Source organism: Phoenix dactylifera, chromosome 9 (assembly GCF_051530095.1).
Source record: "Phoenix dactylifera cultivar Ajwa chromosome 9, Ajwa_hap1_PhDact_Kaust_v1.1, whole genome shotgun sequence".
Taxonomy (NCBI): Eukaryota; Viridiplantae; Streptophyta; class Magnoliopsida; order Arecales; family Arecaceae; genus Phoenix; species Phoenix dactylifera.
In genome coordinates, this window is record NC_143198.1 from 33,746,819 (window position 1) to 33,805,000 (window position 58,182).

Sequence of the window (58,182 nt, forward strand, 5' to 3'; positions counted from 1 at the left end):
ATATGTAGCGAATAGCGAACCACTCAGGAGGCACCCTGTGGGCTGGGAAGGAGAGTTGTCCGGACACTTTGGGATCTGTTATTTGCCGATTCTATTAGGTGTATTCATACTCGTGATGTATGAAAGACCCGTTTCAGCAAATAAAAAAAAAAAAAAAGGAGAGAAAGTATACATGCTTCTTCCTTTATAAAATAGATTGACTTCTTATGGTAATAACCCCAACAAAAGGCATTTTTGTACATATACCCTTAAATTAGCTGCATTAATAAGTAATCATTTAAAATAGTTATTTATTAACATCATAAACCAAAAATTAAATAAGAGGACACCATTGCGAAAATAGAATAGTTTGATAGGTATATATGTAAATAGTGATTTTTAGGAAGGGGTAACTAAAATGGCAACATGCCCTTGAAAAGGCCAACAAATCTTTTGACTAATTTGTGGATGGAGATGCATATAGCCGTTGGTCCTCAAAAGGATAGAGGCTTTACAACAAATCTATTGTAACTCGGTAGAGAAGATGAATCCCCCTCTGCTTCTCCAAGGATCAAACAAGAGAACACGACTTACTAATGGGGAAAATAGAATAAAAGAGATCCGCCATTAGGAAGGAGAATCAAAACAGAAATGATTAAATTAAATCCTATACGTACAGCTGTTTTAAGCAAAGAGACTAGAAAGGCCTAAGAGTGCATGAATGAGGATAACTGAGATTTGTTCCGACAAGGTTTCCATCATAGACTATAAAGGAAATGTTTGAAACTCAAATAAATCTGAAGGCAAGTGCTGTGACAACATGGTATAAGGCTCAATACATCAGTGTACGGACGCTGACAAGAGTCAATGGTGGCGCAAGCTTCATAAAGTAAGCCAAAGAGATGGGATGATCTCTGCCAATAAACATTACAGTCACAGTCACAATTGTAGCCAAAAAAAAAAAAAAACATTACAGTCACAAGAGATGAAGCGCATATTCAAAAATAAAAAACTAATAGATCTTACGTAAATAAAAAATGCAAAGTAATAAGCATGGAACAATTTTAAAGGATTGACGAGAATTGTTCTATGATTTATATAGAACACTCATAGATATTTCTGTTTTAAGTAAAATCTTCTTTGCCTTTATTGCTCATGAGGCCTGGACAAGGCAATAACATCACCTAAGGCAAGAATTTACTCGGAGTCATATGTCACTATGGTAATAATTCACACCCAGTATCTTTCAGGCTGCCTCTAGTTCCTCACAAAGCCAAACATTACTACATAAATATGAATGTCAAATCATCTTTCAATGTAAAATGCTGATTTTTATCTGGTGCTGCACGCACGCACGCACAAACATTGCCATATAAATGTGAATGGCCAATCATCTTCTCAACGTGAAATGCTGATTTCTATCTGGTGCATATGCATGCGCACACAAGCAAGCGGTCAACCAGAGAATTGCCCTAATGTTTTAATGCATCAAATTTACAAACAGTACTAGTATCTAAGACAATCTTCAGATGCCACAAATGTCAATACCAAAAGCAAGCAGCTCTCTGCGAGCCGCTATTCGTCCTGCATTTCCGCACATCAATACTCTACTAATTGTAAAATAAGAAAGTAAAGGGTTCTGAAGGATGTTTCTTGATACTTCTTTATTGGGAGATGTGCTGCTACCTGAGAGGTCCATAAGCAATTTCAGCGCTTGTTACTCCTATGAGTTTGGTGCCTCCATTTTGCCGGATTGCTGGACAGTCGAAATCTTTTGCCTCCAGTTGGAGTACCCACCATGGAATGGACCACTCGTAGTTGCTTTGCACTTGTCAAAAGCCTCGACACACAATGCGCCTTCGCCCTCTGAACTCCACTTACTTGAACACGACTCCACTGGCTCGTCCATAGATTCTACTGCGAGGAAATCAAAGCCCTTATCTTTTGGAGGCGAAAATGAACTCTCTAAGTTCCAGGCTCTGGTTCTTTTAGGAGAAGGATCGTAGAACTTGCTCTCATCACAGGAACTGCTTGACCCCACATCCTCAACCTCATTATTCCATGCGTCCTCTGCACCTAAGGATGGAGAAGAAGGCAGCCCCAGGCGCAGTGACAAATCACAACAAATGTGTGGTGGATTCTCAGATGCTTTTATGAAGTTCGAAACTTGCTTCAAAGAATCCATGGTGCTTCTGCTACCAGGAACGTTCTGCATAGAGCCTGCCTCAGCCTTGGCGAGGGACAGAACATCAGGCATCATGGGTGTGACCGTGCTACAAAAGAGGTCCTGAGGCCTCTGATGAGATAACTGCGCAACTGTTTTGGGTTGGTTGTGGCTGTAGTACAGGGGATACACATGACCCAAACTCGGGCAAGTATAGGTATTCATTGGGTTCGGCATTCTATCTTGGCAAGAGAGTAGAGAATGCTTGGAGGTATAATGGAGACTGGAATTAGCTATGGTGAAGGAATCTTCATGCTCATGAGAGGCATCAGGGTTGACAGACTTGGCCTCGGGAATGCCAGGATGTACAACGGTGGGCTTTATGAAGGCGGAGCCCCAGGATGCAAACTGAGAAGCGGAAACGTGGTCAAGAGGAGGTGATGGTGGCAACCGATGGCCAGAAGATCCTATGCGAGACTTCTTGTTGTTGTTGTTGTTGTCGTCGTCCGGGAGCTTAAGAGGGGCAGCGATGACATCTTTGATGGTGGAGCTCAAATAGCCGCCATGGTTGCTGTGTCGCTGGCTCCTTGAAGTTCTTATGGGAATGCAGCCCAGATTAAGCGCCGCTGAGGCGTGGGGATGTAGCAGAGAAAGAGAACAAGGAGACAGAAGAAGGGAGGAAGGAACAAAAAAAAAAAACAAAAAAAAAAACAAAGAAAGAAACATTATTCCACGATCATCTTCGATTAAATCGACAATTGCCGTGCGCGCAGGCGCGCGTGAGTGGGCGTGGGGGCGGTGAGCACGAGAATGAGTGCTCTCGTGCTTCGATATGTTGTGTTTGGAAGGGTAAATTGAATCAAAGGAGGAACCTGACCTCCTCAACCGTCCCATTTTCCCCAACATAGATTTCTCCATGAAGCAGGATTCAAGTAGGAAGAAGGCACAGGATTTCAGAGGAAAACCAAATCACATAATTGAGAAGGAAGGAGGCCCAGGATTGAACATTTGCCTTATGTTGTGTTCTTCTTTAAGCAACGGAAAGGAATGGCAATTCGCACATCACATCACTGAGACGAGATGTTGGTGGTGAGGAGGTGATACCTTCTATGCAGGGCTGCAAGAGGTCTCCGCTCTCCGTAGTTTCATCCTTGCGAATGATGGTGTCGATGGCGTCGTTAGCTCGGTCGCGCAGCGTCTTCAGGTCCATGTATTCTGCCTGCAAACAAACGCACCATCACCAGCAGCACCACTATGAGCAAACCCTTCTCCTCCTCCCAGTCAGTCAATGGGGGTTGGCGATGTCGGTAAACGAAGGGGCGGGGCAGCGGGGGAGAGGCGAAGAGATGGAGGGGGGGGGGGGGGGGGAAACGGAGGAAGAGGAGGAAGAAGAAGGGGCCAGGAACAAACCTCGGAGTTGGCTTTGGAGTACATAATCTCCTCGGCCTTGAGAACGACGAAGGGGAGCTTCTCCTGCCATTCCTTGTTCTTGCGGGTGGCGGGACTGTGTACTTCGTTCGCCACCCTGATGAGTGATGGGCATCAGTGAAACAAAATAAAAATTAAAACAGAAATAGAAAGTAAATCATCACCGCCGCCAACACAACCACGCGCTCTGATGTCGGTGGTGGAGGCAATCGCGAACGAATTCGATGAAAAGAATAACCGGTAGTGGGGAGAGAGAGCGGAACCTGAAGATTTCTTGGATGAGAGATCCTCTAATGGGCTGGTGCCTGTCGCTGTGCCAGGCGCGCCTCACACACTCATATGGCCTAGGTCCTGGTCTCGGCATTTCCCGCTCCCTACCTTAATCCTGCAACACGCCCACCCCCTACTCAATCTCGTGAGCAATCGATCAAATGATTGGAGCAAGAAAGCCGCAGCGAGCGAGCGAGCGAGAGAGAAAATGATGCTTTTAGAAAGGGGAAAGGGCAAGAGAGAGCTACCATCCACCTCACCTTTCCTTTTTCGCCCTCAGTCCCGACAAATCCAAGCCCGCCGATCTCATATAATAAATCTCGTCTCTAAAAATGAAAATATTGTTTAGAATGGTGATGACTAGTAGTTGGGGAAGGAAAGTCCTAATATTAAGAAGATTTGGTATACATCTCTGAATCCAACTCAGCCTAAAAGCTTAAGCCTAATTTTGGATCCAATCATCTCTATCAACCTTTCTCTTTCCTACTAAATATTCCATATGAGACTAAATCTTACCCTTGATCCTCAACAACCTTCCCCTTCATATGCTAGTGGATTCAACTTTCCAACAAATCCAATCCACCACTCTTCAATCAAGCTCAATGTCTAATTACTTTTTCAGTACATCATCCAAGATTACGTTTTAACTAAACTCTTACAAGAGTTCGCTCTTATAAGAATCATTCTCCAGCCGATAAACTTAATATGCTTTGCTCATGTGAGTCCATCCATTGCGTCTATACCACATCATGATCTATGTATCAATGTTCCCATTCTTCATAAGAGGCACCACTCAATTTTGGACACCTTTATTATTTTGAAAAGTTTGTCTAGTATCATTAGTCATTGGTCTGGTACCACTTGTGGGGGGCAAAGAATCCTAACATACATTGTTGGAACCTAACCTTACGTCGTTAAGTTCTCGACCTAATTATCTATGTCAAGCTTTCTTCCTCCAACCAGTTATTAATGTGTAACTAAACCTCATGCATGATCCTCAATAACTAGTAGTATAATAACCAAAGTTATCAAGCTTGTAGTATTCTTAAAAATATTTAGAATAAAAATCAACTAAATATAAAAATTGTATGTTATATATGAAAATTTTCGTTTTGAAAATTTTCGTTACTGATCTTTGATAGTAGAATTTGGAATGCCTGACAGACTTCATAGACTTCATCGGCACACTTCATATATAATTTTAATACTAGAATAAAGTTTTGCATATTCACCAACAAAAAAAAGGCTTCTGAGTACGTAGGATCGTGAATTAATTTTATCAAATATGATATAATATTAATTATGTTTCTCCTTATACTTTTCTTTACTTATGCCTTTGGATCTTGTAGCTAGAGAACCGATTCTACTTTTCAATACTATCTTTGTCGGATTTAAGCTCTTGGCTAGGACTATCAAAAGAATTAAGATCTTGCTTCCGTCTCTGATTTGAAGATGACAGCACAGAGGAACAGTGCAACTCATTAGCAAGAAGTTTCAAATAGACATATGAGAAGAGGAACGGAAAGCAAGTTGCAGAGATCTTATTAGTTAACTTGGGATGTTACTAGGCAAACTTTACAAGAACTCAAAAGAGGCTCTACTGCAACTAATTTATAATTGAAGGGGTTAAATATAAAAAATTCTAAAACCTGAATTGGGCTCAAATGTATGAAGAAAGTTTTGGGTCCTCTTTTTCGTGCGAGCAAGAAGGAAAAATTAAGGTGAAGGGGCTACATTCTAGTATCCCATGTACAATAAATTCAGGTTCAACTTACAAGCACCCATCATCCACTACAGGAAAAATAGCCTTTCCCAACGCATTTTTCCCGACGCTAGGCATAAGTGTCGGAAAAAAATTGAATGAGGCCAAGATTTGCCGACGCTTTAAATAAGCGTCGGTAATTCTCCAGAACAGACGACGCTCCTGAGCGTTGGCGTAATGTTACAGGAACAGCCGACGCGTTTTAAGAAAAGACGACGCTTATTAGCGTCGTCCTATTTGCATCCTAAGACGACGCGTATACGTGTCGTCAAAAGTCAAATTAATAACAAAACCAAGCGGCCGGCCTCCTCTTCCTCATTTGGCATCCCGATCGATCAAGCCCCAGGTCCTCTCCTCCTCCCTTCTCTCCGACGACGAGCGGCCGGCCCTTGTCCTCTCCGGCGCCGAGCGACGTCCGATGGCAAGCTTCTCTCCTTCTCCCTCCTCTCCGGTGCCGAGCGACCGTCCGCATCCTCCTCTCCTCCTCCCTCCTTTGCGGCGCCGACCAGTCGACACCATCTCCCTCCGCCTGAGACCGAGGTAATTCAAAAAATTTTTACCGGGTATTACTGCATTTCTTGAATTTGAGTAATGCTAATGGAAGTATGCTAGCAAAGACAATCAAATCTCACAAAAGGTTGGGATTAGAAACAAAGCAAGGTTAGATGCATACTTTTCTCTGTGTTCTTGGTAAGAACATCCATCTCTGTAATGGTAGTTTTCATGCATCATTCATAACTATTTGAGGGAAAGATGCTTCATAACTTAGCATCTCTGTAATGGTTATATTGCTGCATAATTCTCATTATGGACAGACCAACTCGGTCAAGTAAACATTCATAACTTTTCTTGTTCAAACCTCTAGATTGTACGAATTGTCTACCATTGCAAACAAATCTCGTTGAGATGGCAAACAGATTGCTGATAAATCTAATCTCTTGTGTTAGTTTTTATCTAATCTCTTGTCTCTGGTTTGCGGCTGGATGCTGTACTCATCCGTCATCAGATGTCGTATTGCTGGTCCACCAATTGTTATTTAAATCCTCTGCAAATTTTGCAATTCTTTGAGGTTCTTTATGACTGCAAGGGAAGGGACATTGTTACTGATTTTGAAAAATAACAGCCAACTGCCTCAGTCCCATCCTGAGAGATGTTCTTTGATCCCATCCTGAGAGATTTTACTGTTTGGTGCCATGGTATAGAATGGAGCAATCATTGCTTCTTTTTGGAATCACCCAACTGAGAGAAAATAAATATATTTTGGTTGGTTAGATAAAATTCTACATTTTTAATTCTATTCTTTACCCAGTTATGAATGCTTTGCTAAAAAAAAATGGACAGACACCATGCCAGAAGATTTAATCGATTGTATTGCTTAATTTTTACAACTGCTATATTCAATGAACAAAAGTTATTATTTGCAGCCACTCGTCTTCTTATTTCTTTTTTCTTCTTGACAGAGTTCAATTGACAATACAAACCATAGCCATTCATTCTCTTCTCCTACATATTCATTTGCACAGAGAGACCAATTCAGCATACTGCTGATAAATATGCTACTCTAATAATTAACTCAGACTGCAATCCACTGTGTGAATAGCACTCACCTTTAGTAATTGGATTTTTCACGATAAAGACCGAGTTGGTCTGTCCAAAATTGTAACCATCCCAAAGACATTAACTATTTGAGGGAAAGATGCTAAGCTAAATTTTATCATTTAAATTTACGGAAGGGGGATGTCGCTGCTTCGCTAAGTGAAGTAGAATATTCCTGTTAATGTTGCCCATTAATACAGCTGCAGCAAAATCTAAATCTTGACAGAGACAACCGGGACTGTTGATCATTTGGATGAGCTTAGGAATGTTGATAACCTTGAATCCATAAAAACAATTGGTGAAAACTAAACAGCATATGCATTACAAGCAAAATTCGAGTAAAGAGTGTTTGAACAACTGGTTTAAGTTGGAAGACTTCAGAATTTAAAGCAGCCAAAACCATGAGGGAATAGTTGAATGAGGCTAATCAATGGGAAATCAGAAAATGAGTACATGAGGATGAGCTCCACATAACTGATCCCCTAGCCCCTGACTGTGACTGACTTAGAAATGTAGTCCTGCCATTTTTGTTTAGAAGTTTGAATGTTTGGTCATGCAGTCCTGCCATGGAATTTCCTATGCTAAAGATGTAGTTTTTCGTGCACCTCAAACTCAAGAGTCAAGACGACCTTGTTACTTGTCCACTGATGCCATACTGAATTTTTAGCTAGTCTATTTACTCTTGGTGAACATAGAAAAACCTTAAAAGACTAGGATAATCTCCATTTGATGAATGATGCCATGCCCACATACAAAAAGTTCTTAAGGGCTTTTATTTACTTGTGCACCGGCATACAGACACTGATCAGAAGCATAATCTCCATCTAATGAATGAAGTCACGTCTTGCCACGCCAGCATCTTTATTTAGATTTTATTTATAATTTAACTAATATTGCTTATTTTTGTGCATACTAGGTAACAACATGCTGCGAGGAAAACGAATAAGAGATGTTGAGTTTCAGCACACATCCGTGGGATCTTCTTCCGATCAGTCCCTGCGGTCCCAGCAACCCGACGAGCCCCAGCAGCACGAGTCCCATGCTCAGCATGAGTCTCATACTCAGCACGAGTCGCAGTCTGAGCACGTGTCATCTGCTGATTGTCCAGACATGGATGACGTGCACATCCAGAGTAATTTGATTTAATTTTATATATTAATTTTTTTTACAATCTAATTATATTAAATCATTTGCCTTTAATGTTTTAATTAATGGATATTTTATTTTATTTTTATAGATGGACTGGGGAGAGTGAGGAGGACACGAGGACCCACTCGAGCACGGGACGTGTGGAGCCTACGCGAGGATGAGAAGATCGTGGTACATTGCAATGAACTGGGGCAACCCATCAAGAGGGCTGCAAGCATTTTATCGACTTTTTTAGGATCGGTTGCGCGGAAGGGTCAGTTGTGTCCGCTCAACTATACGAAATGGAATGAAATGCTTCCTTCGTATAAGGTTGAGCTTCTTAAAGTTATTGAGGTAAAGAATTGAATTTGCTTACTATCACAATTTTATTTTTTGATTTAACATTGTTATAACATTCTTTAATTACTTTGATGTAGAAAAAGTTTTTGCTCCCTAAAGCGAGTCATGATTGGGTGCTGAAGTCCGTCAATCGCAAGTGGAAAGAATATAGGGCCAAGTTAAAGGCGGATTGGAAGCACGATGGTATGACAGAAGAGGAGGTTGCCCGTGTTTGTCCTCCTGATGTAATCCCTCATCAGTGGAGGGAGCTTGTCCACTATTGGTTTTCCGAGAAAGCTCAGGTTGTGTATATTTTTTTCAATACCTTATATTGTATTTATTAATAATTTAGATTACAAATTTATATTGTTTATTCCTTTTTTGGAAAGACATATTCCAACATTAGTAGAGTTGCACGAGCCTCTCAGACTGTTCCTCATACTTCAGGCTCGATGAGTTATGCTCGACGTAGAGCTGAATTCGTAAGTTTTTTTGAAACTTTTTGAAATTATTTTAAACTATTCTATCATATAGCATGTATCATGATAACTAGCTTGCCAATATATCTTTTGTTGTAGATGGATGATAATGGAAGGGAGCCTGGTAAGGTGGAGTTTTATAAGATGACTCACACCCACCGAGATGGCAGTTTTGTTCGGGAGGAATCAAGAGATATAGTTGTATGTATTCATCTTTGAATCTTTCAACGATATTTTTATTAGTTATATTATTGGCATACATTAATATGACCTTTTCTTTTGAGAGATATAGGACAGGGCAACAACTCTTATTTCAGAGCGCGTCGGGGAGTCATCATCATCCGACGCGACCAGTCATGTCGAAGCTCAGGTGCTTGCTGAATTATTGGGCCCAGAGCGTTATGGTAGAGTGAGGGGTTATGGCGTTGGAGTTACCCCCACTCAGTTGTTTGCAGTGGGCATGTATACAAGAAATGCTGGAGAAGGTAGTAGCAATGCAGAAGTTAGTAGACTTCGGGCAACAATTGAAGATATGAAGGATCGCCATCAGGCAGAGTTGGCGGAGTTGAAGCAGAACCAACAAACTTTGCAGTCTCAGCTTGACAATATTTCATCTATGTTACAGCGATTTCTCCCTCCTCAGGTAAATAACTATATGTATTTGATGACTTTACATATGTATCATTTATTTTGCATGAGTTAATGATTTTCATATTCTTAACTTCTAAAGTCTTTTTTTTTTGTAGATTCCTGATACTTCAACAGCTCGTAGAGATAATGATGGCGCTACATCCGGTCTGTGATACTTTTTAGACTGTTATTTAAGGAGTTTTCTATGTATCTTTCTTATATTTTTCAAAGTACATTGTAATTCTAAACTTATTAATTATATGACAATATGAATGTTTTGAATGATCTGAATATTTGTGTTGATGTAAATGTAATGCAGGTTCATATTGATGTAAATGGTGATTTATGACAAGCATGTGTTTTTCTATTTTTTTTTTTTAAAAAATTCCACGGCCGACGCTTTAAAGCGTCGTTAAAAACCACATCTGGGACGGGCTGAAACGGTTTAGCCGACGCTCAGATGAAACGGTTTAGCCGACGCTTATAAGTGTCGGCAAAAACCACCCCAACAACACCAGCTCGCCCGAGTAGTGGTCTATGACGACGCTAAATTGCGTCGGCAAAAGAAGATACACCGATGCTTTATTAAGCGTCGGTAAATCGTGGACTTTGCCGACGCTTTCCGCTTGCGTCGGCCAAAATCTTTTCTACTCAGGTATAGGCAACGCATCTACGACGCTTGCTGTTGCGTCGGCTGGGTTTTGGCCGACGCTAATAAGCGTCGGGAAAAATCAAGAAAAATGCCGGCAAATGTTACTATTCCTGTAGTGATCCCACCCTGGATTGGAAAGGTCTAAAGTATTACTACTACTCATGTTACACCACGAAGGGAAGAGCAGGAGCAGGGAGTAGAAGAAGAAAGTCGAAAAAGGCCCCCCTAGCCTTCTCGCCGAAAATGTCCATCTTCGAGAAGTTGACAACACGCTTCCAGTAACCCTTCGAGACATCAAATGCATGATTCTTGAAGAGATAGCTGATAAATAAGTGATGAAAGTATCTCTAGGCGAAATAATGATGATATGGATTTGTGAGGAAGATGGGGTGGAGAAGGAAGAGACCTTCGCCAACCGGTCAAGTGGGTTACCTAGAAGAAGCATAATAATAGCTATTTGACGTGCAGACGTACACATTGATTAAACCTCTTCGGTCTACTCACGCAGCAGTGAGCGCAAAAAAGGAAAGGCCTAGTGTTCTAGGAGTTGGACTCCACGTGGGCCGACTCTAGATTTTCATTTCGTTGCGCACAAATTTAGAAATATTGTTGTAAAGTGAAGAGTACGAGATTATTCTTACAATCTTACCAAAAAGAAAAAAAACTTTTCACGTCTACTTGATGTTTGCTTTACAGACCCTTGCGGAGAAACTAGACCAGCTTGGGTCTTTTGAGGCTGTACTATGATCAAATATTTCTGACTTTATCTTGTTATACGAATTTCCTATGACTGCCCTCTAAGTCGTTGCAGCCAACATGGTGAGGACAGGCCAATCGCTTTCAGGGACTCATCTTCTTTATGCTGTTGGTATACCAGTCCAAATACATCGAGTTGCACAGACAGACCCTATGAGCAAGAAATCAAAGTGGTCGGTGAGCGTATAAACCATACGTAAGTTTTACCTATATAATCCACCTACTAATTCAAAAATATATGCCGAACAAAACACAGACATCACATTATATATGAAGATACGATATGTATAAGACGAGATGGGTCGTGCAATTTCATATAAAAAAATAACCATATAGTTAAGTAGATTTGTAGTTGAGGAACAAAAGGGTGGCACAGCAACAATGTAATGTGAGTAAAATTTTTTTGGGATATTATCTCTTATCAATTGTTTGATAATTCTAGATGGATATATAATTTATAACATAGCGATGCGAACTTGATATGTGGACTGCCATCATTTAAGGACTAACCTATATAGAGTACAATTAGATATAACTAACCTGATTATATAAATGATTTAGGCTTTTGATGTCGCTCTGAGCTCGAAGCCTCGAATCATCTTCTTAATGCTATCCCAGTAGAGAGTGGGCCTGCTATACAGTCTCTTTTCTCTTCTTTCTTCCGCTCAAGAATCTTGTTAAAACCTTCAGAAGTCTCTTACATCAATTTGATTGGACTTTTTTCTAGAATTTCAATGAAACTGAGCTCCCCATGCTGCAGCTACAAGATGCCGGATTCCGCATATATAGATGCTGCAACTTTGGCTGCAATTCATTTGTATGGATCTGATTATGCAAGGTGTCCTAAATTCTAATATCTTATCTGGAGTAATAATCTAGTTTCTGTACTATATTCCTGCATCTTTTTCTTCTCACAAACAATTTTTTGCAGTTCAATATCCGCTATATGCAGTTGGATTAATTATATGATATTTCAGGAGTTTATAATTGAGTTAAAAAAAAGTGTTGGTGCAGGCAAGGTTGAAGCAATTGCGAGATTTAAAATTTGGAATTGAGTGTTGCACTTGCTCGCTTTGAGTCTGCATGATATATACTTCTTGTGTTAACGCTGCGTATATGGCGAAAGACAACCATGCAATGGATATTCTAAAGAACAAAATTACATATAGGATTTTTTTTTCTTCAGATTTAGATTATTTTACTGTTTATAGATAGGTGGATGTATTTGATAAATTTAGAGAGGTGTAGTTCTTGTAAACACATTTAGACCAAGTCCTCAAGGTTATGTGAGACCATTCTTCCAGCTTGTCATGTCATGTGTTTTTTCAGTCAAGTTAATCAGTTCCACGCAAGGGCAGGAGTGATTACCATGAGAAAAAAAGCAGGTGTGGGGATCACAGCATGAACCTTTTTGGCCTCCATGGCTCCACCAACAGTATCACTTCTCCTTCAAGAATTCCAGTTATTAGATCCTTCCTATCCCAAAATTGCCTCAACACTGATTTAATAGTGGTGCTACTGCAGCTTAGCCCATCGCTTGTCTTTCTTACCCAAACATTTATTTCGGAATATTGTTTGTCATGCTTGTATTATATATATGCTTCAAAAGTAATATTTCATGCTATTTTTTGTCAATATCTGGCATGCGACTATTCCAAGAATGGACATTTGATGAACATTGAAGCATGTTTTAATTAAAAGATCTTACACCTTATTGTCATTTTAGTGATGCATGTTGGTGTTGATACACATACTATTGTTACCAATGCTTACAATATTGCCGAGAAGATATTGGGTACTCATGGAACTTAGACATGGGAGATCCCTGTCTATTAGTAGATTTATAGATAGCGGACTTGCTTTTAACACAAACAAGGCCACGCCTGCAAGCTGTCATATATGAAGGCTTAAAGAATATTAGTGTTGTTATTTCTAGTTCTTTTACCCAATCTAGAACAAAATTTCACGGCAACTTGTTTCTTAAATGGATCACAATGTGCTCTCACCTCTCAGTCTTTTAAAACATTCTCAAGTTCATGGCACCTGTCAGTTGCTTGTCGTCATCAATCTTCACTCAAGGCCATGTTGATTGCAGAAAGGGACAAAGAGCACTGGCCTCTTGATGACCTAGCTCTTAAACATACCATCATGTGGTGGTAATACGAGCTTGTAACCTTGGCTTGATTTAAGTAGCTCGTGCATGCCCCTCCAAGTGATTGTGTTATATAATCTCCAAAAAGATAAAAAATTAAAATATCAAATTAGTGCACTATATAACATCCTACTGTTCAATCAATACTTTTTCATTTATTAGCTTACTTAATAGGCTTTGAATAGCATCTTCTTCTTTCACGATACTGTTTATCTTTACCAAAAACTGAATAGGTATATGAATCATACAACTAATTTATAGTCAGCTCAATCTAAAAATTGAAATCTCGTTTACTACTAGATTCAAAGAACATTGTTTTATTCATAAGAAAATTCTAAATGAAAAAAATGTTATACTACATCTTCTAATCGCAATAAAGTTAGTTTATGGAATTGGCAGATCATCTTTGAGAAGTTTAATTCCATGCAGTTTTATTTTTAATATATATTTAATATATATGCCTCTTGGTAAGAGTCTAAATCAATATCTCCAGTAATCAAAGTTTTTACTAATGTCACATCAAATAGTGGGAGCATGCCACCGTGCCTAAATGCTGGCCTGCCCGACAATCTTAAAAATATTACAACATAAATCATATACAAAGTGTTTGTTTAAGCTTGCTGATAGATCATGGAAAAGCTACATCAATTGTGAGAGTTACATATATTGTTTTTGTTAGATTATTTTTCTGAATATTACTTCCACCAATGTAGATTTAAAACAAAATTAAAAAAAGGAAGTCTTATCTTGCTTATCTGAACTTTAAATATTACTGTAACTTTAGTGGCTAACCCAGCAAAACTGACATGTTCCATATCTCGATTGTCCCCTAACATTGTAGTTATCAAATAATTCTGTTCACATATTTACTGTGAGCTGGATTTCACGTTTAGGTTTTTTATGGCATTAGCTTTCCTTCGTTCGGGAAAGCACGTGCCATTGTTGTCTAAACAATGCGACAAAGATGTTTGAATGGATTCTTTGAGAGGTATCTTCAATGAAACAATGCAAGTGATTGACTAGCTGCCGAGTACAAGAGAGAATATCGCAAAGTGCCTTTTACACCTGCTCTCCAAAGGGGGTGACTAGTGATGAAATCAGTATCCAAAAGGAGAACAGTTTTTGACATGATGATGATGCATTTGGTTTTATTCGTCTATATGATGCCAAAGAAGTAGGTTATTACACAGAAACGTGTTTTCATAGATGGTTGAAACAATATGCATTTACACGAGATCGAATTATAGCATTGATTTCTATGAATATAATATAAAATTATTTAAAAATATTGGGGAGCAGCGGTAAATTCTATTTGTTTTGGTGATGCATATATGGCTCCGGTTAGACCAGCTGGTCTTGTTTTGCTTGAAATAACGTAGCATGTATTTTAATTAATGAATTTCTTCCCAGATGCATATGATTATCTGCCTGTTTGTTTCAACCATCTTTGACGTCTCTACATGGAGCTTGCACTATGATTTCACATTTGCACCGCGTTTGGCAAAAATTTAGCAGTCAAATTACAAGCTTCAAGAGCCAACGCAAAAAAATGCATGAATCTGTTCTCGTTGTCATTAATTGAATTAGTGTCCCACATGTTCTAACGGAGTTTTTATGGGGCAAACTGTCGCCTCAAGCATCCCGTCGCATAAAGAACTACAAATAGCAACTTAAAAGCTAAAAGCTTCAATGCCCCATGGAAAATAAATGTACCTGAAAACTAGAAGTTTCTAATTTAAATAAAATTAAATAGAATAAACTAAATAAAATAAAAAACTAGAACATCCATCCAACTACGAACCTTGAAGCATGAAAAAAATAGATTTAATCACTCTGGAATTTTGAGGCACTTTTTTCCATATCCCACATACTATATTGTAATCCCCTAAATCATAACCTAGCATCCAGATACCCCTGTCAAGGATCATGTCAAACAAAGAAAATTCGTTGGAGTTTATAACGCACTGCATCCATGGTAGTGGAGGCTTATATATGGCACTTCAAACTGGCGTTTGGAACAGCTTAATAAGTGCATTAGAGCTGTCAGCAATTCAGACAACTGTCGTACCAAAGTAGTGTAAAAAGCAAATTAGGATCAGACCACAACCTTGTTCAAGGACTCTGCTACCTATCCTGTCATACAAGTAAAGATTAGCGTTGCATCTGTTCCAGATAAAGATGACATAATATGTACTTCTAGCTCACCTTCAATTTAATGATTTTTGTACTTGTCACCGAATAAAATTCCAACTATGAGCTCTTCCACATGCATGTCATCGAAGACACTACTGGCATCATAAACTTCCTAATCAGATGTTCAGTGAAAAAAACGGCGTCGACAGCGGGTAGTTCCAATCTCTTCATACTCGGACTTTGTAGTGCACATTGATTCAAAATCAGGGCTAGATGCCAAAAGCGACCCACCCCTCCATACACCTAAAATAGGACTGATCGCTGGAATATAAGTATCAAAGAGAAAACAGAAATGGATCTGAGGGGAAGCTCAACATGAAATTAGCCATACTCTTCTTGGGTAGTAACTTTCACTTGATAATTATCAGGTACAAGAGGCCGTAGCTCCCTTTCTCTGTCATCAGAAAAACAAGATGTCAAAGAATGGCATGACTCTGCCTCATGTCAAGTAGTGATAAAGAAGCTTACAATCGTTCTGCAAATCGAGGAAACGACGTGCTTCCACCAGTCAATATGATGCTGCAAAAGGAGAAGGCCACACACAGGCAACCCATAGATAAGATAGATCTCCTTAACCATACAACTGAACAAACAATAAGTTTTTGCACAAAATGATACAAAATATGATTACTTCTCAAAAAGCACAGGATGAAGATGAGAATGGCATGAACTAACAGCACGAACAATGCATTCAGCTAATCCAGCTTGACTCATACCTGTAAAGATCCAGAAAAGGATTCTGCATGAAGCGCATTAAAAACTCACACCAACATCAGAGCCATGGCATGCCCAAAAAAGTAATTGAGTACACAAACACTATAATTAATAAAACATGTGCACAAAGCTCTTATTATATATCTCTGCATGGTGTGTTTGTGCGTTTATGTACACATATTGAAGCGCTTTAAAAACTCACATCAGCAGCAGAGCCATGGCATGCCTAGAAAAATAACTCAGTGTGCAAACACTATAATTAATAAAACATGTGCACAAAGCTCTTGGTATATATTTCTATACGGTGTGTTTGTGTGTTTGTGTACTAACAGCTTGGTCATCCCTACCTGTGAATGACAGAATTACCTTATGAATTGCACTAGATAGATAAGCACGCATGGTGATATTTTTGGTATGCATCATTGTTTCACTTTTTAGTGCATTTGATTGCACTTGCCAAATGACGTGTCTATATGTATATGTGTGTGCGCGCACTATCCGTGCCACGATATAGTACTGTGGTCAGATTATCTTAACATGCAATTACTGCATAGTTCTCATGCTTACATAACTATCATGAAACTCCAAAATCAAATGGAATTCTAATCTTCAATGAGTTTAGCTATATCTTTCTTGATCCCATGTCCCTGAATAGCAAAAGACCGTTTTCAATTTGATTCAAGCTTTTGTGAATTATGGTATCTGATTTAGCTATGAACATGCAACCACAAAAGCAGTTCTGGCTGTCAGCATTTGGACAAGGTTCAGCCCTAGAGTTCTTGTGGCAGCAGAGTATTTAGGGGAACAGTCTGCAATTTTAGTTAAATGAAACAACCAACACATGCAAAATTGTTTAGATAAACAACACGTTATATATTAACTGCTATATTTTCTTTATAGTAAGCTTCTGGTAGCATAGTCCAGTACTTGAAAGGCGGAAGTCAGCAACAGATGATGGGCTCTGCCACATCATCAGTGCAATCCAATTATTTTGCAGCACGTTTGTACTGGTGGAAGCCCACATGTGGTTAGTTATATCCGCCAGAGACGGAAGTTTTCAGCAGAGGGCAAACTAGAATGGTATGTACTCTCCATAGTTTGAAGTAATACAAACCCAAATCAGCAGGACGGAAGAGCATCTCAGGTACGAGGAAACGCTCATTAGTCAAGTAGAACTCCTGCACAGGAGAAGAGTTCCTTAGATGGCAAAACTAGACAATTTCTTTTGCCAAAGCAGTTTTAGATGCTACATTTTTTGTCAAGTCTATTCTCCTCCGATCCTCAGGTTTCTCTGTATCATCCTGGAATTCTATTACTTCCTTCGGCCCACATTGTGCAGTTGAGCTTCCATCTGGCAGAGAAAGATACCTTCGTGCTTCCTCCAAGTCTTTGACATAGCCTTTTGTATGTGTAATACCATCAGGGAGAACATATGTGCACCTGAAGGGGTTGTCTTTTCCAGATCTCCTAGAGAAACAGTAAACATCGAATGCAGTCACAGATTTGCTGAAGGCACAAAGTATCTCACACTGAAACCTTCAATCAAAAACCAGGCATGATGATAAATATGCACGTCCGTGCATTTGTTTGTATGGATGTATCTATATAATGTAGGACCAATTGAACCAGTTCCTTCTTTGCACCAACAAAATCAAGAAAAGGTGATGTTGCACATAAAAATTTTTGCTAGAAGAATGAAATTTTGAGATGACATAGGAAAAAGGTTTTTTTCCCCAATAACCTAAATATGTCATGGTTTTAATATACGAGGCTTCAAAAGTTACCATGTTAAGATAATGAGAGTTCAGGCATCTTGTATCAATAATTTCTAAAAACCAATATCCACATAACACTAACCAATTGAATAATATTACACAGGACAACAGAAGAGAACAGTACCATTTGAAGCTGGCATCAAAAAGCTAGTTATCACAAGAAAGATAATTTCATCCTTGGACAATGGGAGAGACAATCTGATCTTTCCCTTTGCTCCATGGCATGGTAGGGGCTATCAGGATTAGTGATTTACGTGGATATACACCATTCATTATCCAGCTATGTCAATTAGAAACATGTTAATATTCCCATTTCCGAGCTTGTTTGACTCCTAGAAATAATCAATCTCATATTTCCCACCGCAGGTACACAAAAAAGAAGTAACAAGAAGACTAATCATGAATATGAGAAAAAAATTGATGTGATAGATAGCCAGCTATATCAGCCAGCATGAGTTTGAAAACTCAAACCACTAAACATTTTCTTCTACAGGTGTATATCCAACCTGATTGAATAATTTCTTGCCTTTTATCAAAGAAATACTGAATGTGCTGGAGCCTCATCTAAGATAAAATACACACAAAACAGATGATGTTATGACCATATTAGCATATCACATAGATGGACTGACCACGAGAATTACCAACTTTATCCAGAGAATATCCGCCATGTCAGATTTTTGCCTTCAGTTTCAGCAGACAAATTCAGGGGAGTGATCTGGAAATAGAACAGTTGTGATAGGTTCTCTCTCTCTCTCTCTCTCTCTCTCTCTCAGGTGAAGTGGGGTGGTGTTTCTTCTGTGAATTATTTAACACAAACCATTACAGGAAGAAAGACATTTGAAATTAAGATATATATTTGAATCCTACATAGGAAGAGGGATGATAAATGTGGAAAGAGACTATATAAAAAGACAATTCAACAATTATATATCATCACACCAACCATGCATATCTCATATAATACTTGTACATCTATTCTAAAAACAAGCATTCTATTAAAAGAACATTATTAAAGCACACTGCGCACTGATGACACTATACGACAAACATGAAGATAAAGTTCATATAAGAAAGTCTTTAAAGATGCCAACGATAACAAAAATAACAACACGAAGAAGAAGAAAGAAAATTTAGCTCCAGTAAGCAACAACTAGCGCAACCAAGCCTTCGTGGATCGTAGCTCGCACAATGCCAAGTAAGACTGATGCAAACAGTAGAAAGAGGGGATGATAATTATTTTAACATTCATTTATTAAACACAATAATGCAATTAATGAAAACCTATTCCTGTGAAATGAGGGCTGATCAAAGAACAGAACACAGCCTGTCTTAAATGCCAGACACAATAGAAAAGGGAAAAAAGAAACTATTTAGGGCCTGTGGGACATTCTTGCAGGAATATCCTGCAGAAATGGGACCTGTTGCCCTACCCAGCCTGCATCTTCTAAGGGTCCAACAAAGTCCTTCCCACAGGATTCAGGCTGGGGAGTTGGATTTGTATAGGTCATGCACAAGTGGACTTCCTGGTCCACAAATCCAGCAGGAAATCCTGCTGGATTACCCAAACGACCCTTAGGAAATATTGTTACACCTAATGAAAGGACAATTTTTTTGTAATTGAATATTGAAATGAATTAAGTTAGTTCAAGTCAATGCCCCCTTACATATGGCAATATAAGCATTAAGCAATGATATTATATCTTAGAAAATGAAATGTATAAAATAATTTATAATATGAATAAAACAATTAATATCTTGTTTTGAAAAAAAACATGCCTAACATAAGAAATAAAATAAACAAATAAATGCATAGATAGATAGATAGATAAAGCCTGAAAAAATAGAGCAGGCCTATAAAAAGAGATAACCTTATGCGTATGGAAAAAAAATAAATGCGAAAGGAAGAGAAGGGAAATAGGTTCTTACCAAAAGAGACAAAGGACACCATGAGCAGTGATATCATACACTAAGGCCAAGTTTGGTTCACAAATAGGGAGAATTGAATGAGTTAATTTATTTCTCTATAGTCTGTATTCAACTTATCCCCTTTTTAGAAGAATAAGTTTGTAAATCTATTTGATTGAATGCTCTGAATAAACTAAAAAGCTAAAAATGTTGTTTGGTTGCGTAACATGAATTACATGGATAACTTCGAACTTTTTGGCAATTGGAGATGAATAAAATTTTTCTCAAAAGCTGAATAAAATTATATGGCTTCCCTGTAATAACCCAAAATTTTTTTTTTTATAAAAGGGATAGAATAGTCCTTTAAAATTGATATAAGGGGTAAAATGGGAAGGAATCAAAAGATAATGGCATAGTTGTAGATGCGTTGAAGTGGTAAGGGTAAAATTGGAAAGGAATCAAAAGTTAATGGCATAACAGTAGATATGTTGAAGTGTTAGGGGCAAAATGGAAAATTAATAATATTAAAAAAAATGGTGAATAGTATTTTGATGTGACTTAATTGGGAGGGTTGTGCTGTCGGAGGAATGAAACTGAGAGAGAGGGAGTCTCAGGCGTGAAACAGAGAGGAAAGAAAGAAAGAAAAAGAGAAGAAGAAGAAGAAGAAAGAAGAAGAGGAAGGGGATTCGAGAGGGAAAGGGATCCCGGTTGCACTTCTAGCTGAAGGGAAAAACATAGATCTCCTTCCCCTCTACGCAAGGACCTCGATTTCCAAAAAGAAAAAGGTAAATATCCATTCCTATCTAGTCTTTTGATGACATTAGGCTATACAAAGGGTGGATATAGTCTAGAGGGGTCGGATAAGGATTGTAGAGGCGGTTAAAAGAGGAAGAATCGGATTTTGACAAATTTTTCCGGCACTACGGAAAAACTGTGTCGAAGTCCCAACTTCGGCGAATTATTTAGGAGGTCAAACGACCTCCGATAGCAATGCATGTTACCTCTTTGGAATCCCCTATGAGTGTAGAATGTTAGGTAAAAATTTCATCAAATTTGGAGTCTGGAAAGTGGATCAAACCCGGGATGAAGTAACCGGCTGTCGGTCCGGGTTACTGTTCATCCGGGTGGAAAATAGGGGATTTCATGCTATAATAAGGTATTAAGCCTAGATTAGGCTAAGGGAGATCTTGTACTCATGCAAGGGAGTCCTTAATACACATAAATGATGAGTTAATTAATAGAAAAAGAAAAAAGGAAAGAAAAGAAAAGATTTAGGGAACGGGGGAGTTGAATCAATTAAAGTCCCCTATATTATAATTGGCACGTAGATTATAGCCCTTGATACAAGACTAAATGTATTGTAAATGCATGTCACAGTTGGGCAAGAAGCTAGGAAACAAGAAGAAGAAGTTCCCTACTGCCTGCTGTAGATTTTTGGAGGCGTATCAGGGCTGTGCCGGATTGACAGGTGAGTGGGAGCTTGTACTTTGCACCATGAGCACATTCCTTATTCATTTTCATGAATGTTGCCAAGTGTGACTTGATTCCACCTGAGCTTATTGATTAATTGTTGTAGTAGATTCCTCTATAATCTTGATTCTCTATGCTTGATTATTTTGTACATGCATTTGAGGGAACATTGAGAGGAATTACGAGGGGTTGATGAGTAACCAAATTGATTCCGAATTATGAAATAACTTCTTTTGTAAATTGATTTCATTTTCTCTATTTCAAAGACTTATGAGTGGTAGCCTTGATTATACTCTTTTATGAGTAGTTAAATTGGATCTGAATTGTGAAATGATTTCTTTTGTAAATTGATTTCATTTCCTCTATTTCAAAGACTTGTGAGTGGTAGCTTTGATTATACTCCTTTATGAGTAATTAAATTGGATCTGAATTGTGAAATGACTTCTTTTGTAAATTGATTTCATTTCCTCTATTTTAAAGATTTGTAGAGCCCTTCTCATGGTATATTGAGTTGTATTGCACACCTTTGACCCCTCACTCCCAACCCTGATGTTAGTTTATGATTGGGTCGGAGTCGAGTGAGTGGTAGTCTTGATCATACTCCTTTTTAGTTGAGTACTGGGAGGGTGCATTATGGCATTTATGCATGGCTTGGCAGTATCTGCAGGACACCTATAGTCGATGGGGGTTGAACATCGGCCTTTGTGCACATAGTAGCCTTCTGGGTGGGCGGAGCCCAGTCCCTTCCTAGGGGGGACACGGCCCTAGGCGTAGGATCGGCCGGTCCTACGACTTATATTCTGCTTGCCGCCGGGCATAGTAAGACCCCGCGAGGTGCAGTATGGCTTTCCGCGGATGTAGAATTCCCGCGAGGTGCCGTTTAGTATGTAGATGTGAGATGGATTTCTGTTCTGGATACTGGCCGGCATTTACATGATTAGTGTGGTGTCTTATTCCTACATATGCATGTGACAGTAGGGAGTTGTTGCTGGTTCGCCTGGGGCGTAAAACCCACCTCCCGATAGCTATCTAGCACTTATATTATTGGTATGGTGTCTTATTCTGCATATGCATGTGACAGTAGGGAGTTGTTGCTGGTTCGCCTGGGGCGTAAAACCCACCTCCCGACAGCTGTCTAGTGATGATTTCAGTATATTGACACCTGATTTGTATGTTCCAGCATTATGATCTGTTGAGCATATTCATGAGTAGCATATATGTTTACTTGATTATTCCATATATGCTTCAGATGAGTTGATATTGATTGTGGTGATATTGATGATTTACTCCATATTCTCTATGTTGAGATCATGTTCATCTTGTTATTGCTCTTGAGATTTCACCTCGAGCCATGATTATATCTTGTCTCATGTGCATAGTACTCTCTACTCCACTCACTGAGTATTTATATACTCACTCCCCAGTTTGGTGTTTTTAATTGCAGGGCAGGTATTGTATAAAGAAGAGCAGGGTTAGAGATTGCCTGCTAGCTGTGCCGCTCCATAGTATAGTATAGTATAATGTAAATAGAGGTTTATACCTTTTGGTGTATTATAAACCTTCTATTGTATATAGTGCATAGTTACAGTCATAGATCCTGTTGTGGATATGGGTTTGACCATGGATGGATTGGAAAGCAGGTATATATATATGTGTGCAGATCAGTTGTGTGCCTGTGATAATGTATTGCTATATATTGTCCAGGTTTATTATGTGACAGATTATATGATTGCTGCTCTGACAGGTAGTGTGTTGTATGTATTGAGATAATCCTGACAGGTCACTATAGGAAAAGTGATCATTTTGTGCATGTATCATGCCAAATTTTTCAAGATCTATTGATGATTGATAGGTAGTAGGGTTCTACGCGGTGGCTGGTGGCCTTATGCCTACCCGCACCCTAGGACCGTCGCGGCGGCCCGCCGGGAATGGGGCGGGGGTCGTGACAAAGCTTGGTATCAGAGCAAAGGTTAGAAAGAGTCCTGTCAGAGCATTAGGGTGAGTCAGGATTAAGTATAGGATTATACTATGGAGCACAGGATTTTTCTGTATATTAATTTATGAGTCATTTACAATTCAATAAAATATATTATGACTCAGTGTGTAACGACTGCCCTTTCTTTTTGACTCTTTTAGAGACATATAAAGAATACCTCCAAGGAGAGGACCTGCTCATCCTGGAAGGAGAATGGAGCCAGATATAGCATTGGATGCGGGTTCTGCACATGTCGAGCCCCAAAGAGAAAAATCTCCTCCTGTTGATAGACGGAGGGTTAATGATCAAGGAGAGGTAGGAAGTAGAGATGCATTGATAAAACAGTTACTGGCAGAGAATCAGACTCTGAGAGAGCAGATTGCTCGGAGGAAACCTCCTACCCCATCAATAGTATCTATCCCACCTCCTGTACCTGTGCCAAGAAGTTTGGCCAGGCGGGCTCTAGATGATGAGGGGATTACTGTACAGGAGTTTCTGAGGCTCAGAACCCCGGAGTTTAAGGAGGAAGAAGGTGAAGATCCTCAGAGATTCCTGGAGACTGAAAAGATGATATGGAGACTGCCCTGTTCTGATGCAAGGGCAATAGAACTTGTAGGGCTCACAATGAAAGAAGATGCCTGGGGCTGGTACCAGAGGCACGTGGAGGACAGATTGTACAGTAGGAATCCTCCAACCTGGGAAGAGTTCAGGCAAGCAGTGATGGATGAGTTTTTGTCTCCGGCTGAGAGGCAGAATCGGGCTCTTCAGTTTGAGAGGCTGAAGCTGATGCCCGGAATGAGCGTATCTGAGTACGCTCGTGAGTTCACTAGATTGGGGAAGTATGCTCCTTACATCATCCCCACTGAAGCTGCCAGGATAGAAAGATTCAGGCGGGGTCTGATTTCCCCGCTTTATAATGCAGTACTGGCAGTAGAGGTCCCCACCTTGTCTAGGCTGATTGATAAAGCAAAACAGTGGGAGACCAGAAACAAAGAGGAAAGAGCTGAAAGAGAACAGAGAAAAATGAGTATGGGGAAAGGGCAAAGCAGTAGAGATAGATCTGAGGGAGTAGATCTCTCGGAGGGCCCGACGGAGCAGTCTGTACGCTCAGCTCCACCTGCCCCACGTAAGAGGAAATGGAGGAAAAGAGGTCAATCACAAGATACTTTTCTACCATCAGTACCTCGTCCTCCAGTCACTATGGCCAGAACTGAATCTAGGTTCCAATCATGGCCAGTATGTGGCATATGTGGGAAGCAGCACCCTGGCAGATGCAGAATGGGTCAGGGAGTGTGCTACAGATGTGGACAGCCGGATCATTTTGTCAGAGAATGCCCGCAGGGTGCCACCCAGCAGTTTGTGCCTTTGGCATCCTACCCTTCTGTGCAGATGGACAGGCCTAGTAGTAGGGAGCCTGTAGGCAGAGGCAGAGGTCAAGCACAAACATCACAGCAGAGTGCTGGACCATCTCAACTGTCAGCTCCAGTAGGCAAAGGGCAAGGAAGGGTGTTCACGGTAAATCCACAGGAGGCACAGGCATCGAATGCAGCTGTGACAGGTATGCTCCTATTGATAAGATTAAAGCTAGAGTGTTATTTGAATCTGGAGCTACCCATTCATTTGTGTCCCCTTATTTTGCTAAGAAGTTAGCTAAGGATAAGATATTAATGCATATTCCCTTAGCTATTAGTACACCTGTAGGGGATAGTATAAAAGCGAAATATATGTATCCTACCTGTGTGGTAGAGATAGAAGGTAAAACACTTCCAATTGATTTGATTTCCAATACCACACCGAGCAGAAAAGCTTCTGGTAGTATTGTTGCTCTACTTACCCCTTTGAGTAATCAGGTAATTTACTCTTTTAAATTCGAGGACGAATTTTATATAAGGAGGGGAGGATGTAATAACCCCAAATTTTTTTTTTTTATAAAAGGGATAGAATAGTCCTTTAAAATTGATATAAGGGGTAAAATGGGAAGGAATCAAAAGATAATGGCATAGTTGTAGATGCGTTGAAGTGGTAAGGGTAATTGGAAAGGAATCAAAAGTTAATGGCATAACAGTAGATATGTTGAAGTGTTAGGGGCAAAATGGAAAATTAATAATATTAAAAAAAATGGTGAATAGTATTTTGATGTGACTTAATTGGGAGGGTTGTGCTGTCGGAGGAATGAAACTGAGAGAGAGGGAGTCTCAGGCGTGAAACAGAGAGGAAAGAAAGAAAGAAAAAGAGAAGAAGAAGAAGAAGAAAGAAGAAGAGGAAGGGGATTCGAGAGGGAAAGGGATCCCGGTTGCACTTCCAGCTGAAGGGAAAAACATAGATCTCCTTCCCCTCTACGCAAGGACCTCGATTTCCAAAAAGAAAAAGGTAAATATCCATTCCTATCTAGTCTTTTGATGACATTAGGCTATACAAAGGGTGGATATAGTCTAGAGGGGTCGGATAAGGATTGTAGAGGCGGTTAAAAGAGGAAGAATCGGATTTTGACAAATTTTTCCGGCACTACGGAAAAACTGTGTCGAAGTCCCAACTTCGGCGAATTATTTAGGAGGTCAAACGACCTCCGATAGCAATGCATGTTACCTCTTTGGAATCCCCTATGAGTGTAGAATGTTAGGTAAAAATTTCATCAAATTTGGAGTCTGGAAAGTGGATCAAACCCGGGATGAAGTAACCGGCTGTCGGTCCGGGTTACTGTTCATCCGGGTGGAAAATAGGGGATTTCATGCTATAATAAGGTATTAAGCCTAGATTAGGCTAAGGGAGATCTTGTACTCATGCAAGGGAGTCCTTAATACACATAAATGATGAGTTAATTAATAGAAAAAGAAAAAAGGAAAGAAAAGAAAAGATTTAGGGAACGGGGGAGTTGAATCAATTAAAGTCTCCTATATTATAATTGGCACGTAGATTATAGCCCTTGATACAAGACTAAATGTATTGTAAATGCATGTCACAGTTGGGCAAGAAGCTAGGGAACAAGAAGAAGAAGTTCCCCACTGCCTGCTGTAGATTTTTGGAGGCGTATCAGGGCTGTGCCGGATTGACAGGTGAGTGGGAGCTTGTACTTTGCACCATGAGCACATTCCTTATTCATTTTCATGAATGTTGCCAAGTGTGACTTGATTCCACCTGAGCTTATTGATTAATTGTTGTAGTAGATTCCTCTATAATCTTGATTCTCTATGCTTGATTATTTTGTACATGCATTTGAGGGAACATTGAGAAGAATTACGAGGGGTTGATGAGTAACCAAATTGATTCCGAATTATGAAATAACTTCTTTTGTAAATTGATTTCATTTCCTCTATTTCAAAAACTTATGAGTGGTAGCCTTGATTATACTCTTTTATGAGTAGTTAAATTGGATCTGAATTGTGAAATGATTTCTTTTGTAAATTGATTTCATTTCCTCTATTTCAAAGACTTGTGAGTGGTAGCTTTGATTATACTCCTTTATGAGTAATTAAATTGGATCTGAATTGTGAAATGACTTCTTTTGTAAATTGATTTCATTTCCTCTATTTTAAAGATTTGTAGAGCCCTTCTCATGGTATATTGAGTTGTATTGCACACCTTTGACCCCTCACTCCCAACCCTGATGTTAGTTTATGATTGGGTCGGAGTCGAGTGAGTGGTAGTCTTGATCATACTCCTTTTTAGTTGAGTACTGGGAGGGTGCATTATGGCATTTATGCATGGCTTGGCAGTATCTGCAGGACACCTATAGTCGATGGGGGTTGAACATCGGCCTTTGTGCACATAGTAGCCTTCTGGGTGGGCGGAGCCCAGTCCCTTCCTAGGGGGGGACACGGCCCTAGGCGTAGGATCGGCCGGTCCTACGACTTATATTCTGCTTGCCGCCGGGCATAGTAAGACCCCGCGAGGTGCAGTATGGCTTTCCGCGGATGTAGAATTCCCGCGAGGTGCCGTTTAGTATGTAGATGTGAGATGGATTTCTGTTCTGGATACTGGCCGGCATTTACATGATTAGTGTGGTGTCTTATTCCTACATATGCATGTGACAGTAGGGAGTTGTTGCTGGTTCGCCTGGGGCGTAAAACCCACCTCCCGATAGCTATCTAGCACTTATATTATTGGTATGGTGTCTTATTCTGCATATGCATGGGACAGTAGGGAGTTGTTGCTGGTTCGCCTGGGGCGTAAAACCCACCTCCCGACAGCTGTCTAGTGATGATTTCAGTATATTGACACCTGATTTGTATGTTCCAGCATTATGATCTGTTGAGCATATTCATGAGTAGCATATATGTTTACTTGATTATTCCATATATGCTTCAGATGAGTTGATATTGATTGTGGTGATATTGATGATTTACTCCGTATTCTCTATGTTGAGATCATGTTCATCTTATTATTGCTCTTGAGATTTCACCTCGAGCCATGATTATATCTTGTCTCATGTGCATAGTACTCTCTACTCCACTCACTGAGTATTTATATACTCACTCCCCAGTTTGGTGTTTTTAATTGCAGGGCAGGTATTGTATAGAGAAGAGCAGGGTTAGAGATTGCCTGCTAGCTGTGCCGCTCCATAGTATAGTATAGTATAATGTAAATAGAGGTTTATACCTTTTGGTGTATTATAAACCTTCTATTGTATATAGTGCATAGTTACAGTCATAGATCCTGTTGTGGATATGGGTTTGACCATGGATGGATTGGGAAGCAGGTATATATATATGTGTGCAGATCAGTTGTGTGCCTGTGATAATGTATTGCTATATATTGTCCAGGTTTATTATGTGACAGATTATGTGATTGCTGCTCTGACAGGTAGTGTGTTGTATGTATTGAGATAATCCTGACAGGTCACTATAGGAAAAGTGATCATTTTGTGCATGTATCATGCCAAATTTTTCAAGATCTATTGATGATTGATAGGTAGTAGGGTTCTACGCGGTGGCTGGTGGCCTTATGCCTACCCGCACCCTAGGACCGTCGCGGCGGCCCGCCGGGAATGGGGCGGGGGTCGTGACAAAGCTTGGTATCAGAGCAAAGGTTAGGAAGAGTCCTGTCAGAGCATTAGGGTGAGTCAGGATTAAGTATAGGATTATACTATGGAGCATAGGATTTTTCTGTATATTAATTTATGAGTCATTTACAATTCAATAAAATATATTATGACTCAGTGTGTAACGACTGCCCTTTCTTTTTGACTCTTTTAGAGACATATAAAGAATACCTCCAAGGAGAGGACCTGCTCATCCTGGAAGGAGGATGGAGCCAGATATAGCATTGGATGCGGGTTCTGCACATGTCGAGCCCCAAAGAGAAAAATCTCCTCCTGCTGATAGACAGAGGGTTAATGATCAAGGAGACGTAGGAAGTAGAGATGCATTGATGGAACAGTTACTGGCAGAGAATCAGGCTCTGAGAGAGCAGATTGCTCGGAGGAAACCTCCTACCCCATCAGTAGTATCTATCCTACCTCCTGTACCTGTGCCAAGAAGTTTGGCCAGGCGGGCTCTAGATGATGAGGGGATTACTGTACAGGAGTTTCTGAGGCTCAGAACCCCGGAGTTTAAGGGGGAAGAAGGTGAAGATCCTCAGAGATTCCTGGAGGAGACTGAAAAGATGATACGGAGACTGCCTTGTTCTGATGCAAGGGCAATAGAACTTGTAGGGCTCACAATGAAAGATGCCTGGGGCTGGTACCAGAGGTACGTGGAGGACAGATTGTACAGTAGGAATCCTCCAACCTGGGAAGAGTTCAGGCAAGCAGTGATGGATGAGTTTTTGTCTCCGGCTGAGAGGCAGAATCGGGCTCTTCAGTTTGAGAGGCTGAAGCAGATGCCCGGAATGAGCGTATCTGAGTACGCTCGTGAGTTCACTAGATTGGGGAAGTATGCTCCTTACATCATCCCCACTGAAGCTGCCAGGATAGAAAGATTCAGGCGGGGTCTGATTTCCCCGCTTTATAATGCAGTACTGGCAGTAGAGGTCCCCACCTTGTCTAGGCTGATTGATAAAGCAAAACAGTGGGAGACCAGAAACAAAGAGGAAAGAGCTGAAAGAGAACAGAGAAAAATGAGTATGGGAAAAGGGCAAAGCAGTAGAGATAGATCTGAGGGAGTAGATCTCTCGGAGGGCCCGACGGAGCAGTCTGTACGCTCAGCTCCACCTGCCCCACGTAAGAGGAAATGGAGGAAAAGAGGTCAATCACAAGATACTTTTCTACCATCAGTACCTCGTCCTCCAGTCGCTATGGCCAGAACTGAATCTAGGTTCCAATCATGGCCAGTATGTGGCATATGTGGGAAGCAGCACCCTGGCAGATGCAGAATGGGTCAGGGAGTGTGCTACAGATGTGGACAGCCGGGTCATTTTGTCAGAGAATGCCCGCAGGGTGCCACCCAGCAGTTTGTGCCTTTGGCATCCTACCCTTCTGTGCAGATGGACAGGCCTAGTAGTAGGGAGCCTGTAGGCAGAGGCAGAGGTCAAGCACAAACATCACAGCAGAGTGCTGGACCATCTCAACTGTCAGCTCCAGTAGGCAAAGGGCAAGGAAGGGTGTTCACGGTAAATCCACAGGAGGCACAGGCATCGAATGCAGCTGTGACAGGTATGCTCCTATTGATAAGATTAAAGCTAGAGTGTTATTTGAATCTGGAGCTACCCATTCATTTGTGTCCCCTTATTTTGCTAAGAAGTTAGCTAAAGATAAGATATTAATGCATATTCCCTTAGCTATTGGTACACCTGTAGGGGATAGTATAAAAGCGAAATATATGTATCCTACCTGTGTGGTAGAGATAGAAGGTAAAACACTTCCAATTGATTTGATTTCCAATACCACACCGAGCAGAAAAGCTTCTGGTAGTATTGTTGCTCTACTTACCCCTTTGAGTAATCAGGTAATTTACTCTTTTAAATTCGAGGACGAATTTTATATAAGGAGGGGAGGATGTAATAACCCCAATTTTTTTTTTATAAAAGAGATAGAATAGTCCTTTAAAATTGATATAAGGGGTAAAATGGGAAGGAATCAAAAGATAATGGCATAGTTGTAGATGCGTTGAAGTGGTAAGGGTAAAATTGGAAAGGAATCAAAAGTTAATGGCATAACAGTAGATATGTTGAAGTGTTAGGGGCAAAATGGAAAATTAATAATATTAAAAAAAATGGTGAATAGTATTTTGATGTGACTTAATTGGGAGGGTTGTGCTGTCGGAGGAATGAAACTGAGAGAGGGAGTCTCAGGCGTGAAACAGAGAGGAAAGAAAGAAAGAAAAAGAGAAGAAGAAGAAGAAAGAAGAAGAGGAAGGGGATTCGAGAGGGAAAGGGATCCCGGTTGCACTTCCAGCTGAAGGAAAAAACGTAGATCTCCTTCCCCTCTACGCAAGGACCTCGATTTCCAAAAAGAAAAAGGTAAATATCCATCCCTATCTAGTCTTTTGATGACATTAGGCTATACAAAGGGTGGATATAGTCTAGAGGGGTCGGATAAGGGTTGTAGAGGTGGTTAAAAGAGGAAGAATCGGATTTTGACAAATTTTTCCGGCACTACGGAAAAACTTTGTCGAAGTCCCAACTTCGGCGAATTATTTAGGGGGTCAAACGACCTCCGATAGCAATGCATGTTACCTCTTTGGAATCCCCTATGAGTGTAGAATGTTAGGTAAAAATTTCATCAAATTTGGAGTCTGGAAAGTGGATCAAACCCGGGATGAAGTAACCGGCTGTCGGTCCGGGTTACTGTTCATCCGGGTGGAAAATAGGGGATTTCATGCTATAATAAGGTATTAAGCCTAGATTAGGCTAAGGGAGATCTTGTACTCATGCAAAGGAGTCCTTAATACACATAAATGATGAGTTAATTAATAGAAAAAGAAAAAAGAAAAGAAAAGAAAAGATTTAGGGAACGGGGGAGTTGAATCAATTAAAGTCCCCTATATTATAATTGGCACGTAGATTATAGCCCTTGATACAAGACTAAATGTATTGTAAATGCATGTCACAGTTGGGCAAGAAGCTAGGGAACAAGAGGAAGAAGTTCCCCACTGCCTGCTGTAGATTTTTGGAGGCGTATCAGGGCTGTGCCGGATTGACAGGTGAGTGGGAGCTTGTACTTTGCACCATGAGCACATTCCTTATTCATTTTCATGAATGTTGCCAAGTGTGACTTGATTCCACCTGAGCTTATTGATTAATTGTTGTAGTAGATTCCTCTATAATCTTGATTCTCTATGCTTGATTATTTTGTACATGCATTTGAGGGAACATTGAGAGGAATTACGAGGGGTTGATGAGTAACCAAATTGATTCCGAATTATGAAATAACTTCTTTTGTAAATTGATTTCATTTCCTCTATTTCAAAGACTTATGAGTGGTAGCCTTGATTATACTCTTTTATGAGTAGTTAAATTGGATCTGAATTGTGAAATGATTTCTTTTGTAAATTGATTTCATTTCCTCTATTTCAAAGACTTGTGAGTGGTAGCTTTGATTATACTCGTTTATGAGTAATTAAATTGGATCTGAATTGTGAAATGACTTCTTTTGTAAATTGATTTCATTTCCTCTATTTCAAAGATTTGTAGAGCCCTTCTCATGGTATATTGAGTTGTATTGCACACCTTTGACCCCTCACTCCCAACCCTGATGTTAGTTTATGATTGGGTCGGAGTCGAGTGAGTGGTAGTCTTGATCATACTCCTTTTTAGTTGAGTACTGGGAGGGTGCATTATGGCATTTATGCATGGCTTGGCAGTATCTGCAGGACACCTATAGTCGATGGGGGTTGAACATCGGCCTTTGTGCACATAGTAGCCTTCTGGGTGGGCGGAGCCCAGTCCCTTCCTAGGGGGGGACACGGCCCTAGGCGTAGGATCGGCCGGTCCTACGACTTATATTCTGCTTGCCGCCGGGCATAGTAAGACCCCGCGAGGTGCAGTATGGCTTTCCGCGGATGTAGAATTCCCGCGAGGTGCCGTTTAGTATGTAGATGTGAGATGGATTTCTGTTCTGGATACTGGCCGGCATTTACATGATTAGTGTGGTGTCTTATTCCTGCATATGCATGTGACAGTAGGGAGTTGTTGCTGGTTCGCCTGGGGCGTAAAACCCACCTCCCGATAGCTATCTAGCACTTATATTATTGCTATGGTGTCTTATTCTGCATATGCATGTGACAGTAGGGAGTTGTTGCTGGTTCGCCTGGGGCGTAAAACCCACCTCCCGACAGCTGTCTAGTGATGATTTCAGTATATTGACACCTGATTTGTATGTTCCAGCATTATGATCTGTTGAGCATATTCATGAGTAGCATATATGTTTACTTGATTATTCCATATATGCTTCAGATGAGTTGATATTGATTGTGGTGATATTGATGATTTACTCCATATTCTCTATGTTGAGATCATGTTCATCTTGTTATTGCTCTTGAGATTTCACCTCGAGCCATGATTATATCTTGTCTCATGTGCATAGTACTCTCTACTCCACTTACTAAGTATTTATATACTCACTCCCCAGTTTGGTGTTTTTAATTGCAGGGCAGGTATTGTATAGAGAAGAGCAGGATTAGAGATTGCCTGCTAGCTGTGCCGCTCCATAGTATAGTATAGTATAATGTAAATAGAGGTTTATACCTTTTGGTGTATTATAAACCTTCTATTGTATATAGTGCATAGTAACAGTAATAGATCCTGTTGTGGATATGGGTTTGACCATGGATGGATTGGGAAGCAGGCATATATATATATGTGTGCAGATCAGTTATGTGCCTGTGATAATGTATTGCTATATATTGTCCAGGTTTATTATGTGACAGATTATGTGATTGCTGCTCTGACAGGTAGTGTGTTGTATGTATTGAGATAATCCTGACAGGTCACTATAGGAAAAGTGATCATTTTGTGCATGTATCATGCCAAATTTTTCAAGATCTATTGATGATTGATAGGTAGTAGGGTTCTATGCGGTGGCTGGTGGCCTTATGCCTACCCGCACCCTATGACCGTCGCGGCGGCCCGCCGGGAACGGGGCGAGGGTCGTGACAAAGCTTGGTATCAGAGCAAAGGTTAGGAAGAGTCCTGTCAGAGCATTAGGGTGAGTCAGGATTAAGTATAGGATTATACTATGGAGCATAGGATTTTTCTGTATATTAATTTATGAGTCATTTACAATTCAATAAAATATATTATGACTCAGTGTGTAACGACTGCCCTTTCTTTTTGACTCTTTTAGAGACATAAAGAATACCTCCAAGGAGAGGACCTGCTCATCCTGGAAGGAGGATGGAGCCAGATATAGCATTGGATGCGGGTTCTGCACATGTCGAGCCCCAAAGAGAAAAATCTCCTCCTGCTGATAGACAGAGGGTTAATGATCAAGGAGAGGTAGGAAGTAGAGATGCATTGATGGAACAGTTACTGGCAGAGAATCAGGCTCTGAGAGAGCAGATTGCTCGGAGGAAACCTCCTACCCCATCAGTAGTATCTATCCCACCTCCTGTACCTGTGCCAAGAAGTTTGGCCAGGCGGGCTCTAGATGATGAGGGGATTACTGTACAGGAGTTTCTGAGGCTCAGAACCCCGGAGTTTAAGGGGGAAGAAGGTGAAGATCCTCAGAGATTCCTGGAGGAGACTGAAAAGATGATACGGAGACTGCCTTGTTCTGATGCAAGGGCAATAGAACTTGTAGGGCTCACAATGAAAGAAGATGCCTGGGGCTGGTACCAGAGGCACGTGGAGGACAGATTGTACAGTAGGAATCCTCCAACCTGGGAAGAGTTCAGGCAAGCAGTGATGGATGAGTTTTTGTCTCCGGCTGAGAGGCAGAATCAAGCTCTTCAGTTTGAGAGGCTGAAGCAGATGCCCGGAATGAGCGTATCTGAGTACGCTCGTGAGTTCACTAGATTGGGGAAGTATGCTCCTTACATCATCCCCACTGAAGCTGCCAGGATAGAAAGATTCAGGCGGGGTCTGATTTCCCCGCTTTATAATGCAGTACTGGCAGTAGAGGTCCCCACCTTGTCTAGGCTGATTGATAAAGCAAAACAGTGGGAGACCAGAAACAAAGAGGAAAGAGCTGAAAGAGAACAGAGAAAAATGAGTATGGGGAAAAGGCAAAGCAGTAGAGATAGATCTGAGGGAGTAGATCTCTCGGAGGGCCCGACGGAGCAGTCTGTACGCTCAGCTCCACCTGCCCCACGTAAGAGGAAATGGAGGAAAAGAGGTCAATCACAAGATACTTTTCTACCATCAGTACCTCGTCCTCCAGTCGCTATGGCCAGAACTGAATCTAGGTTCCAATCATGGCCAGTATGTGGCATATGTGGGAAGCAGCACCCTGGCAGATGCAGAATGGGTCAGGGAGTGTGCTACAGATGTGGACAGCCGGGTCATTTTGTCAGAGAATGCCCGCAGGGTGCCACCCAGCAGTTTGTGCCTTTGGCATCCTACCCTTCTGTGCAGATGGACAGGCCTAGTAGTAGGAAGCCTGTAGGCAGAGGCAGAGGTCAAGCACAAACATCACAGCAGAGTGCTGGACCATCTCAACTGTCAGCTCCAGTAGGCAAAGGGCAAGGAAGGGTCTTCACGGTAAATCCACAGGAGGCACAGGCATCGAATGCAGCTGTGACAGGTATGCTCCTATTGATAAGATTAAAGCTAGAGTGTTATTTGATTCTGGAGCTACCCATTCATTTGTGTCCCCTTATTTTGCTAAGAAGTTAGCTAAGGATAAGATATTAATGCATATTCCCTTAGCTATTGGTACACCTGTAGGGGATAGTATAAAAGCGAAATATATGTATCCTACCTGTGTGGTAGAGATAGAAGGTAAAACACTTCCAATTGATTTGATTTCCAATACCACACCGAGCAGAAAAGCTTCTGGTAGTATTGTTGCTCTACTTACCCCTTTGAGTAATCAGGTAATTTACTCTTTTAAATTCGAGGACGAATTTTATATAAGGAGGGGAGGATGTAATAACCCCAAATTTTTTTTTTTATAAAAGGGATAGAATAGTCCTTTAAAATTGATATAAGGGGTAAAATGGGAAGGAATCAAAAGATAATGGCATAGTTGTAGATGCGTTGAAGTGGTAAGGGTAAAATTGGAAAGGAATCAAAAGTTAATGGCATAACAGTAGATATGTTGAAGTGTTAGGGGCAAAATGAAAAATTAATAATATTAAAAAAAATGGTGAATAGTATTTTGATGTGACTTAATTGGGAGGGTTGTGCTGTCGGAGGAATGAAACTGAGAGAGGGAGTCTCAGGCGTGAAACAGAGAGGAAAGAAAGAAAGAAAAAGAGAAGAAGAAGAAGAAGAAAGAAGAAGAGGAAGGGGATTCGAGAGGGAAAGGGATCCCGGTTGCACTTCCAGCTGAAGGGAAAAACGTAGATCTCCTTCCCCTCTACGCAAGGACCTCGATTTCCAAAAAGAAAAAGGTAAATATCCATCCCTATCTAGTCTTTTGATGACATTAGGCTATACAAAGGGTGGATATAGTCTAGAGGGGTCGGATAAGGGTTGTAGAGGCGGTTAAAAGAGGAAGAATCGGATTTTGACAATTTTTCCGGCACTACGGAAAAACTTTGTCGAAGTCCCAACTTCGGCGAATTATTTAGGGGGTCAAACGACCTCCGATAGCAATGCATGTTACCTCTTTGGAATCCCCTATGAGTGTAGAATGTTAGGTAAAAATTTCATCAAATTTGGAGTCTGGAAAGTGGATCAAACCCGGGATGAAGTAACCGGCTGTCGGTCCGGGTTATTGTTCATCCGAGTGGAAAATAGGGGATTTCATGCTATAATAAGATATTAAGCCTAGATTAGGCTAAGGGAGATCTTGTACTCATGCAAGGGAGTCCCTAATACACATAAATGATGAGTTAATTAATAGAAAAAGAAAAAAGAAAAGAAAAGAAAAGATTTAGGGAACGGGGGAGTTGAATCAATTAAAGTCCCCTATATTATAATTGGCACGTAGATTATAGCCCTTGATACAAGACTAAATGTATTGTAAATGCATGTCACAGTTGGGCAAGAAGCTAGGGAACAAGAGGAAGAAGTTCCCCACTGCCTGCTGTAGATTTTTGGAGGCGTATCAGGGCTGTGCCGGATTGACAGGTGAGTGGGAGCTTGTACTTTGCACCATGAGCACATTCCTTATTCATTTTCATGAATGTTGCCAAGTGTGACTTGATTCCACCTGAGCTTATTGATTAATTGTTGTAGTAGATTCCTCTATAATCTTGATTCTCTATGCTTGATTATTTTGTACATGCATTTGAGGGAACATTGAGAGGAATTACGAGGGGTTGATGAGTAACCAAATTGATTCCGAATTATGAAATAACTTCTTTTGTAAATTAATTTCATTTTCTCTATTTCAAAGACTTATGAGTGGTAGCCTTGATTATACTTTTTTATGAGTAGTTAAATTGGATCTGAATTGTGAAATGATTTCTTTTGTAAATTGATTTCATTTCCTCTATTTCAAAGACTTGTGAGTGGTAGCTTTGATTATACTCCTTTATGAGTAATTAAATTGGATCTGAATTGTGAAATGACTTCTTTTGTAAATTGATTTCATTTCCTCTATTTCAAAGATTTGTAGAGCCCTTCTCATGGTATATTGAGTTGTATTGCACACCTTTGACCCCTCACTCCCAACCCTGATGTTAGTTTATGATTGGGTCGGAGTCGAGTGAGTGGTAGTCTTGATCATACTCCTTTTTAGTTGAGTACTGGGAGGGTGCATTATGGCATTTATGCATGGCTTGGCAGTATCTGCAGGACACCTATAGTCGATGGGGGTTGAACATCGGCCTTTGTGCACATAGTAGCCTTCTGGGTGGGCGGAGCCCAGTCCCTTCCTAGGGGGGACACGACCCTAGGCGTAGGATCGGCCGGTCCTACGACTTATATTCTGCTTGCCGCCGGGCATAGTAAGACCCCGCGAGGTGCAGTATGGCTTTCCGCGGATGTAGAATTCCCGCAAGGTGCCGTTTAGTATGTAGATGTGAGATGGATTTCTGTTCTGGATACTGGCCGGCATTTACATGATTAGTGTGGTGTCTTATTCCTGCATATGCATGTGACAGTAGGGAGTTGTTGCTGGTTCGCCTGGGGCGTAAAACCCACCTCCCGATAGCTATCTAGCACTTATATTATTGGTATGGTGTCTTATTCTGCATATGCATGTGACAGTAGGGAGTTGTTGCTGGTTCGCCTGGGGCGTAAAACCCACCTCCCGACAGCTGTCTAGTGATGATTTCAGTATATTGACACCTGATTTGTATGTTCCAGCATTATGATCTGTTGAGCATATTCATGAGTAGCATATATGTTTACTTGATTATTCCATATATGCTTCAGATGAGTTGATATTGATTGTGGTGATATTGATGATTTACTCCATATTCTCTATGTTGAGATCATGTTCATCTTGTTATTGCTCTTGAGATTTCACCTCGAGCCATGATTATATCTTGTCTCATGTGCATAGTACTCTCTACTCCACTCACTGAGTATTTATATACTCACTCCCCAGTTTGGTGTTTTTAATTGCAGGGCAGGTATTGTATAGAGAAGAGCAGGATTAGAGATTGCCTGCTAGCTGTGCCGCTCCATAGTATAGTATAGTATAATGTAAATAGAGGTTTATACCTTTTGGTGTATTATAAACCTTCTATTGTATATAGTGCATAGTTACAGTCATAGATCCTGTTGTGGATATGGGTTTGACCATGGATGGATTGGGAAGCAGGTATATATATATGTGTGCAGATCAGTTGTGTGCCTGTGATAATGTATTGCTATATATTGTCCAGGTTTATTATGTGACAGATTATGTGATTGCTGCTCTGACAGGTAGTGTGTTGTATGTATTGAGATAATCCTGACAGGTCACTATAGGAAAAGTAATCATTTTGTGCATGTATCATGCCAAATTTTTCAAGATCTATTGATGATTGATAGGTAGTAGGATTCTACGCGGTGGCTGGTGGCCTTATGCCTACCCGCACCCTAGGACCGTCGCGGCGGCCCGCCGGGAACGGGGCGGGGGTCGTGACATTCCCCTGACCCAATAGATTTATGCGAGTTCCCATGGTTATGTACCCATCCACGCCTTAAACGTAACTTGATGCCTGAAAGTTGGATTTTTCAAAACTCCATAGACATGCAGAAGAGAAATGCTATCCCCACTCGGACCAAGACATAACTTTTACCAAAAAAATTGAATTTAAATTATTTGTGGAAACATATAAATTGGTAGAACCCTTGATAAAAAAAAGAGATGCTATGAATCACTCACATATTCTTCTGAATTATAGATAAGGTTCTTTCTAGTCCTCATATGAGCTCCATCTTCTCGTAGAATCCTCGCGCATCCTCGCGTTTTAAGGGCTGGAGGTCGTAGATCAAACTCCTTTTTTAGTTCGACGCATCTATGGCTTTAAAGAAATTCCTACTGTTGTTGCGGTTAGTGGCTTAGAGATTCCAGCAGGGATGACAAAATTATCAAAGATGGGCATTTCAAATTCTTCGACTTTTGGGCGGACCATCCGGATTTTCTTCCTTTAGTGAAGGAGGTATGGTCGGAAGAATCCACAAAACTCCAGAGGAATACCATAGAACCTGACCCAGAGAGAAACTTTCTGAAGCTCTTCTTTAAGCAAGGAAAGATTCGGCTGCAATAATTAATTACTATTTAATTATTTGACTTGTTAATTACTTGACTTTTTACCTTTTTTATATATATTATAGTACTTTTTTATTCGATATCCGATTCGAAACATCGGATTGCTGCCTTTGTTGAATAAGGGTCTCAGGAGTGGCAAAAGATGGTAATTAAAGAGTACCTACCCCTACCCTAGAAAGGGGAATGTGATTAGCTTGCTTGAACGAAATTTTTAAAGAAACGCGCTTTCACATCTTCACACCTCGGGACGATGTTCTTATAGAGAGAAATCGTCTAGCTGTAGCTAGGAATCTGGCTGAAACCACCAACATCTGAGTTGAGCAGAATCGCTTTCTTCCAATTAACCATTGTATGCCAAAGCAAAGGAGTTCCTCTTATGGGGATCCTTAGTGTCAGAAGCAAAGAGTCAACGAAGAGCACTTCTAAGTATCCCCGCGGCCCGCTGTACAGCTAACCCTGCTCGTCGGGATCTGTTTTTTTTCCTATATTTACATGCTTCTCTGACTTCACCTCATTGTGCTCGGGGTAGGGCATTCGATTACTCATTCGCTTTGTTACGAAAGACGTAGAGAGATGCGAGATGCGCGGCCTTTGATCCAATCTAGCTTCGAGGGCCTTACCATCTCGGTAAAGGAATGACAGATCCAGTTCATCCTCATAGCATAGGAAGGAATTTTTCGTCTCCCCATGAGTACTCCCTTTCCGCAAACCCTAAAGCTACTCGTACTAGAGCGCAGTTCCTTTGGCAACTAACACTCGCTACAAAGATGTAAACTTTCTAACCGTGGATTTTGAGAAGTCCATTCTAGAGCAAATGGGCTTATTGCTTACTCCCGGTTGAAAGAACAACCTCCTTTCAATGAACACATCTGGTTGAGAGAAGGAAGTTCCTAAGACAATAGAGGGGTCGAGCCTAATCGTCTTAGCTGGGTTAACCGGGATTTCCTTAAGTTCCAAGATCGTGTTTACCTGATTACTACTTCCTCCTGAGCCCTTTGCTTCGTGATTAGGAAGCGGATTTGTGAAAATCCCCAAAGACAGGTTTTGAGGAGGAGGAGCTTGGGCCTGAGCATTTTGATCAAAGTGAAGTTGTCCAACCTTGACCATGGATTCGATGACATCTTGAAGATTCCAACATGCATTGGTCTCATGGCCATATGCTCGTTGATAGGAGCAGAACGTCGGACATATTCACTTTGGTTAGATCCTGAGGCCTTTGCTCAGGTAAAATGATCTTGCCTCCGGCTAAGAGTCAATCAAGGATTACTTCACAAGGAACAGGGAAGACTTTGTTTTCTCGAAGAGGCTTACGGGCATTTGCAGCACCGTAGGCGAAGGGAATTTGAGCATCGAAGTTTCTTCTTTGCCCTTGCCCCTGGTTTTGGAAAGCTTGGTTACCTTGAGGCCTTTCATAAGGGTAAAAAAAATACTATGATGGTTCTATTGCTTTATATATTTATTTTGTCTGTGATTTAGCAATCCCAAAGTTTCTTTCTGATATGATCAAATAAGAAAAAATGATCTTTTTTTTTCATTTTTGTACTTTTTCTTTCATAACATAAATATCATAAAGAGAATTCTGGTGTGGAAAAGAATGGTTTGTGACGCTGAAATGTTCTACGTTATATTCTAAAAAAAGAAGCATTTTTGATATTTTCTATATCTAATAATATACACGTCCAGCTATATATTTTGTATATACATCTTCCTTTGTAACAAATTAAATATGTAAAAATTTTAATATCAATAAATGCCATTCATTACTTATAATTTATTTGAAATTGTCTCAACAATTGAATCAGAATGAGGAATAAAAATACTCCAAAGATAGGATTTGCGACATATACTTTGAAGTATAGCTTTCCGTAGATTCCCTTCTCTTCCTAGGGAAATTGCCTAATCTTATATAATTAAAGGAAAAGGAAGCGTCTTTCTTGTTTTGAATCACCAGTAGGAAGCTTAAGGAGTAGTAGTTGATAGCCGATGGTAGGGTAGATAGCTAGCTTTGATAAATGACCTCCTCCTCTGCGCCGCTTCCTGGAAGCTACCCTTTGGAAAAAAAAAACTTGGCTTTTTATATTTTACACCAAACCGCCTTCTCTTCATGCAGGGACCTCCACCCAACTTTTGCCATAAACGCTAGGTTAATTGGCTCCAAGTGTCTGAGGCCCAGACCCCCTTCCGACTTAGGCTCACATACGTCCCACGAAATCAGATAGATGCCTTTGGATTCGACATTCCAACAACATAACTAGCTAGTATAGTTCCCACACACGAGTCTATCATTGTACTAATTGCAACAAGAATGAAATTTCCACAATGACTGCAAAACCTTCCAATATCATCTGAGAATCAAAATGAAAATCAAAATAATTGTTGTGCCCAACGAATCGATTTTGGTTAGAATCATTAACCGAATAAAGAAAACAATTCTGTTGATACATTCAAATAATTGAATGTTTCAAGTCGGAGGTTGATCCAAGAGATGTGACTACGCATTGCTCTTTTCTTTTGGAAGGGCAGGATCAGATCTGGAAAGGAAGCCCGATGGTTTTTCAGCTTGACTTGATGAGCGAAGTAGGCTTTCCGGTCTTCCTGGCCTTCAGAACTAGTCATTAATATCCTTCTGCGCCTTCTGCTTTCAGACTTCGACGCTGTGAACTAACTCCTTGCCTTCTTGCCTTCTTAACTCTAGCGCTAGCTGCACCATCTGAATTAGCAGCACCAACTGCTTTTGAAATGACTTTGCCGTTCATTATTAATTGAATCCGAAGGTCACTCTACAACCTTCACAGGGAGGACACGCAGAGACCGATCCCCATCACTTGCGACCTCGCAAGGATAGACGGTCTTAGGCAGAAAGAATGAGCTGAACAGGGGTAGTATAAAGATAGAGCTCCGGTAAAAGAACCAACCTTCAAACGGCCAAGCCCGTTTCGCCGTCCTATCCGGATCCTTGGGGTTCAACCCCTTGAGAACTACGTGACAGCTTCCCAATGGTACTCGCTATCCGACTGATCATCCTTTGAGACCACAGGTGAAGTCCCAGCTGAGTAAAACTACCCCAAACAGGAACCATCTCCAAAAGGTCTTTGCGTGCATCCATCCCCCTTTGCAACTTTCTTAAAATCATCACTCTTCCTTCTATAAGCCACGACCCTCCTTCCAACACCAAAGAGCCCTCAGTATCAGAGAGAGATGGGGAGAAAAGAAAGTCTTTGTCATTGGTTCACTAGCTGTGCCTTCTTCCAATTTCTTTTTCATTGCCTAAGCACTTACACACCTTGGAGGGTTTCCAGTTCCAGGTTTAGATCCATCCTATAGTCGCAGAACTCATTTCAGATCCAAATAAAGTGTCTGTCCACAAGGTTTTTACGGAATCCTATTTCGATATAAGACTCATCCCTTTTCGATCTCGGGTTGATGAGGTCTTCATCCCGGTTCCCAATTTTCTTCTCTATATTTGTCTCTGTGAGATAAACTATTTTGCTTCCATTCAATCCGTGCGTTCTTCGGATTTAGGCTCTCCCACCGGTAGGCTCTCCCATTGATAATTATAATAAAATTATTAATAATAATATATTAATTCTAATAAAATTAGATTAGAATAAATCAAAATTTAATATAAAATATCAATTTATAAATAAATTGATATTTTATATATGTATTTAATATTTTTTTCCGGTTGGTTCCATTATCACAAAGCTGCCCCAAAATTGGCTTGGTTCCAAGATGTAGAATCTATGTTGAATCACCACTTAGCGGGGTTACTAGGACTTGGGTCTCTCTCTTGGGCGGGACACCAAATCCATGTATCTTTACCGATTAACCAATTTCTCGATGCTGGGATCCATACTAGATCCGACCAACTGCCCATCCTACCTCTTCTACGTTCTTGACAACCCATCTTTTTGTCTCAGTAGAGTCTTTCAGTGGTATGTTTCAGTCCTCTTCTTTCCAAAATAAATGAAAGAGATGGGTAGAATTCCAACTGGATCTTGGTCTCAAATCAAAGGGGGATATGGCGAAATTGGTAGACGCTACGGGCTTGATTGGATTGAGCCTTGGTACGAAAACCTACTAAGTGGTAACTTCCAAATTCAGAGAAACCTTAAAATTAAAAATGGGCAATTCTGAGCCAAATCTTTATTTTGAGAAAACAAGGGTTTAAGTGTGATCCATATAGTGACGGCATTTAATTATGAAAGTTGGCCAGGTAGCTAACCCTGATAGCCCGTTCTTTCAAGAATAGGAGTATAACCTTTTTGCTTCTTATAATACCATTTCCTCCACTTAATGGATAACCATTTGCCCCCAATGGGGAATTGCTTTTCATCTCAAATCTAGGTGATTGGATTTTAATTTATTCGGAGCTATTAGAGCGGGATCCACTTTTTGGGGAATATGAGTCGAAGCAATAACAAGAATATTTCTAGTGGAACATCTTTCACAATCCATGGAGAGATAGTTCTCTATTAGACCGAGAGATAAGTACTTCGACTCATTCACATATAGATCATGAATGTTTGGAATCCATATTATGCAAGGAGACATATTTGATTGTATCGAAAGGCCCACTGAATTGGGATTTCCCTATTGGGGCGGGTCATTTCGTGTTTTTGGTAAACAGTCGCCCGGACCTGGTCACTGTGACCCCCTTTGTGGGAGGCACCCCTTCTCCCGAAGTTATGGAGCTATTTTACCGAGTTCCTTAGAGAGAGTTGTCTCGCGCCCCTAGGTATTCTCTACCTACCCACCTGTGTCGATTTCGGGTTCCATATGTATCTATGAAATCGAGTATGGAATTCTGTTTACTCACTTTAAATTGAGTATCTGTTTTCCTCCTTTTCCTGCTAGGATTGGAAATCCTGTATTTTACATATCCATACAATGGAGTCCTTAGGTTTCCGAAATAGTGTAATGTAAAAAGAAGTGCTTCGAATCATTGCTATTTGACTCGAACCTGTTTTGAAAAAGTCGAGGTATTTCGAATTGTTTGTTGACACGGACCAATCACTAGCCAATATGCTTTTCTCTTATGGCTTTCTTCATTCATGGTTCGATATTTTGGTGTCTAGGCGTAGAGGAACCACACCAATCCATCCCGAACTTGGTGGTTAAACTCTACTGCGGTGACGATACTATAGGGGAGGTCCTGCGGAAAAATAGCTCGACGCCAGAATGATAAAAAGCTTAACACCTCTGACAAAAAGAATATCTTTCAAAAAATATTCAACTAATATTATCAACTAATTAAAATGAAGCCTTGAGTAGTAAAAAAAGTGGAATGCTGTATTTTCGGGATTGGATTTCATATTTGAATGAACCTTGTAATCGTAAGAAAGTAGGTCTTTTAGATATGGGCCCAGCAAAAGAAAAATCGAGATAGGTTCCTATAATATTGGATTTCCCCCTTTAAAATCGGACGGTTAACCGTATTATGAAACACGAAAAAAATCATTGGCTTATCAAATTATCTATCGTGCCGTGAAAAAAATACAGACATTTATGGGTTCAATGCGAAAATTGTTATAGATTAAATTATAAAAAAAAATTTAGGTCAAAAATGAATATTTGTGAACAGTGTGGATATCATTTGATGAGATCATTTGCCTTATATGTACGAATAGAATTCGGGCGGATCTTTTCCCGGAGTAGAACAAACAGGAACCGATTAGTCATAAATCAATTTGATTTTGTTATACCATTAAAAAAACACAATTTGAGATTCAAATTTAAGAACTGTTCACTAATTCTAAAGTAAAATAGTTAATGATTCCAATTTGCCCTGAATTTTTCGGTCTATGACCAGAAAAGTGACACCGTCATGTCTCAGGATCGTACGCCTGGAACAAGAAGGTTCGTCGTACAATTTCGGCGATTACAAAAAAAAGTAAGTGAGAATTAATTATTGGGGACTCACAGACTGGAAAAACAGCAGTAGCTACAGATACGATTCTTAACCAAAAAGGGCAAAATGCGATATGTGTTTATGTAGCTATTGGTCAAAAAGCATCATATGTGGCTCAGGTAGTGACTACTTTTCAACAGAAGTCAGGTCGCACTATATCATAATTCTCATTTTCTATTCAAAATATTCAATGAAAAATTTAAGCACGATAATTCTCTTAAACCTTCCAATCAATCTATCTAGAAAATAGAATAAACAGAAAAAAGGATGAAGACTACGAAGCAAGATCCGCCGTACCGGTACCGGTCAGCGTACCGGTGGCGGCTCGGACCGGTCTGAACTGATTTCGTACCGGTCCTGTACCGGTTCTCCAACAATAAACTACCGGTACCGGATTCCACGCTGATCCGGTACCGGTCCCAGGCCGGACCGTACCGGCCGGTACAGAAGACCATGCTACGAAGGATAAACAAAGATTAAAAGCTTTGATTCAAAATTATATTGCTTAACCCCCCCTCCAAGAATTGCCAAAACATTTGACTATTGACTCATTCCAATATAAAGGATTCTGTAAAGCTTCTGCATAATTTCCTTCGGATTGAGCCAACATCCGTTACAGCTGCAGGTCGAAGATGAACCTTGCTGTTTAGTTTCTGTGTAACAAATACGCTGGATTGTGTTACACAAAAATGATGCCATGCCCGGTTTAAAGATATAACTATTGTTGCTTACTCCAATTCTAAACAAGCATCAAAACGCACATAGGCTAGCATGAGCGGTAAGGAAAGAAAGAAAGCAACAAGCTAGCTAGACCCCCCGACAACTAGAGCGTAAGCAGACGCAATTGAAAAAACTAGACGTCATAGGCTAGCTCAAAACGTCGAGATGATAGCTTGAGGTCCTAATCTGTTTTTTTTCTTATATTTTTTTTATCCCTTACTTTAGCCTAATCATGCAAAATAGAAGAACCGTTCATGATCTTTATTTTTTTGCATATAGATTAGATTTACGCCTATTCTTTATACCCTTTCATGGATGAATTATGCCTAAGCTCTAGCCTTGTCGCTAATGGCTCGCTTGAAAGACCCGTGGAGGCCTCCTGGGATGCGAGTCAGTGGCAGACAATGCGATTATTCCCAAGCACCCAGGAATGGAACATCCAACAATAACTGTCGATCTTATTTTTTTCGGGAAGGCGGCACTTTAAAGGCGTTCGTTAATCACTGCATGACCTACTTGAGGCACTTGAGGGGTTTTAGGCCTAAGAAATTCAAGGAAGGGGGGTACGGTACAGGGTACAACCGCCCTACACCTTATGCTCTGTTGATTGGTTTCACATCGAGTTTAGTGTCTCGTATTTGTATTCGCGCCTTGCCCGCATTCAAGGGCGTTCACCCGCGTGATGCTTTTACAGAAGGTCGCATCACTAACCCTCAAGTGACTCTTCCCATACCCCGGAGAAAAAACGTTGTCGACCGTAACACGAGAAAGTTAGGCCAACGAATACAAGAAAAATTTCTCGAGGCGGGATGCCCTGACTCAAAGCTGTATTCCCGACAGTCAAATTTTCTCTTTAGCTTGGACAGTTGGGTAAGCCAATTGTATTGTCTTCTTTTCTTCTTTGCCAGTGCAATCGATTTAAGAAGCTTGAAAGCCGGTCTCTTGTGTTCTTCCCAAGTTCTGCACATTTTGCCTCCGCAGTTACGCTTGCTCCCACGATTTTAAGCCCTTCAGAAAGGGAAAGAAACTTTCTTCATCCGACATATTATGTCGAGCATTACCGCAGAAAAGTCTTTGTTGTAGTGCCAGACTGCTCTGGTCTGTCTCACATTCTCATTTGAGGGAAAGTAGACTACTCAAAAATTTCACATTTCTATTTTGTCATAAGTAATTCATAATTTTTTTAAAGTAAAATCGATGTAGAGAAGGCACAGGCGATGGGCCCCATACATCAGAATGCACAAACAAGGGCCTCCGAGTGGTGAGTGGTTGCTGGCTGGAAGTTTTTTTTTATTCGACTGGTAGTGCCAGGTTATGTCGATCACTGATCTCTATGCGTGGCCCTGGGGAGGACAATTTTGGTCTGTTGAAATAACTGAATTGGGGGTTGTTTAGTCAACTAATGGAAACTCAATCAAATTCATAACTGTCTCAATGTAATCTTTTCCTTCCTTTTTATTTTGATTGTCTGAATATTCAGTCAAGACCATTCCAATGCTCCTTTTCGCCATGCATAAACTGAACCAACAATTGGGATAAGCACGAAAATGAAAGCTTCGATAAATACAGATACACCCAATACATTGAAAGTTGACAGTATTCTTATTTTCATCTCGAATTAAAGTTCAATGATCTTTTGCCTTTGATGCCTTATAGAGTGAAAAGCTCATCAAGTGGTAATGCTGTAGCAAAAGAGTAGACGAAAAGGTAGGCGTATCACTATCTCAGATAAAAGGTAGAGGGGCCAGATCCGGCATAAGCAGTAGTTTCATCAGCAGATGCTCTTGTTCACTACCCTTATTCGAACCGGCAACAGAGCTTGCAGCATACCTTCTGTTCCAAGCCATTGATCCAGCCGATAATTTTTTTCTGGAGACTGCTAGTCTACAAGAAGCTGATAGAGCTTTAGCCATTGGACCACATCCATCCTCCTACCTAAACAATAACCCTTTTCTTGTTCGTTCTTTGCTAGTGGAGACTCCTTCCGGCATCCTGCTTTTCTATGTTCTATAGACTTGTATGTAACTATTGAGACTCGGGATATTATCCATAATGTGAATATTCCACCAAAAAGTTTGATTTTAGTTCATAAAGACTCCAGGTGGTCAACTGTTGATAATGGTATCTTGAAAGAGCTCATTCTATGGTTGGATATGCCAGCCGTGACTTATTTTATGAGCGTAAGGCGACCATCAAAAGTTAACGGTTGAGCTTTCCAACCTTGAAGGCGATTTTCTACTCTGCTTACAGTTGCCTTAAATTTGTTACGCGATGGCCTACGCAAAAAATTGTGAAAAATGTCGACTAATCCGTAGGCGCGGACGAATTATAGTGATTTGTTCCAATCCGAGACATAAACAGAGACAAGGATAATCTTTGTAAAAAAGAACTTTCTTTTCTAAAGGGGAGGACCCACATAAGAATAAAAGATCTGTTTTAACATGAAATGGATATCTCCGTATCTTTTCTTTTTGTATACGGGTCCTATGGGGATTCCCCTTGGTCTAATTTCACGACGGAGAGTCGGCGTGGCCTAAAGTGAAGATTGGGGGGAGTAGAGCGAAATCCCCGTCTGGGGTATTCCGAAGGTGTAACCTAGGCAACGAAAAAGGGGCCCGATACTTCAACTAGAGGAGCGACCTGTTGGTTCACCAAACCCCAATAGTATTGCATGCTTGCTTGTGGTACCGTTGTCCCATCCTTTTTTCTTCTTCATCATACAACGGAAAACACTTCGTCCAATGCTCGGGCTTCTTCTTCGAGGTTTGGTCCTACTTTTTTTTCTTACGAAAAAGGGAGGAGAGCCTTAACCTGAATTCTAAAGTCTTCTCTATAAAGGACTCGAAATACCTTACTTATGTATCATTGGAAAGTGCATTAACATAAATACGGCAGTAAGAAGAGGCAATACAAAAGTGTGTAAACTATAAAAACGAATCGAAGTGGATTGGCCCACACTAGCACTTCCACGTAATAACTCTACCAAAGGCGATCCTATTACAGGAATAGCTTCAGGTACACCTGTCACGATTTTGACTGCCCAATAACCAATTTCGTAGAAATTGGAAGGTTTTGCAGTCATTGTGGAAATTCCACTCTTGCTGCGATTAGTACAATGACATTCCAATTTTGCTGTTATGTTGGTTAAAGATGAATATATTTTTGGTGTTTGGCTAGATAAAACCCTTATTGAGCACTTATTCAGGGTTTATTCATAAACCAGATACAACCTAAGAGAAATTGGGGTGTGTTTGTAGGCATAGATCAAAGAAATTTTTTTTAAAAAAATAAAAAAGAACATCAAAGCAATTCAACAAAGATCCTCGAGAAAGTTGGATCTTTAGTACAATTCTGCATCTCACACTATGGAAAACAAAGAAACGGGTCTAGTTGTATAATGAGTCAAACATAACAACATGAGATTTTATCATGAAATTCGAGAAGGTTCCCTTGTTAGAAGGTCCACTATCTAGAGGAAGGTCAAGAGATACATATGCTATGGCATATAGATCGATCTCAAAAATCAAAAAGATTGGGGTTGACAGTCCAAACTTAGCTAGAGACAAAGATGGGGCACCTCTATAGCTTTTTAGCTAGTACGAAAATGATTTGCAGGTGTAACAGCTGATGAGATGGAAGACTGGATCCCATATTTAGACACAGGGTCGGCGGAACAGTCTCAAACGGGGCGGTTCCGGTCGTACCGAGCTGTCCTGACGGCGGATCGGGACAGTTTCGGCAACGGAAACGAAATCCATCGCCGAAGGGGAAGAAGGAGAGGAAAAGAGAGAGCGAGCAGAGGAGGAAGGTAGAGGGAGACGAAGAAAAAGAGAGGGAGGTGGAGGCCGGCTAGCGAAGGGCCGGTGAGCCGCGCGAAGGAGGCTCCTCCGAGCTCCACAATCGGATCCTCTATTTCGTTCAAAATAGGGGTCTGGCCTCTTTTTTATTTTTGCGACTTTTAAGTGAAGTCGAAAAATCACATGCCAACTTTATTTTAAAATCGCAAAATTAAAAAGATCCCAACCCCTGTTTTGAACGAAATAGGGGATCCAGCCGCAGAGCCCTCCTACGCCCAAGTCGCTGGCCACCACCACACTCCTCTCTCCCTCCCCCTCTCCCCCTTCTCTCTCTCTCTCTCTCTCTCATTTTCTCTCTCCCGTTCACCCTCTCCCCCACCTTCTCTACTGTGTCGGTACAGGCCCAGCACAGAACGTACGAGGGCGTATCATTATGTGCCGTTGGGCAACCGATCTAGACCCCGATTCTGGGACAGTAGACCTTGCCTAGACAGGTTTGAAATGGAAAGAGCCCATGGTTTGAATTGGCATATGTAGGGAACTAAGATGGGTTTTTTTTTCCCCGAGAAGATGATTTTAGTTGAGAGGCATGCTTGGAGGAGTGTTACAACATTCATTTTGGTATTGCAGAGTAGGGTGGTGATGTGGCCTCTTAGAGTAAGGGTTGTCTCCTTAACTAGATCCAAAAGGTATGTTTGCAAGTCTCGAGGCATGACAAGAAAAGGATTCCTACAGGTTTTAGAGTTAAGTACATGAATTGAAGGACTTCATGGTTTAAAGTTAGGCATGAGAATTAAGGGATGGGGCAGCATCATTGTTGATTTTCTTTAATTTTTCATTAATTCTTGTAATTTCTAGGCCCCAAAATTATATTTTGGGGGCATATACCTATATTTGACCAAGCCAAGCCAAGCCTAAATTGATAGTAAGGGCTAATAATATTAGCTCAAACACAGCCTAGCTCAGCCTTAGGCCTGAAGTCTTTAGTTTGAGCTGGACTCTTCCACTAAAACCCATGTTCATACAAACCCAACACATTCTCATGAACCTGGAGTACATATCGATACCTTCGCAATTATGATTCGAAGAGGTGGGGAGAAAAACATGATCAAAGGATGGTAATGAGGTTCTACTAGCAACGAGGAGAGACATAGAATCCAGCTTTGGCACCCATGAAATCAGATCCAAACAAGAGAGGAAAAGGCAATCGAATTCTTGCAATGGCAAGAAAGAGGGAAAAATTCCAGTGTACTTGAATGTTGTGTAAGCCACAATTTGTTGGGAGAGGGAGGGAGGGAGGGAGGGAGGGAAGGAGAGGAGGGCAGCAAGGGTGTGGGGTTCTTACAAAGGACGGTATGGGTTTTAAGATAAAATTATATATTTTAATATATATAATAATATATGGTATTTTTCATATTAATTTTATTTCAGATTAGGTCAACCAAGCCCATTTACTTTTTAGCAAGCTTGGCCCTGGCTTGAATTTTAGTTAGGCCTCAAATTCTAAGCCCAGTTTCGCCCAAACTGATGGGCTGGAAACCTCTGCCCAAACTGATGGGCTGGATACCTCTGCCCAAACCTAAACAAAACTGGGCTAGGCGAGCCAGGCCAAACTTGCTCAAGTCTACATAAGACCCCTCAAGATAGGAGTTCTACTATGCTAGAAAGCTAAAAAACCAACACATCACATATAAAGTATGACCATAGTTGTCAAAATCAGGAGTAAAAGAAATGCGAATGTGCATTCAGGAAAGCAGATATTTTATTTTAGTAAGAAAGTACTTATGAAGCGGGTACAGGATCAGGATCTTGGAAGATTCTGAAGCAGGTGCATAGAAGATTTTGGCGACTAAGAGTATGATGCATTAAAATATGTTTTCTATGGTGTGTGCCAAAGTGCCATATCCTTCCGATCCTTGAAATTTCTGCTTGCTAACATGTGCACATGTGCTGAATCCAAACACATCATGTATTTTTAACATGAATACTCGTGAGTGGAAAGAGTTTGAGATTAGCTTACACTAATAGTTTGGTCTACAAGAAAGTGACACTTTGCCAAACTTCACAAAGAAGATAACAAACCACGTAGTGAGAAAAACTAGAAGAGACATGAACCAACAAGCTGACACATGAACCAAGACTGTCATTGATATTAAAACAAGAATCATTCTAGAAGCAAAAAAATGCCAAACTAATTTATGTTGACATGGCCAACCTATAGTCTAGCCATTACTTGAAAGTCCACAAGCTGATAGACCGCTAAGATCTCGTCCAGCAAAATAATTCAGCCCAATGGGTCATTGTTATGTTTACTTAGTAAGTCCTCAAGAAGAGTGTATTTTTAAACTAATCTGCACGAACCCTTTAGTTATTAACTTGTTGGACTAAATGTGTCTAGTCAAACATATCATCATTACAAATATGGTATAATGGTTAAACTGGTTTTGTATCTTAGAAAGTGCCAAGGTCTTGTGGAAAGTTTTATAGGCTTAAGATGGTTCCAATGATTAATCTGGAAGTTGGAGTTGTTAGATGGAGTTAAAAATTCCTTTCTCTGATTCACCTATTTAAGTGCAACTCTTTTGCTATAAAATGAGATGATATATTCATTCAGCTTCTTGCTTCCTAGATATTTATGCCTATATTTAAGAAAAGGTTTTGACAAAAGGATTGATTAGATGAACTTATTCCACCATTAGCAATGTTTAGTAAGTGCAGTGCCTAACAAAAAATTTTCAAGTAAGGTTCACAGTACCGGAACTGGCACCTGTGCTGGTGGTACGGTATGGAACGCCCATGTGACATGTCATTCCGACAGGAACTGACAGAAAAACCGGTAAGGGAGGGAGAGAGAAAGAAGGAGATGGAGGAAAAGAGAGAGAGAGGGAGGGAGGGAGGGAGAGAGAGAGAGAGGAAGAAGCGGGAGAGCGTGGCGGAGATAGAGAGAGAGGCGGAGGGGGGAGAGGGAGAAGGAAAGAGAGAAAAAGAGAGAGAGAGGAAGGGAGGGAGGAAGGAAGGGAGAGAAAGGGAGAGGACGGTGGCAAGCAGCGGCCGCTAGAATAGGACCGAAGGAGAGGGGTGCCCTCTCTCCTTCATGCATCAGAATAGGGGCAAAACCCATGTTTCGAAAGAAAACAAGGGCTTTAGCAGCTTTTTATATATTTTTTTAATTTTTTAAGTGAAGTCGGCAGCTATTGTGAACTTCACTTATTAATTTTTTTTAAAAAAATTAAGTGAAGTGATATATAACAGGCCAACGCCCTTATTTTCTTTCGAATAGGGAATCCGCTCTTGTTTCGATACACAGAGGAGAGAGGGCTTTCCCCTCCCTTGGCCTTGTTTCGGCAGGCACCGCTTACTGTCGCCTTCTCCCTTCCTCTCCTTCTCTCTCTCTTCCTCTCTTTCCTTCTCCCTCTCCCCCTCCCTCCCTGGTTTCTCGATTTCATTGCCGGAACTGTCCAATCCACCCCGAACTGGGCAGTTATACTTCCGGCTTCCTTAATTGTAAGTGTTCTAATTTAGCAATTACCCTTTTCCTTCATTTTGCTAGTGCTCTGCACTCTTGAGAATAGGAAGGCATAGTTAAAAACCAAACAAGTGCACTTAGGAGCACATCAATATTGACGGTTTATCTTATCAAACATTTCATGGTTGTCATTTGGGTTTATTGATTTCAAGAGTTAATGATAAGTCCATAATTTGTAACAAACAAGGAATGTTAGTGATTGTTAATATTGACTAAAAAGTAGAATAATAGAAGATCCAAATTATAAGAGATGAGAGTTGGAGAGTGCCACCCAAGATTAAAGACAAGCAAGGATCCTTAGGTTTCTAGGGATCCTTTGATATATAGCTCATGATCCTGAACTTGATTATGGTCATTTTAATATTATATGTATGCATGTGTCTATGAGGTTGTATATATGTGCATGTATGCATGTATCTGATAAAACAGAAAATTTCAAGCATGCTAGGGATTATTTGAGAATACATTTAAGTTGTTGAAGAGCAATGAGAATCCAAATTTAACTCTAGCAAAGTCATTGCAAAACAAACTGCCCAAATGGCCCATCTGACGTCAATGAACACTTAGAAATTTCTCAAGCAACATGAGGAGTTGGGAGGAATAAGAGATATTAAAGGGTCACAAACAGCTATAATGTTAGAGATGGAATAAAGAGAGTGCATCACAAGGAAGACGAATAGAAAAGGAAGAAAGATATTTACAATTACCTGCAGATTGAAAGAAAATATAATGTGTGTATATATATATATATATATCACAATTACAAAATATCAATTTCAGTCAAAAAGTAAGTGAAAGGAGAAGGATCACACACAAAATAACATAATAAGAGTAATTATACTGGAAAGAATAAGCGCACATATAACATGATAGCAAAGAAGCTTAAGGCCTTGCTATGAGAAAAAGATAGAGCTAACAAAGTTACAGCCTATACAAAGTTAAAGCTTTGATTTGGGGATAAAAAGGAGGATTCCACAAGTGCACCAACATTTACTTCTAGCACCTAGCATGTGCTCAAGTCAACATTGCTACATATTGGAAAAAGCAACTGAAAATGATATGAGATGGAGGCAACTTTATTATTAAACCATACATTTCTTACAGTCAATCCTAATTCGTTTTGGAAGTGTTCTTACAAATATCAAGAGAAAGAATTAAAAGGAAACTAAAACAAAAAAAATAATGTAGAAGTTTAGACCATAAAGAACATAAAATAACTAAAATTGTTCTATAGCATCATAAGCATGATTAGATGATCTATGGCGAGTTATCAAAGAGAATCATGAATGAGGTAAAAGGTGAAAGAAGGAGATAGGTCTGCACAGAACTAGAAACCCTGTTGACCCAAGTATAAAAATGAACCAGGCTGAAAACATGTAGGATGAAGCCCTTTTGTTTTTTTAAATTGTTTGTAAAACTTTCAAAGTTTTTGTTTTCAAAGTGTTTTTTTAACAAGAAGCTTCAACCAATTTTACTAAATAAAAGGGAAAACATGCAGAGGGAGTTTACAAAACTTTTAGAGCTTTTCGAATCAAAAATCTATTGCTTTTGAAAAAAGAGTGAAAATAAAGGCAAGGAATAGCAGAAGTTTCGTGCAAATGCTATCTTCAACATCAATCATTTCACTAATTTGCACCTACACAAAAGGAGAAACAACAATTGACATGCAGGTCCTAAACTAGCAAGGGATGTTGTCAGTTTAAAAAACGTGTCAGTTTGAAAAACGAGTCACTGAAACATAGCGAATCCATGGACTTACTCCTTTCTCCGACGTCTCCGTCTCTTTCACCAGGCGCCCGAGTCCATGAGATTGGGGTTTCGGACAAAACCCTTGTAATTTTCTGTGGAATGGAACCGTATCTAGGGTTTCCGAGTTTGGGAAGGAAACGAAAATCAAATGGAGAGTGGATTCCTCCTCGAAGGAATTTCCTGGAGTATCTAATTTCAAGAAAGCCCAGAATAGAAAGAAAAAAAGGAAAAACAAGCAGATCGATCACAATCCTAGAAGCAATCCCATAGGATTAGACGAATTCGCCTGATCGGAAGGTGAGCCATGAAGTCGGATCGCCCAAGGCTTTCTGGAGTTTCTCACTCCAACAACGAAGAAGGGATAGAAGATCACGGGATCCGATTGGATCGAATAGAAGAGCGAAGAAAGAAGAGGAATATCCGTACCTGGCGAGGCGGAGGTCGCGGGGGACGTCAAGAGAGACGAAGCAGAGCTTCTCCTTGGCGTCATCAATGATGAGGGTCTCGTCCATGAGGTTAACGGAGCGGTAGGAGACGAGCTCCTTGAGGTAGTTGGTGAGGGCCTTCCCCCCGAGGTCCAGGCGGCGGACCCCGTAGTTGAGGGTGAAGTTGTCCACCACGGGGGCGGCGTGGGTGAAAGAGAAGCCACAGTCCACCACCAGGCTGCACTGGGCGCCCCCGGGCGGGCGCCGGCTGGCCTCGTAGAGGTGGACGAGGGCCGGGGAGTCGGCGACGCAGAGGGCGCGGAAGCCCAGATCCTCGAAGACGAGCTCGTCGGTGGCACGCTGGACGGCGGGCGGGCTGAAAAGGGGCTCCACAAGGAGAAGCGAGGAGCGGGACGGGTCCACGCGGAGGAGGGAGCGGAGGAGGCGCTCCCAGACCTCCCGCTCGAGCTCCGGGTTCACCAGGTACCCGCGGTCGAAGGGGCGCCGGAGCGACACGGAGGTCACGTCGGCGTCGGGGGCCAGCAGCTGGTCGGCCACCAGCCACTTCCTGTTGGACGACGAGGAGCGGCCCAGGCAGTTGGGGACCACCGCGGCCGGGTCCCGCTCGCCGCCGAACCCCGCCTTGCAGAGCCCGCCGCCGTTGTCGAGGACCACCACGCTCGATGACGACATTACCTAGCCTCTGATAACCCCCCGCAGCCCTCTTTCTTTCTTTCCTCTCCTTCCTTGTTTGTTGTTTTTACTTATTTATACATTTATATCCCTCTTGATAAATCCCGCCGCCAATCTCCTCGTCCCCTTCCGCCCTCTCCCTCCGGCACCGCCGGGTGGCTGCGAGACACTCTTGATTGATGATAAATTGATTGGTCGATTGGACTTTTGGGGAGCAACCACGGGACTGCATTGTTCTACGGAATAGGCGATCAAATTTGATTCCTTAAAATAAAAGTAGATTAATAAAAGCTTTATTATCTTAAGACTAATTCATTGCCTTAAGCCAGTGCTTAAAATAATTATTAATTTTTTTCAGAAACATCAGTTACATGACTGTCCACCAACAGCTGACCATAACCTGAAACCAGCAAACAAGCAGCATACTAATTTGTATAATAATTAAATCATTGTTTTTATCAATTGGGATTGTTACCGGATTTTGGTTTCCTGCAATACATCATTTAAAAAAATAATTCCAACAGCTATGTGCATCCAAAAGGCATGAGAGCCGGCAAAATGTGATCTAATCTATTTAACCTGCTTATCTCAACCTGATTTATTTATTTCTTATTATAGATCAGATATAGGGTTTAGAATTTAGAGTTTAAGGTTTAGAGTTTAGGATTTTAGGATTTAGGGTTTAGGGTGTAGGGTTTAGGTTCTAGATTCTAGGGTTTAGGTTCTACGGTCTAGGATTTAGGTTTTAGAATCTAGGGTTTAGGGTTCAGGGTCTAGGGTTTCGGGTTCGAGATTTCGGATTCGGGGTTTCGAGTTCGATATTTCGGATTCGGGGTTTCGAGTTCGGGGTTTTGGGTTCGGGGTTTCAGGTTCGGGGTTTAGGGTTCGGAGTTTAGGGTTCGGGGTTTAGGTTTTAGGGGTTTAGATTTTAGGATTTTAGGTTTTAGAATTTTAGGATTTTAGGGCTTAGGGTTTTAGATTTAGGGTTTAGGGTTCGGGTTTTGGGGTTCGGGTTCCAGGGTTCGGGGTTTCGGGGTTCGGGGTTCGGGAGTTCGGGGTTCGGAGTTCAGGGTTTAGGGGTTCAGGGTTAGGATTTTAGGGGTTTAGAGTTTTAGGGGGTTAGGGTTAGGGTTTAGGGTTTAGGGTTTAGGTTTTTAGGGTTTTAGGTTTAGGTTTTAGGGTTTTAGGTTTAGGTTTTAGGTTTTAGGTTTTAGGGTTTTAGGGTTTAGGGTTTTAGGGTTTTAGGTTAAGGGTTTAGGGTTTTTGGTTTTGGTTTTAGGTTTTAGGATTTTAGGTTTTAGGATTTGGGTTTTAGGGTTTGGGGTTTCGGGGTTTAGGGTTTCGGGTTTCGGGTTTAGGGTTTCGGGTTTTCGGATTTCGGGTTTCCAGATTTTCGGGTTTAGGGTTTAGGGTTTAGGGTTTAGGATTTAGGGGGTTTAGGGTGGGGGGTTTAGGGTTGGGGCTTTAGGTTTTAGGGTTTAGGTGATAGGGTTTAGGTTTTAGGTTTTAGGATTTAGGGTTTAGGGTTTAGGTTTTAGGGTTTGGGGTTTTAGGTTTTCGGTTTTAGGTTTTCGGTTTTAGGTTTTAGGGTTTAGGTTTATGGTTTTAGGTTTTAGGATTTAGGTTTTAGGGTTTTGGGTTTTAGGATTTTGGGTTTTAGGTTTTAGGGTTTTAGGGTTTTAGGGTTTAAGGGTTTTAGGGTTTTAGGGGTTCAAGATTTTAGGGGTTCAGGGTTTTAGGGGTTCAGGGTTAGGGGTTCGGGATTCAGGGTTCAGGGTTCAGGAATTTAGGGTTCAGGGTTTATGGTTTAGGTTTTAGGGTTTAGGTTTTTGGGTTTAGGATTTTGGGTTTTGGGTTTAGGGTTAGGGTTTTAGGGTTTAGGGTTTAGGGGTTGGGGTTTAGGGGTTTAGGGTTTAGGGGTTTAGGGTTTAGGGTTTAGGGTTTAGGATTTAGGGTTTAGGGTTTAGGGTTTCGGGTTTAGGGTTTCGAGTTTCGGGGTTTCGGGTTTTGGGTTTCGGGGTTTCGGGGTTCGGATTTCGGATTTCGGGTTTAGGGTTTAGGGTTTCGGATTTAGGGTTTCGGGTTTAGGGTTTCGAGTTTCGGATTTCGGGTTTCGAGTTTTGGGATGTCGGGGTTTCGGGGTTTCGAAATTTCGGGTTTCGGGGTTCCGGATTTCGGGGTTCCGGGTTTCGGGGTTCGAGTTTCGGAGTTCGGGTTTCGGGTTCAGGGTTTAGGGTTCAGGGGTTAGGGTTTCGAATTTTGGGTTTCGGGTTTTGGGTTTCGAGTTTTGGGTTTCGGGTTTT

At 40.8% G+C, this 58,182-nt stretch overlaps 2 protein-coding genes across 13 annotated transcripts; both read right to left on the bottom strand.

Annotated features, from left to right (window-relative positions):
• Positions 1–606: 606 nt before the first annotated feature.
• LOC103721416 (uncharacterized) lies at positions 607–4,325 on the bottom strand. Of its 2 annotated transcripts, XM_088705195.2 has the most exons (6): positions 4,102–4,325; positions 3,835–3,956; positions 3,554–3,668; positions 3,248–3,362; positions 1,666–2,769; positions 607–893 (listed from the first exon to the last, which is right to left on the bottom strand). In XM_088705195.2, exons 2-5 carry the CDS (start codon positions 3,933–3,935, stop codon positions 1,703–1,705), a joined length of 1,398 nt encoding a protein of 465 aa, XP_088561321.2. In that variant the 5' UTR covers positions 3,936–3,956; positions 4,102–4,325; the 3' UTR covers positions 607–893; positions 1,666–1,702. The 2 variants fall into 2 exon arrangements, with proteins under 2 accessions (XP_088561321.2, XP_008809840.4); XM_008811618.6 differs by lacking the exon at positions 607–893 and having other exon boundaries at positions 1,290–2,769.
• A 10,560-nt stretch (positions 4,326–14,885) lies between these two features.
• On the bottom strand, positions 14,886–56,139 carry ARP6 (actin-related protein 6). Of its 11 annotated transcripts, none has more exons than XR_015969191.2 (8): positions 55,188–56,139; positions 17,493–17,778; positions 17,357–17,420; positions 16,160–16,244; positions 15,997–16,047; positions 15,860–15,922; positions 15,541–15,771; positions 14,886–15,463 (listed from the first exon to the last, which is right to left on the bottom strand). XR_015969191.2 is itself a non-coding variant. In XM_088705198.2 (7 exons), the coding sequence occupies exons 1-7, from the start codon at positions 55,877–55,879 to the stop codon at positions 15,738–15,740; spliced, it is 1,206 nt and encodes a 401-aa protein (XP_088561324.1). In that variant the 5' UTR covers positions 55,880–56,134; the 3' UTR covers positions 14,886–15,737. The 11 variants fall into 11 exon arrangements, 3 of the variants coding, with proteins under 3 accessions (XP_088561324.1, XP_088561322.1, XP_088561323.1); XR_015969190.2 differs by having other exon boundaries at positions 14,886–15,468; XR_015969193.2 differs by having other exon boundaries at positions 17,493–17,709; positions 55,188–56,134.
• Positions 56,140–58,182: the final 2,043 nt, after the last annotated feature.

What these genes read in the sequence shown, in the direction of transcription:
- LOC103721416 (XM_088705195.2), bottom strand. Translation starts at nt 3,935, where the DNA reads ATGCCGAGACCAGGACCTAGGCCATATGAGTGTGTGAGGCGCGCCTGG. An exon ending in CTCATCCAAGAAATCTTCAG is followed by an intron (nt 3,669 to 3,834) that starts GTTCCGCTCTCT and finishes ATCACTCATCAG; the next exon opens with GGTGGCGAACGAAGTACACA. An exon ending in ACTCCAAAGCCAACTCCGAG is followed by an intron (nt 3,363 to 3,553) that starts GTTTGTTCCTGG and finishes GTTTGTTTGCAG; the next exon opens with GCAGAATACATGGACCTGAA.
- ARP6 (XM_088705196.2), bottom strand. Translation starts at nt 55,879, where the DNA reads ATGTCGTCATCGAGCGTGGTGGTCCTCGACAACGGCGGCGGGCTCTGC. An exon ending in CGCGACCTCCGCCTCGCCAG is followed by an intron (nt 17,779 to 55,187) that starts GTACGGATATTC and finishes TTTTGATTGAAG; the next exon opens with GTTTCAGTGTGAGATACTTT. An exon ending in CCTCGATTTGCAGAACGATT is followed by an intron (nt 15,923 to 15,996) that starts GTAAGCTTCTTT and finishes TTCTGATGACAG; the next exon opens with AGAAAGGGAGCTACGGCCTC.